The 72089-nt window shown below is 42.0% G+C and overlaps 1 protein-coding gene across 3 annotated transcripts; it reads left to right on the top strand.

The window, feature by feature from the left end:
• The first annotated feature begins 21689 nt into the window (after positions 1 to 21689).
• LOC115864891 (tumor necrosis factor receptor superfamily member 10A-like) lies at positions 21690 to 68949 on the top strand. 3 transcript variants are annotated; one of them, XM_060300034.1, is made up of 10 exons: positions 21690 to 21934; positions 30038 to 30140; positions 47552 to 47665; positions 48433 to 48544; positions 49560 to 49633; positions 49721 to 49816; positions 50340 to 50371; positions 50833 to 51015; positions 66569 to 66644; positions 67831 to 68949. In XM_060300034.1, the coding sequence occupies exons 1-10, from the start codon at positions 21761 to 21763 to the stop codon at positions 68142 to 68144; spliced, it is 1278 nt and encodes a 425-aa protein (XP_060156017.1). In that variant the 5' UTR covers positions 21690 to 21760; the 3' UTR covers positions 68145 to 68949. The 3 variants fall into 3 exon arrangements, with proteins under 3 accessions (XP_060156017.1, XP_060156018.1, XP_060156016.1); XM_060300035.1 differs by lacking the exon at positions 49721 to 49816; XM_060300033.1 differs by having other exon boundaries at positions 49560 to 49816.
• Positions 68950 to 72089: the final 3140 nt, after the last annotated feature.

Below are 72089 nucleotides of genomic sequence, written 5' to 3'. Positions count from 1 at the left end.
CCTGTCCCCTTCCCCAGAGTGAGGGTGCTGGGTGCAGAGCTGCACACTCCCTTGGGCCCCCCTCCTGCCACTGCCCCTGCCTGTGAGTTACTACATATTACATCAGGATTGGGAAGAAAAATATTTTAGATCACAAATCAGGAGTAAGAGGTGAATTTATAATTACTTTAAAATAAATTCTTGAAAAGAAATTTTGCCTGTATGAGGCCCTTGTATCGAATCATCTGAATTGTCCTTGAACTGGGCAGTCTGATTGGGCCTCCATCTGTTTCTGTGTCTGTCAAAGTTTTACTGGAGCCTGCGGGGTGAGAAGGTGAAGGTGTTAGGGGCGATATTCCATGGTCAACAGGCTTTATTTCACAGTCCACTTGGGATGAACCTGAGCAGTTTTGCAGGATACGTAAAAGCCCGTATTACTAGAAATTACTCTAAAACTTAGTGTTTTAAAAACCACAGCCTTTACTACATCACCATTTCTATGGATCAGGAATCCAGGCCCAGCGTAGTTGGGTTCTCTATTCTGGGTCTCACAAGACTGGGGCTGCTGTCACTGCAAGAGCTGAGTGGGGAAGGACAAGCTTCCAAGCTCACACACAAGGTGGTGGCAGGATTCAGTTCTTGGGGGGCAGTTGGCAGGAGGCTACCCTGGGTCTTTGTGCTGTGCGCCTCTCCATAGGGCTGCACACCACATAGCAGCTTCTTTCATCAGAGCGAGAGAGCAGGGAGAGACTGGGGGGAGTGTCAGGGTGACTGAAGTCACCGTCCTTCTACCCTGATCTTGAAAGAGACGTCCCACTACTTCTGTTGTTCCATTTCTCAATATTTTGTTTGAAACCCTGACAGGTCTGAGATCCTACTAGTGAGTTAACAAGTTACCTTGCCACAGTTATATACGGGAGTCCTTGTGTGTCTGTGTAGACCTGGGTAGCATGTATGTATTTGTATCCATGTATCCATGTGTATATGTATGTGTACAAACATACATGCTAGCAGACTATACACACACCATCATGTCGTGCAATTTCTGGATCAAGGATCAGACTATTTAGTTGCCAAGCAAACTTAGCCCCGGTTACCCAAGCCCCAGGTCCCCATGGAGTGAGGGGGTAGAGACAGACGTACCTGAGCATGCAGTGGGGTTTATGCCACTGGAGAGGAATCCCATATCATGAAACTCAGCGCTTATATAGATGGTTGACACACCTGCGCCTGCTCTCCTCCTCAGTAAAAAAGATCATATATTTTACTCTGCAATAGAAACAGTCTCTTGGAGGAGAGAAGCCTAGAATGTGAGCACATGCCCCTGACAGGGAGGGAACAGCCTCTAAATCCCTCCAGGGAGGTAGCCAATCTCTACCTTCTAAGGCATGTTTACCACTCAAAGAGCCTTTAAACCAAGTAGCCCACAATCTTTGCTCAGAAAGCTTAAACTTTAAGCAAATCTGAAAAATGTCCATTTTATAAAGGCAAAACAATAGTATGAAAGGCCAGAAATTCATCCCAAGTAGTAAAGAAGATAACCAGCGTGCACACAGCCTCATGGCCTGGATGTTAAACATTCACTCTGGAATTCCATGAAATACAGATAAACTTCTGAACCCACACTATCTTGAGATTGGACAAATAGAAAACTCATTTTTAAAAACAGATTTCCACAAAAGCGTTAAGTGACTTTTCACCCACCCCTTTCCTGTGTCCTGAGTCATCTTTGCCATTTTTGGATTCCTCATACCCAGGTTTTACCATCTTTCATCACTTGTCTGCTGGTCTTCAGGTTTCCTCTTCTCTGTCCTTGTGGGCGCACCTCATGTTCTCCCTGCTGAATCACTGCAAAAGGTCTTTCATTTTGACAGCTGTCTCTCTCCTCCACTTACTCTTATAATCCTGTAGGAGCTCTGGAATCTTGCTGATCCAAACCACTTCCCAGGATTTCCACCCCTCCCCATGCCTCCCCCTGGAGAGTGTCCAAACAATGTCTTATTAAGTGGCTTTTGCTCCATTCTCTGAGTCGCTGAAACCATTTCCAAACGAACGACCATTTTAATCTACCTATTAGCCTAGTTAAATAATCATGGATTATAGAAACATATGCACACCAAAATGTTTCTTGTAGTATTATTCAAATGTCAAAAACTTCAAAATAATTAAAATGTTCCCAATGGGATTCTGGTTAAATTACTGGTGTTAACACTCATGCAGTATGTTAGGGAGTTATTAAAAGTAATACTGTAGCAAAATAATTAATGAAATGAAAAAATGTTCAAAATATGTTAAGTGGAAAAAATAAGATTATTAATAGTATTTACATGTGGTGGTTTTAAGACAGGTGCACAAATTCTTTGATATTTTTCTTTCAGAAGAAAGAATACCTGTCTGGATGACAGATCATCCAGACAGAAAATTAATAAGGAAACACAAGCTTTAAATGACAGAAAAGACCAGATAGATTTAATTAATATTTATAGGACATTCCATCCAAAAACATCAGATTACATTTTCTTCTCAAGTGCACACGGTACATTCTCCAGGATAGATCACATCTTGGGTCACAAATCAAGCCTCGATAAATTTAAGAAAATTCAAATCGTATCAAGCATCTTTTCCGACCACAACACTATGAGATTAGAAATCAATTACAGGGGGAAAAAACGTAAAAAACACAAACACATGGAGGCTAAACAATACATTAGTAAATAACCAAGAGATCACAGAAGACATCAAAGAGGAAATAAAAAAATACCTAGAGATAAATTACAGCAAAAGCACGTTGATCCAAAACCTATGGGATGCAGCAAAAGCAGTTCTAACAGGGAAGTTTATAGCAATAAAAGCCTACCTCAAGAAATAAGAAAAATCTCCAATAAACAATCTAACCTTACACCTAAAGCAACTGGCGAAAGAAGAACAAAAAACCTTCGAAGTTAGCAGAAGGAAAGAAATCATAAAGATCAGAGCAGAAGTAAATGAAATAGAAACAAAGAAAATAATAGCAAAGATCAATAAAATTAAAAGCAGGTTCTTTGAGAAGATAAACAAAATTGATAAACCTTTAGCCAGACTCATCAAGAAAAAGAGGGAGAGGACTCAAATCAATAAAATTAGAAATGAAAAAGAAGAAGTTACAACAGACACTACAGATATACAAAGCATCCTAAGAGCAACTCTATGTCAATAAAATAGACAACCTGGAAGAAATGGACAAATTCTTAGAAAGGTATAACCTTCCAAGACTGAATCAGGAAGAAATAGGAACAGACCAATCACAAGTAATGAAGTTGAAACTGTGATTAAAAGTCTTCCAACAAACAAAAGTCCAGGCCCAGATGGCTTCACAGGTGAATTCTATCAAACATTTAGAGAAGAGCTAACACCCATGCTTCTCAAACTCTTCCAAAAAATTGTAGAGGAAGGAACACTCCCAAACTCATTCTATGAGGCCACCATCACCCTGATACCAAAACCAGACAAAGATGCTACAAAAAACATAAATTACAGACCTATATCACTGATGAATATAGATGCAAAACTCCTCAACAAAATACTAGCAAACACAATCCAACAACACATTAAAAGGATCATACACCATGATCAAGTGGGATTCATCCCAGGGATGCAAGGATTCTTCAATATATGCGAATCAATCAATGTGATACACCATATTAACAAATGGAAGAAAAAAACCCATATGATCATCTCAATAGATGAAGAAAAAACTTTTGACAAAATTCAACACCCATTTATGATAAAAACTCTCCAGAAAGTGGGCATAGAGGGAACCTACTTCAACATAATAAAGGCCATATGTGACAAACCCACAGCAAACATCATTCTCAGTGGTGAAAAACTGGAAGCATTTCCTCTAAGATCAGGAACAAGACAAGGATGTCCATTCTAGCCACTATTATTCAACATAGTTTTGGAAGTCCTAGCCATGGAAATCAGAGAAGAAAAAGTAATAAAGGAATACAAATTGGAAAAGAAGAAGTAAAACTGTCACTGTTTGCAGATGACATGATACTATACATAGAGAATCTTAAAGATGCCACCAGAAAATAACTAGACTAATCTATGAATTTGGTAAAGTTGCAGGATACAAAATTAATGCACAGAAATGTCTTGCATTCCTATACACTAACAACGAAAGATTAGAAAGAGAAATTAGGAAACAATCGCATTCACCACTGCAACAGAAAGAATAAAATACCTAGGAATAAACCTACCTAAGGAAGTAAAAGACCTGTATGCAGAAAACTATAAGACACTGATGAAAGAAATCAAAGATGACACAGAGAGATGGAGAGATATACCATGTTCTTGGGTGGAAGAATCAATATTGTGAAAATGTCTATACTACACAAAGCAATCTACAGATTCAATGCAATCCGTATCAAATAACCAGTGGCATTTTTTACAGAACTTGAACAAAAAATCTTAAAATTTGTATGGAGACACAAAAGACCCTGAATAGCCAAAGCAGTCTTGAGGGAAAAAAACGGAGCTGGAGGAATGACACTCCCTGACTTCAGACTATACTACAAAGCTACAGTAATCAAGACAATATGGTATTGGCACAAAAAGAGAAATATAGATCAATAGAACTGGATAGAAAGCCCAGAGATAAACCCACACACCTATGGTCAACTAACCTATGACAAAGGAGGCAAGGATATACAATGGAGAAAAGACAGTCTCTTCAATAAGTGGTGCTGGGAAAACTGGACAGCTACATGTAAAAGGATGAAATTAGAACACTCCCTAACACCATACACAAAAATAAACTCAAAATGGATTAGAGACCTAAATGTAAGACCAGACACTATAAAACTCTTAGAGGAAAACATAGGAAGAACACTCTTTGACATAAATCACAGCAAGATCTTTTTTGATCCACCTCCTAGAGTAATGGAAATAAAAACAAAAATAAACAAATGGGACCTAATGAAACTTCAAAGGTTTTGCACAGCAAAGGAAACCATAAACAAGACGAGAAGACAACCCTCAGAATGGGAGAAAATATTTGCAAACGAATCAACAGACAAAGGATTAATCTCCAAAATATATAAACAGCTCATGCAGCTCAATATTAAAAAAAAACACACAACCCAATCCAAAAATGGGCAGAAGACCTAAAGAGACATTTCCCCAAAGAGGACATACAGATGGCCAGGAAGCACATGAAAAGCTGCTCAACATCACTAGTTATTAGAGAAATGCAAATCAAAACTACAGTGAGGTATCACCTCACACCAGTTAGAATGGGCATCATCCGAAAATCTACAAACAACAAATGCTGGAGAGGGTGTGGAGAAAAGGGAACCCTCTTGCACTATTGGTGGGAATGTGAATTGATACAGCCACTATGGAGAACAGTATGGAGGTTCCTTAAAAATCTATAAATAGAATTATCATATGACCCAGCAATCCCACTACTGGGCATATTCCCAGAGAAAACCATAATTCAAAAAGACACATGCACCCCAATGTTCATTGCAGCACTATTTACAATAGCCAGGTCATGGAAGCAACCTAAATGCCCATTGACAGATGAATGGATAAAGAAGATGTGGAATATTACTCAGCCTTAAAAAGGAATGAAATTGGGTCATTTGTAGAGATGTGGACGGATCTAGAGACTGTCATACAGAGTGAAGTAAGTCAGAAAGAGAAGAACAAATATCGTATATTAATGCATATATGTGGATCCTAGAAAAATGGTACAGATGAACTGGTTTGCAGAGCAGAAATAGAGACACAGATGTAGAGAATAAATGTATGGACACCAAGGGGGAAAGTGGCGGGGGGGGTGTGGGGGTAGTGTGATGAATTGGGAGATTGGGATTGACATATATACACTAATATGTATAAAATGGATAACTAATAAGAACCTGCTGTATATAAATATAAATAAAATAAAATTCAAAAAAAAGGAAAAGAAAATACTGTTCTCTTCAAACCATAATTTATACCTTCAGTATATTGCGTGTTACTAAGTAAAGTAACCTTACTCATCTTTGCATTGTGAAAGAATACAGATATCTACTCAGTGAATGGATGAGGAAAATCTCTACCTCCATGGCCTTAAAAACTTATATTTTGTCTATATCCACAACTGATATTTTATGTATAACTTAGGACTTCTTAATGTCGTTGAATAAAGTTTTACAGATTACTTAAAAAAATAAAAATAAAAAAAGGAACAAAATTGGGTCATTTGTAGAGACGTGGATGGATCTAGAGACTGTCACACAGAGTGAAGTAAGTCAGAATGAGAAAAACAAACATCATATATTAACACGTATATGTGGAACCTAGAAAAATGGTACAGATGAACCATGAGAGACAGAGATGAACCAAATAGAGACACAGATGTAGAGAACAAACATATGGACACCAAGGGGGGAAAGTGGCGGTGGGGGTGGGGGTGGTGGGATGAATTGGGAGATTGGGATTGACATATATACATTGATATGTATAAAATGGATGACTAATAAGAATCTGCTGTATAAAAAATAAAATAAAATTCATAAATTAAAAAAAAAAGGTACACAGTGCAAAAGAACAGATGGTCAGTGTAAACCAAGAGACGGAAATTCTAAGAAGGACCCCAAAAGAAATGCCAGAGACAAAAAACACTTTAACAAAAATGAAGAATGCCTTCGGTGGACTTATTAGTAGACTGGACATGGCTGAGGAAATAATCTCTGAGCTTCAGGTTACCTCAGTAGAAACCCCCAAACTAAAAAGCAAAGAGAAAAGGACTGAAAAAAACAAAACAAAACAAAACCCAGGAGAGACTATCCAAGAACAGTGGGATAACTAAAAACTATAACATAAACATAGTGGTAATACCAGGAAGAGAAGAAAGAGAGCAAGGAACAGAAGAAATATTTGAGACTATAATGAATGATGATTTTCCCAAATTATTGTCAGACACCAAGCCACAGATGCAGAAGCTCGGAGTCTACCAAACAGGATAAATGACAAAAACTATACCTAGATATATCATATTTAAACTACAGAAAATCAAAGTTAAAGAAAAAATCCTGGAAAAAACCAGAGGAGAAAAAAAAAAAACCTTACCTGTAGGGGAGAGAAGATAAGAATTACAGCTGACATCTAAGAACCCATGCAAGCAAAAAGAGAGTGGAGTGAAATGATTAATGTGCTCAGAAAAAAACCCCACCAAACTAGAATTCTGTACCCCATAAAATTATCCTTCAAAAGTGAAAGAGAACTAGAGACATTCTGGGACAAACAAAAATTGAGGGAATTTTTTGCCAATAGAATTGTATTGCAAGAAATATTAAGATCTTCAGAGAGAAGGAAAATGATAAACTGACTCCAAACACATGCATACACCTAAATCTTAAAGTCCTTTACTCCCTACTCTCTGATTTTGATAATGACTCAGCCAGCTCTCAGGTTAGGAAATCCTTCTCTCTCTTATGAAACGTATCTTATCACCTCCAGTGTTATAGTGACCATCTCTCTCAGATCCATGTCTGCCTCCACTTTCCTCTTTCTCACTGGTGCAACCTAACCATGAGGACACAGGCCAAATACTGCTCGGGCCAAGTCTGAGTTCACACATCTAGTCCACCATCCACTGAGAAAACAATTTTGTCTTTATCAACAATTATCTTAGTGCTGGTTTGATCAGGGCCCACACAGTGAAAACTGGCTCTGGGAGCCTATAACCGGGGCAGTCCCTCAGCATGACATTCACTTGCCTCTGTTCTGTTGCCAAATTGTTGCAGGAGACAGAATGTGGGGCGCGAGAGGATGGTCACATCCCAGGTCTCAGGCGAGTCCCTGGGACGGCCGCCAAGTGTGGGTTCTTGGCTTCAAGCAGGGAAGAATTCAAGAGTGAGCCGTGGGCTTCCCTGGTGGCGCAGTGGTTGAGAGTCCGCCTGCCGATGCAGGGAACAGGGGTTCGTGCCCCGGTCCGGGAAGATCCCACATGCCGCGGAGCGGCTGGGTCCGTGAGCCATGGCCGCTGGGCCTGCGCGTCCGGAGCCTGTGCTCTGCAACGGGAGAGGCCACAACAGTGAGAGGCCCGCGTACCGCAAAAAAAAAAAAAAAAAAAAAAGAGTGAGCCGTAGTAATGAGAAAGAAGGTTTATTCCACAGACAGAGTATGGGCCATCTCGGAAGGCAAGAGCGGCACCAGGGTATGGGGTTGTCCGTTTTTACAGGGGTGGGTAATTTCATAGGCTGATACGTGTGAGGAATATTCCAGCTATTTGGGGGAAGGGGTGCGGATTTCTCGGAATTGGGCCACTGCCCACTTTTTGACCTTTATGGTCGGCCTTGGAACTGTCATGGCGCCTGTGGGTGTGTCATTGAGCGTGCTGATGTCTTACAATGAGAGTATACTGAGGCTCAAGGCCTACTGGACTCGTCCGCCATCTTGGACCTATTTGGTTCTAATCAGTTTCTGTTGTGCCCTCGGGCTATGTCATTCTTTTAAAGGCTGTGCCCTGCCCCCTTCCTGTCTCGAAACCATCGGTCATATTTCCCACCACCCACGTAAATACCCTCTAGAACAGGACAAGAACATCGTACTAGCGTTAGTGCAGGCATCTAAGAACCCATGTACGTTCGGGGGAGGCACGTCTGGAGCCTGCTGTGCAGCCCTGTGCAGGGCCTGTGGGGCATCGGGGACAAGGCATGGCCTTTCCTTTCCTCAGGACAGTTCCAGCCACAGGGAGCTGAGGCAGAGACACAGAGACACCCCCCCTCCCCCACCACCTCCAAGGTCGCCAAGGTGAAAAGAGCCTGGAGGGGCTGCAAAGCAGAGGTGACAATGCCACGGGTGGCAGGGACACAGGTGGACATGGAGGGGAAAGTCCACACAGACAGGATCACAGATAAGAACAAGGTCAGAGAGATGGGAGGGAGGGGTGAAGTGAGGGAAGAGGAGGCTTCCTAGTTTGAGGTCAGCCGTCTCTGCTTGAGGGATGCAGGATGTATCCAAGGTTGGATGTGTGTGTGTGTGTGTGTGTGTGTGTGTGAGAGAGAGAGAGAGAGAGAGAGAGAGAGAGAGAGAGAGAGAGAGAGAGAGAGAGAGGGAGAGAGAGAGAGAACCAAATGTGAGAAGAGAGGAGGCCCTGTGTTCCAGTTCTTGGGTGGCATAAGACTCCATGGACCCTAGCTCTTCCCAGAGATGAGGGTCAGCTGGGAATTTCCTTGTCTTTTTTTTTTTTTTTTTTTTTGCCTCAAAGCAATGCATGCTTTAGACTCTTCTAGAACCAAATTTGATCCTCACTCTAGCTCGGTTTGTTGGATCAAGAGTCAACTCAAGCAATCTCCTTTATCCCCTCTAGAGCATACCACCCTTAAAACTGCCTTGCTTATCTTAAATTAAGCTGTAATTTGGTAAACTGACATCAGCTTCAGATCTGTCCTCAAGGTCTTCCTGTGGCTTGAGATCTGATTCTGAGGTTTATGACTTCTCTTTAACTGTGTAAAAAGACCACAGCGTGAGAATCCAGGCGTCAGGCTTCTCATCCAGGGCCAGACACTAAACAGCTACACGATCCTGGGAAGTCACTTCCTTTCCTCTCCAACCTCACATTTACCCTTATTCAGGTAAATAAGGGTAAATGTGAATAAGGGTAAATATGAGGTTGGAGAGGAAAGGAAGGGACTAAATGACCTCTCAGGGACCCTCCAGTGGTGGCCCTGTGCTGCCTGACTGCACGCCTCAGAGACCAAATGTTCACCTGGAGAGTGGTCAGCAGGGGACCCAGTTCCCAACCTTGGGGCTGCTCACCTGCCCGCCCCTCCACCAAAGAGCTGGGGGACCTCCAGCAGGCCACGTCTACCTATCTTCATCTCACATTGCTCATCGGACAAGGATAATCAGAGATCTTACCCAGCAGGGCTTTTGTGAGAATTCAACGAGTGTCTATGTGTATAAAGACCGTGGCCCGTGGTAAAAGCTGTATTTCAGTACAAGCTCTCTTTAGTGTAATCATTACTCAGAAAGCTGATTTTAATTTAAAAAAAAAACCAAAAAACCACATCCTCCAATAGTAATATCATAACCCAGGGCCTCACCTCTGTCAGAGGAAATCTATAGAGGAATCACATCACAGGCTCTCTGGAGGTGGGGCGAGGCGAGGGTGATGGGATCTCAGGCCATTTTCTTTTGGTTATTTAGGTCCCTGGTCTCACTTCCTCCACAGACGGTGAGCTCCCAGGAGCAGGGAAACATGGAGTCGTTTGTTTCCTTCCCCCAGGGCCCAGACTTTCCCAGAATGAAGAGCTCTTCAAGTATTGGGTTGACCAAAAAGTTCGTTCAGTTTTAAGTAAAAATGAGACACATTGTTTCATTTTCACCAAGAACTTTATTGAACAACATGTTCATTAACCAAATGAACTTTTTGGCCAACCCAATACTTGGTGGGTGAATAACAGCACCCTCCCCAGGACACAAAGGAGGTGAGCCTAGGGTTGGCCTCAGCATCCTGCCTAAGGACAGTTTCCAGGCTGAAGCTCAGGAAGGGACCCGACAGAGACCCCGTGGCCTCTTAAGGGAGTGAGAGGAGTTCCAGGAGGCTGAATGCAGGGCGAGAACTGGAGAAGAAAAGCTGCCCAGAGAGAGCTCTGGAGACGTGCAGAGGGGCCCATCCAGTGTGTGGGTGAGTGCTCATCTGTGCACGCGCGGGAGGGACCCACCCCCGGCTGAGAAGAGACCGCTGGAAATCAGCCGGCTGACAAGGATCGAGGCTCGCCCGGGGCTGGCACTGTTCATGCTGCCATTAACCAGAGTGGACAGACTGCATAATAGGGGTGCTGCCTAGATATCAGTGGTTAACTACTGACTAACCCTTAATACTTAACTGAACTCCAATGACTTAGTAATGAAGTTCTTCTAGCTTAACACTGAAATTGTCTTTATATTTTACTTTTAAAAATAAACATCCCTATTTTCCCCCTCTCCCTCTCAGTTCCTCTCTAGAGACTTCAGACCCAGTACACTTTTCCTCTCTGAGCTATAGTTTCTCATCTGTAAACTGGAATTAGCTCACCTCCCCTAAATGTCCAACATGGTTGTCTAAAGTGTTAGCACACTGGGGTGTTAAGTACAACGTTGACCCTTTCTTCCTTTCCCCCCTTCTCACATATACCTGAAGAGGAACTGGCAGGAGATGCTATTCCCAGGGCAAAATATACCTGCTATTATAAAGATGGTCATGGGCTTCCCTGGTGGCGCAGTGGTTGAGAGTCCGCCTGCCGATGCAGGGGACACGGGTTCGTGCCCCGGTCCGGGAGGATCCCACACGTCACGGAGCGGCTGGGCCCGTGAGCCATGGCCGCTGGGCCTGCGCGTCCGGAGCCTGTGCTCCGCAGCGGGAGAGGCCACAGCAGTGAGAGGCCCGCGTACCGCAAAAAACAGAAACAAAAACAAAAACAAACAAACAAACAAAAAGATGGTCAGGCCAGAAATGTATTCCTTCTGAATCTCATTTTCTCTATATTAAACACAGGTTAAAAACCATCCCTATCTCCCTGAGTTGTTAGGAAAATTACACTGAATAACGGATGCCCAATCCCTGGTTGAGTGCAGGATACAGCTGCCCAACGGCACATGCTCCGTGCATGTCACTGGCCCTACTCCTCCAGCCCTGACACAGAAGGTTGGAGCCATGCTTCTCTCCATCCCTGGCTGAGGGGAAGTGGTCCAAGGACAGGGACTGAGGCCTTCTTAGCAGGGGCCGTGGTGACCAGCCACGTGCAGCCTCATGGATGGATACCTTTACCCTTCAAACTGCACCTGTGCAAGGCGCTCACCAGAGGGACAGCTGAGAGCACTTGGGCTCACCAGGCCCGAGGCCCTGCACTGCCATCCCCGACACCATCTGACGCTGGGCTCCTCTGAGTTCCTCCAGGATGCCCCCAGCGCAGCACTCCACCCTGTGATTCAGAAGCTCCTGCCCCACCCCAGGGAGCCCACAGCACAGTGCCAATACATGCAGGTGGCAGCCACTGCGGGGCTGGGGGGTGGGAGACCACGTACCCTGTGGCCCTCCCAGCACCAGCGTGACCGACACCAGCCCTGAGGATGGGATTCGTCCTCCCACACAGCCTCACATAGCGCCCACACAGCTCTCAGCAGCTTCAGAGGGCCCTGCAGACGTTCACTTCCTCCCGTTTTACAGCAGGAAGCAGGGGTACACAGGGTCCCAGAGCTGGAAGGAGCAGAGCAGGCCTGCAGTCTCCAGCTGCAGTCCCAAGACTCCTGTGGCCTGACTGAGCCTCTGAACCTCACAGTTCCCACTTTGAAAGAGAGAGAAACCTGGGGTAGAAGACCTACAACAGAAATGGGGCCCCATCACATGTGCAGAACAGGGACCTGGGTGAGGACCAAGCTCAGCTCTGCAGCTCATCTCATGTTATCCTTCCAAGAGCCCAAAGACATGGGCCTCATCTCATGCCAGGCAGGACTGGGGGCAGTAACTGGCCCTGGGTGACAGCATTCAAGTGCAGAGCTGGGACCGCTGTCCCCCTGTCCCCTCCCCTGCTGCCTAACCTGCGGTCTCCTGGCCACCCACTCCCAGTCTCAGAAATCTCCTGGATCCTTGAAAATCTCTACTGGCACCGAGGAATCAAAACCACAGCACTGTGGTGCCCCATATTTACTTTAGACAAGCAGAGAAGTAAAGTTCAGTGTGGCAAGGGTGCGGGGAAACAGGCACACTTGTGGACTCTTGATGTGAGTTAAAATGGTCCAGCCTTCTTTTGGAGAACAGTTTGTTGTTATCTAAAAAATTTTAAAATCATTTATGCCACTGATGAAACAATTCCACTTCTAAGGAGTTATGTAATAGACTGGTACACAAGTCTATATGGATGTGTGATATGTACAAGTGTATTTACTACCATGCTGTTGGAATTAGCAAAAACATAAATAGGATATAGTTGAAACAACTATCCAGAACAGGGGAGAGTAAAAGTGTGGTTCATTCAAACAATAAAATACTCTGCCATTATTTAAAAGAATAAGAAACGGCTTTCCTGATGGCGCAGTGGTTGAGAGTCCGCCTGCCGATGCGGGGGACGTGGGTTCGTGCCCCGGTCCGGGAAGATCCCACATGCCGCGGAGCGGCTGGGCCCGTGAGCCACGGCCGCTGAGCCTGCGCGTCCGGAGCCTGTGCTCCGCAACGGGAGAGGCCACAACAGTGAGAGGCCCGCGTACCGCAAAAAAAAAAAAAAAAAAAAGACTAAATCAATGTACTTATAAAAACATCTAATATAATTTGTTATTGGCTTCAGATTTTCCAGAATGATGGCACATATAAATGCATAGAAATGGCAGGACTTATTGGGGGCCCAAGTGGAACTTTTTTCCATAGACATTTAAAATTATTTGTTAAGTAATGACCAATTTACCATTGAATTGCTAAGACGATTTTATGTATAAGCAAAGGACTGTATTTTACTATTGTGAATTAACTTTGGCCTTTATAATTTTATAAATTTAAAGCTCTACATTATAGAATATTTTGGACATGTTAGACAGTTATTTTTCTTTCTTTTTTTTGAATTGAAGTAACACTGGTTTATAATATTACATAGGTTTCACGTGTACTCCATTATACTTCTACTTCTATATACACTACAGCATGCAAGTGAGATCCACAAGAAAGAATGTGGCCTGGATGTGATTACAGAGCTCAAACACTATTTTATAGATAAATAAACTGTGTATTATTTATTTTCATGACTCTCTGAATGTCTCTCCATGGCAACAGGGCCCTGATTTCACAATTCCATGTCACTATCCACATTGGGGCAAGGCTGTGCTTCCTGCCACCAGGCTCAGACATATGTCCAGGTCACCCTAGACTGCCCCATCTCTCTAGTTTATCAGGACTAAGCTGTTTCCAAGCCCCCATCCCACTCCTCACAGTTCCCAGCATCTTCCTCTATTCTCCATCTCATCCACCAAGATCTGGGTTGGGCCTCTGATATCTGTAGGCTGTTGCCATGGACTCCACAGTGCTGTTCCCAAGCTCATGTCCCTCTCCTCTTCCTCGAGCCGCACAGAATCATGGGAGGCATTTTGTTCACTGAAAGGAACTTGGCACTGGCCTTGAGTAAAGTGCAGAATCGGTGCCTGGGCTCTGTGAGAGGATTTGAAGACAATGGCGTGAGGGAAAAAAAACTCTGTTGCTATGTCAGGGATGATATTATCAACATAGTTCAGAATTAACAATGCCAAAAAATTTTTAAACAAAAAAATCTTTATTATACAATCTTTCTCCTTTGAAAGAAAATGCACTCAGGAGTGAGCATGAAATCAGAAGCACGACTGGTGTTTGTTGGGCTGTGAGCCTCAGCTACTTTTGCCAAAACATGCTAACTGGATGGGTCTGGTGCCCTGTGCACTGGACTGCTGGCCCGATTCCATAATACAGGGCAGCTCGCATGGGCCAACCGTGCCTGTGCTCGGCGGGCAAGGCTGACCCACCCTCCTGTCCTCGTGGGGCAGTGGGAGGGACAGATTAAAGACATATTTCCATGGATTACACTTCAGAGGGGCGCTAGGCAGGAGAATGGTGCTGATTTTCTTGATTGCAGTCCAACCCCACCTCCTCTTCCATCTTCCTGGCCTCCTCCAATCCTCCTGGATTTAACACCAATTAATCCTCTACTCCAGCCCCTTACCTAGTTCTTCCAAGAATTTGTTTTGTTCTTGGCTAGAAATGGGAGGGGAAAAAAACCCCAAAAAACTTTCTGGTTTGTTCAAATACTCTGCATGATCAGGGATTTCCTGCTTAAAAATACAGGATGTAGCAGCAGAACACTACATTTTATTCTCTTTTACTTCCTTTTAATAGTTAAAAATATCACAAGGTGCTTTGGCCGAAAGCCAAACTTGTTCAAACTCTGTGACCCTACCCTATAAAGCGATAATCACAGAGACTCTGCAGAGCTCCACCCTCTCACCCCACCTCACACAAACCCCAGACCCTAGCTGGGACCTAGGCCAGGCTGCATTGTCTTGGTCAGTCTGCTCAAGATGGACACTTACGTAATTTTTATCTTCTTATAAGCAAAAGCAGAAAATCTGGAAATTATTTTTCTAAAGCAAAGCAAGGCACATTCAGGGGATGGTTAAAACGGCAATAGTTTCATACTAATTACTTTTCTAGGTCATTATTTTTCTAAAATCATGATATTGGATGCTTAATACATGGTACCATTCAGTAAGTTCATTCTGTTACTGCTGAATCACAGTGATTACTGTAAATGTTGGTAAGCAGTTGACTCTTCAGGAAACTGGCTGGAATTTCCCTTTCAAAAATGTTGTCTCGGGTCTAAAAAACTTTAGTATTTTTCACGGTAGTGCTTGCTTACAAGCATTTGGTTTGTTGGGAGAAATAATTACATGAAAGTAGATTCTATCATACTAAAAAGGCTTCTCTTATAAACAGGGTAGAGCATTGTACATTTAAAAACAATATTTATATTTTAAGTTAGACATATTTGCTGTGGAAGATTAAAATGATACATATATACAGAAATCTCACTGTTTTTCCATTATCTAGATATATCACCCTCAGCATATTAGTGCATTTCATTAGACATAGATGAATAAACAGAAGGGAGGGACAGAGGTGGGAAGGGAAGAGTGAGGTTGAGTGATTCATTGGTATCCGGTCCTCATTGCATCATGTACACTGTAATTGTTATCTATTGCTGCCTGCATATCTCCTGAAAATGTTGAAGCTTAAAACTACAAGCATTTATCCGACTGGGGCTGGAGGGTCTACTGCCCAGATGGCTCATCACATGGCTACTGAAGAAGCCTCCATTGCTTGCTGGCTCTTGGCAGGAGGACTCAGTCACTTGCTGCAGGGATTGCTCCATAGGACTGCTTGAATATCCTCATGTCAGGGCAGTTGGCCGCCCCAGAGAGAGTGATCTACCAGAGAGAGGAAGGAGGAAACCACAATGCCTTTAATGATCTAGTCTTAGGAGTCACACACTGCCACTTCTGTTGTACCCTATTCATTACAGGCAAGTTACTGATTTTAGCTTATGCTCAGCTGAACCATTTGAAGAGAATGATAAAAAAAATTTTGAACTTCTCCTAAAACCGCAAAATATATACTCTATTTAATCCTCTCATGTTTTCCTCCTGCCATATTTTGATCATGCTGTGTATCATTAATTATCTTGCTACATTATTTTAATAACTCTCTAATATTACACTATCATTTACTCAACCAGAATCCTATAGGGATTCTTGCAATGTGCTTGATATTTTATATAATGCTTCAAGAAACATTTTTGTACATAAATGTTCTTATAATCTATGATTATTTCCTTAGGTTAATTCTTTAGACTACTAGGGTAGAGCAAAATGGTCATTAGTGTGAGAAAGGTTTTGGTGACCCAGAGAAATGAAGCAAAAGCCACCTGACAAGACATTGCCTGAACACTCTCTAGGAGGCTTGGAGAGGGTTAGAAATCCTGGGACGTGATTTGTTATTTATTTATTTTGATTTTTATTTTATTTATTTATTTTTTATACAGCAGGTTCTTATTAGTTATCTAGTTTATATATATTAGTGTATATATGTCAATTCCAATCTCCCAATTCATCCCACCACCACCACCCGCCCCCCACTTTCCCCCCTTGGTGTCCATACGTTTGTTCTCTACACCTGTGTCTCTATTTCTGCCTTGCAAACCAGTTCATCTGTACCATTTTTCTAGGTTCCACATATATGCGTTAATACATGATTTGTGGAAGTCATGTAGAAATAGTAGAAATTAATAAATTGGGTCTACAAATGACCCAATTTCATTCCTTTTTATGGCTGAGTAATATTCCATTGTATATATGTACCACATCTTCTTTATCCATTCATCTGTTAATGGGCATTTAGGTTACTTCCATGTCCTAGCTATTGTAAATAGTCTGCAATGAACATTGGGGTGCATGTGTCTTTTTGAATTATAGTTTTCTCTGGGTATATGCCCAGTAGTGGGATTGCTGGGTCATACGGTAATTCTATTTTTAGATTTTTAAGGAACCTCCATACTGTTCTCCATAGTGGCTGCACCAACTTACATTCCCACCAACAGTGTAGAGGAGGGTTCCCTTTTCTCCACACCCTCTCCAGCGTTTATGATTTGTAGACTTTTTGATGATTGTCATTCGGACTGGTGTGAAGTGATATCTCTTTGTAGTTTTGATTTGCGTTTCTCTAATAATCAGCAATGTGGAGCATCTTTTCATATGCCTGTTGGTCACCTGTATGTCTTCTTTGGAGAAATGTCTATTTAGGTCTTCTACCCATTTTTTGATTGGGTTGTTCCTTTATTTTGATATTGAGTTGTATGAGCTGTTTGTCTATTTTGGAAAGTAACCCCTTGTCGGTCACATTGTTGCAAATTTTTTCTTACAGTCTGTAGGTTGTCTTTTCATTTTGTTATGGTTTCTTTTGCTGTGTAAAAGCTTTTAAGTTTGATTAGGTCCAATTTATTTTTGCTTTTATTTCTTTTGCCTTGGGAGACTAATCTAAGAAAATATTGCTATGATTTATGTCAGAGAATGTTTTGCCTATGTTCTCTTCTAGGAGTTTTATGGTGTCATGTCTTATATTTATGTCTTTAAACAATTTTGAGTTTACTTTTGTGTATGGTGTGAGGGAGTGTTCTAATTCCATTGATTTACATAAGGCTTTCCAGCTTTCCCAGCACCACTTGCTGAAGAGACTCTCCTTTCTCCACTGTATGATTCTTGCCTCATTTATCAAAGATTAATTGATTTTAGGTGTGTGGGTTTACTTCTGAGCTCTCTATTCAGTTCCATTGATCTATATGTCTGTTTTTGTGCCAATACCACACTTTTGCTTACTGTAGCGTTGTAGTGTTGTCTGAAATCTGGGTGAGTTATGCCTCCACCTTTGTTCTTTTTCCTCAGGATTGCTTTGGCAATTCTGGGTCTTTTGTGGTTCCATATAAATGTTAGGATTATTTGTTCTAGTTCTGTGAAAAATGTCACGGCTAATTTGATAGGGATCACATTAAATTAAAGTCTGTAGACTGCTTTGGGTAGTATGGCCATTTTACCAGTATTAATTCTTCCAATCCAGGAGCGTGGGATATCTTTCCATTTCTTTGGATCATCTTCAATTTCCTTTACCAATGTTTTACAGTGCTCAGTCACCTCCTTGGTTAGGTTTTGCATATATTAAATATAAATGGCCTAAAAGAGGAACCAGAGGAAGGAAGTGGATGAGAGAAAAGACACTGAGAGGGAGTTGATGATTCTGCCTTGTTCTTGAATGAGCTAGCCCCTGCCTCCCATTTGCCCCACCCACCACTCTGGCCACCTTCATCGAGGACCTTAATAATTAGAAATAACAGCCATGGGGACTTCCCTGATGGTCCAGTGGTAAAGAATCCACCTTCCAATGCAGGAGAACAGCGTTCGATCCCTGGTCAGGGAACTAAGATCCCACATGCCATGGGGCAACTAAGCCCATGCTCCACAACTACTGAGCTCACGTGCCTCAACTGCAGAGCCTGCGTGCTGCAAACTACAGAACCCACGTGCTCTGGAGCCGGTGCACCACAACTAGAGAAGAGAAAATCCTCACGCCGCCACAACTAGAGAGAAAATGTGTGCGCCGCAACAAAGAGCCCGCGTGCCACAACAATCAGCCGGAGCACCGCAACAAAAGATCCCGCGTGCCTCAATGAAGATCCCGCATGCCGCAACTAAGACCTGACACAGTCAAAAAATAAATAAATAGTAAGTGAATAAAAAAATAAATATTAAAAAAAGAAGTAACAGCCATATGGGAAGCTTAAATAGTCCCAGTGAAGAAAAAATGTATTGGGCCAAGCTTACGTCTCCATAAGATCAAGATCTATGATCAGTGAGCAAACTGTGTTAGACAACATATGTAAGACACAATGTGGAAATAAAAGAGATATCTGAAGTAAGAAATAGGGAGGTGGAATAAGAAAGATTTTATAGTAACAGAGTTGTCTGGTCAGAATACATGCAGTCTGCAAACAGAAAATAAAATAGAAGGTAATACATGTTTGTGTCAAGTGAGTAGGAGAGATAATAGCTACCATATTTCCAAGAAAGAAGAAATCTTTTGAATGAGATGGAATAAAGAATGAACCTTAAGGTAAATGCCATCATGATGGAGAAGATAAAATAGGACACTCCCTTTAAGAACGAGGTATAAAGTTCCAGTTATAAAGTAAATAAGTCCTAGAGATGTCATGTACAGCATGGAGACTATAATTAATAATACTGTATTGTATATTTGAAAGTTGCTAAGAGATATGTTATGGAATGGCCATCAAGGATCCCTCTGAAAATGTGGGCACAGGATCCAGAGAAGTCTGCTAGAACTCTTGATAGCCTGATGTTCCATTATGCCAGGAGCAACTTCTGCTCTAACTCTGAAACAGAAAGCAAGTGTGAAAGATACGACCATGTTCATTTAAAGAAGAAAACTGAGGATCGGAGAGGCCAAAACTTAGTCCCAGGGAGTAAAGAAGATAGAGCAGGTGCACACCACTTCACTGCCTGGATGTAACATGCCCACTACATGAAATTTCATTAAATAGTTTATATATATGTATATATATATATATATATTTAGTTTTATTGAAAACCCATAGTATATTGAGATTGGACAAGTCGTGGTATTTCTAGCACGTGTTCTGAATCCATTACTACAATAGTGTATTTTCATCCACCCCTTTCCTGAATCCCAAGTCATCTTTGCCCTTTTTCCTAGGCTGTACATATTCAGGTTTTATGGTCTTCCATTACTCGTCTGTGGTTTCTCGGGTTTCCTCTTTCTCCTCTACTCCTGTGGGCGCACTTCGTCCTTTCCCTGTTGAATCACTGTAAAGGGTCTGCTCTTTGACAACTGTTGCTCTCCTCTACACATTGAACCCAGGACACCGGATCCATGCATTTAGCGTGTTTTGGTCCCACCAGCTGAGGACCATAGCCAGACAGCCACCAACCCCGCTCTGAACCAGGCTCCTTCGTATAGATTTTCCCTTTTAATAGAGAAGCGTTTCATAATAAGGGTTCTTTTCTCTTTCTTTTTATTTTGTGTCATCAAGTCTGAAATGTACTGTAACAAACCTTCCATGGAGCTTTTTAACGAAGTATTTGTACCTGCATCGTATTATCAAATGTTCACACCTCCTATAGGATAGAGAGCCCAGGACCACCAAATCACACAGTGTCAGAGCCAGCCTTTTCCTCCCAGTGCCAACTGACAAATTATTTTCACTGGAGCCGCCGGTGTCCCACTTCCTCCTTGGCATGAATAAGAGAGGAGGGACGTGGGCTTGAGAACAGCACAATGGAGTCCTTGGCAACAGCCTACAGATAGCAGAGGCCAAACCCAGACATTCCAGGATGAGATGGAGAGCAGAAGATGATGGGAACTTGAGGAGAGGGATGAAGGTTTGGTACCTACTTGGTCCTGACAAACTAGAGAGATGGGACAGTCTGGAGTGACCTGGACATATGCCTCTGAGCCTGATGGCCCAAAGTGCAGCGTTGCCCAATGTGGATGGTGTCCTTGGATTGCAAAATCAGGGCCCTGTTATCATCAAAGGACATTCAGAGAGTCATGAAGATAAAATAGGCCAGGCACAGAGATGGAGGTATAGGGACAGCTGAAAGGGCCTGACCCACGTGGGGACCCCCCTCTTGGCCCATTTGGTTTAATGTGCCAATTAGTCTCCAGCAGTTCTGTTTCCCAAGGGCTTTATGGAATGTACAGGGAAGGAAAATCCTGAAGAAAGGCTGAAATGGGTTCCTCCAGCTTGCCTGACTGCAGGAGCAGTAGGGCTGAGACAAGATAACATTAAGTCCTGAGTGTGAAAGTCAGATGATGGACCTGAAACTACCAGAACATGCAAGGTGGTGATGGGGGAGGTCGGAAGCCTAATGGTGACCTGAATTCAGACCCAGCGATCAATGCCTCTGTGAACTTCATTCGGTCGACTCACCTGTTCATTGAGTGTCTGCTCCAGCCAGACACCTGGCTACAGAGATGCTAAGATCAAGGCCCTGACCAAGAAGCTTCGCACTGGGACAGAGCTGCAAAGTGACCCTGGGTGCAGTGAAACATATCAACTCAGTCAATGAGACTCTTGCGGTGGCGGTGGGGGGGGGGGGGCGGGTGAGGGAGTAGCCGTGTGAGGAAAACGCCAAAGTCAGGGCAGGTTAGTTCAGAGTTTATAAACACGGGAGGCTTTGGCTCTGGAAAGGGGACGGGATCAGGACAGGTCCTGGGTTCGGACTCAACCTCACTACCCTGGTCACAGCTGAGGGCACAGTTTCTGGGAGTGGTCAGCTCCCACTTCGTCCCCCCAAACTCCTCACCACCACCTTCTGTGCCTGTCCTGGGAAGGACAGGATCCAGAAACAAACCACGTGCCCAGGGTAGCCAGAGGGTTAGTTCTATGTCCAGCCCCCCACCTTCCGGAGGTGTACCTAGAAGACGACGGCCTTTTATTCAGAGCCTCTCTGCCAACACATCACGTGTTTCAACAACGGTGTGCCTATTCGCTAGCTGGCTTCCGTTCTTTGCCCCGCCCAGGTGACTCAACGCCGCCGAGTACAAAAGTCAGGACGGTCCACCCTCCCAAGAGAGTAAAGAGAGAGACAAGAGTGAGCTCCCGCACACCTCACGGGCGGCAGGGACGATCCAGAGCCCCACGAAAGACACTGTTGCTTCCTGATGGCTCTGCAGGCTGTCACGCCGCGGCGGCTGGGACAGCGAGCGCCCCGCGACAGCACGGGGCAGCGGGGACAGAGCCCACCGGCCGCCTCGGGCTCCGGAGCAGGGCGCCCCCCCGGTCCCAGGCCTCGGCTCCGGGGGCCCTTGGCTCTCATCTTTGTCGTCCTGCAATCGGTGAGTCCCCGCCGCGGGTCCTGGCTGGGGGGAAGGATCGCCTGGTGGCTGGGAGGGGGCGGCAGGAGCGGGGGAGGGAGCGGGGTGGGGGGAGTGGGCAGGCGGACATGGCTGGGTGCCTGCCCGGGTCACCCGCGCAGGACCAACAGTGGGCAGAATCGGGGGAAGGAACAGGGTCACGGCCCGGCAGGACCGACGCGGGCCCAGAGGGAGAAGAGCTCGCGCTCCCCTTCCCGGTCCGCGGCCCGGCTGGCCTTCTGAGCGGTCCCAGCAGTGTATTCCAGGCACTGGAGCGGGCAGTGTCAAGCTGGAAACTCCCTGGCAAGCTGCCTGGAGCGACAGAGAGATTGGCTGTCTTTTCTTTCTTTCTTTTTACTATTTTACACTTATGCTTAAATTCTAAAACATACTCATGGCAAATTGATTAAACAGCAGCCCAAGAAGAAGGCTGCCTTCCACACGTTTTGTTCTGACCCTTGAGTTTCAGCAGGAAGGAGGTTCCCAGTTCCTTCTAGTCACATTGCCTGCGAGGCTGCCCTTAAATGACCATCAGGCAGCCAGGAACTGGAGCCGCCCCTCCTTCCTTAGAGGTGGGTGATGCAAACAGGAAAACCCATGGTGATGCACATCCTAAAGACACTTCAAGTGGAAAGGCTCCACCCCTGCATGTTCCAGGTTCCTTATATGTTTAAAAAAAAAAAAAAATTAAATGTGAAACCAACATTACAGGTGTCATGAAGTTTTAAGTACTTTCATTTAACAAATTAATTCAAAATTCAGAGATGCAATAACATATAATCACAAAATGATTACAGAATTAATTTTTTAAAAAATTAGTCTATACTAGACGAGACCCATGTTTAAGGCTGCTGCATGAATGAATCACTTTAGTACAACAGGTGTTTTTCCAGGTGAATGTGAGAATACCTGTGTAGACAAGGTCAAAATATGATCTTGATGGTTTGGGGAATGTGAGACCTAGGCCTCTGACATCCCAAACTCCCGTTCTCATCCCTTCTCATGGCTTTTTTAAAAATGCATTTACAGTCATGATCACTTTTGTTATATTCTGAGTTAATAACCAATTCCGTTAGATGTCTTAGGTCAGTACATGCGGATTTATCCTATTCTTTCTAACAGCATAACATTTTATTGTATAGGTAAAGCAGATGTGGGTGAACCAGTTTATTTCATTCTTGTCTTTCATGAATATCTTTCTAGATTATATCCTTGTTTGGTTTTTTTGTTTTTTGTTTTTTTGCTAATTCCAACTGTACTGTAGTATATACCTTTGTATGTGTCATACATGCATGTGTACCGTCTACTGGGTAACTCCTTGGAAGTGAAATTGTTGTGTCAATGGGTTAGGTAATATTATACTTTCGTTATATATAACGGCAAACTGTCCTCAAAAAAAAGGCCAGACCATTTTAACTCACATCAAGAGTCCACAAGTATGCCTGTTTCCCTGCACCCTTGCCACACTGAACTTTACTTCTCTGCTTGTCTAAAGTAAATATGGGGCACCACAGTGCTGTGGTTTTGATTCCTCAGTGCCAGTAGAGATTTTCAAGGATCCAGGAGATTTCTGAGACTGGGAGTGGGTGGCCAGGAGACCGCACGTTAGGCAGCAGGGGAGGGGACAGGGGGACAGCGGTCCCAGCTCTGCACTTGAATGCTGTCACCCAGGGCCAGTTACTGCCCCCAGCCCTGCCTGGCATGAGATGAGGCCCATGTCTTTGGGCTCTTGGAAGGATGATATGAGATGAGCTGCAGAGCTGAGCTTGGTCCTCACCCAGGTCCCTGTTCTGCACATGTGATGGGGCCCCATTTCTGTTGTAGGTCTTCTACCCCAGGTTTCTCTCTCTTTCAAAGTGGGAACTGTGAGGTTCAGAGGCTCAGTCAGGCCACAGGAGTCTTGGGACTGCAGCTGGAGACTGCAGGCCTGCTCTGCTCCTTCCAGCTCTGGGACCCTGTGTACCCCTGCTTCCTGCTGTAAAACGGGAGGAAGTGAACGTCTGCAGGGCCCTCTGAAGCTGCTGAGAGCTGTGTGGGCGCTATGTGAGGCTGTGTGGGAGGACGAATCCCATCCTCAGGGCTGGTGTCGGTCACGCTGGTGCTGGGAGGGCCACAGGGTACGTGGTCTCCCACCCCCCAGCCCCGCAGTGGCTGCCACCTGCATGTATTGGCACTGTGCTGTGGGCTCCCTGGGGTGGGGCAGGAGCTTCTGAAGCACAGGGTGGAGTGCTGTGCTGGGGGGGTCATGGAGGAACTTAGAGGAGCCCAACGTCAGGTGGTGTCGGGATGGCAGTGCAGGGCCTTGGGCCTGGTGAGCCCAAATGCTCTCAACTTCGGATCTGTTTTATTTCTCTCTCATTTTGAATAGTTTCTATTGCTTTCTCTCCAAGTTCACTGATTTTCTACACATCCTAATCTGCTGTTAACCCCATCCAGTACATTTTTTTCCTTTGTGTGTGTGTGTGTGTATTATCATGCTGTTTGTTTGTTTTGTTTTTAAGACTTTATTCTTTTAGAGCAGTTTTAGAGTCAAAATAAAATTGAAGGAAGGTACATAGATTCCCTGTATACCCCCTGTCCCGACACATACATGGTCTCCTCCATTATCAACATACCCACCAGAGTGGTACATGTGTTATAACCGGTGAACCGACACTGACACATTCTAATCACCCAAAGTTCATAATTTATATTATATTATGGTTTATATTTATATAAACCATAAATTTATAAATATAAATTTATAATTTATATTATGGTTCAATCTTGGCGCTGTAAGTTCTATGAACTTGGACAAATGTATACTATTGTTACGGTATCATACAGAGTATTTTCACTGCCCTAAAAATCCTCTGTGCTTTGCCTATTCATTCCTCCCTGGCCCCCAACTGCTGGAAACCATTGATCTTTTTACTGTCTCCATAGTTTTGCCTTTTCCAGAATGTCATGTCATTGGATTCATACAGTATGTAGCTTTTTCAGATTGGCTTCTTTCACTTAGTGTGATATGCATTTGAGGTTCCTCCATGTCTTTTCATGGCTTGATAGCTTATTTCTTTTCTGGCCTGAATAACATTCCATTGTCTGGATGTACCACAGTTTATTTATCGATTCACCTACTGAAGGAAATCTTGGTTGTTTCCAAGTTTGGGCAATTGTGAAAAAAGCTGCTATAAACATCTGTGTTCACGTTTTTGTGTGGCCATACATTTTCAAGTCATTTGGGTAAATACAAAGGAGCACAATTGCTGGATTATATGGTAAGAGTATGTTTGGTTTTGCAAGAAACCACAAAACTATCTTCAAAGTGGCTCTTCCATTTGCATTTTTACCAGCAGTAATTGAGAGTTCCTGTTGCTCCACCTCTTCATCAGCATTTGGTGTTGTCAGTGTCCAGGTTTTGGCCATTCTTATAGGTGTGTACAGCATCTCATTAGTGTTCTACTTTGTATTTCCGTGATGACATATGATGTGGATCAACTTTTTGTATGCTTATTGGCCATCTGTATATTCTTTGGTGAGGTATCTGTTAAGGTCTTTTGTCCATTTTTTAACAGAGTTGTTTGTTTTCTTATTGTTGAGTTTTTTTTAAGTTCTTTGTATATTTTGGGAAACAGTCCTTTTTATTTTTTTATTTATTTATTTTTAATTTTAATTTTTTTTTTTGTGCAGTATGTGGGCCTCTCACTGTTGTGGTCTCTCCCATTGCGGAGCACAGGCTCCGGGCGCGCAGGCTCAGCAGCCATGGCTCACGGGCCTAGTCACTCTGCGGCATGTGGGATCTTCCCGGACCGGGGCACGAACCTGTGTCCCCTGCATCGGCAGGTGGACTCTCAACCACTGCGCCACCAGGGAAGCCCCTGGAAAACAGTCCTTTTTAGATGTATCTTTTGCAAATACTTTCTCCCAGTCTGTTACTTGACTTCTCATTCTTTTGATATTGTTTTTTTCAAAGCAGAATTTAACTTTAATGAAATCCAGCTTATCGGTTATTTCTTTCATGGATCATGCCTTTGGTAGTTGTATCTAGAAAGTCATCACCAGGGACTTCCCTGGTGGTCCAGTGGTTAAAAATCTGCCTTCCAGGGGCTTCCCTGGTGGCACAGTGGTTGAGAGTCTGCCTGCCGATGCAGGGGACACGGGTTCGTGCCCCGGTCTGGGAGGATCCCACATGCCGCGGAGCGGCTGGGCCCGTGAGCCATGGCCGCTAAGCCTGCGTGTCCGGAGACTGTGCTCCGCAACGGGAGAGGCCATAACAGTGAGAGGCCCACGTACGAAAAAGAAAAAAAAAATCACAACCTGAAAGTTGAGAGTTATGTTTTATTCAGCGGGAATTTTTATTTAATTTATTTATTTGGTTTTGGCCATGCCGCATGGCATGTGGGATCTTAGTTCCCTGACCAGGTATCAAACCCACGCCCCCTGCATTGGAAGCATGGAGTCTTAACCACTGGACCGCCAGGGAAGTCCCTCGGTGGGAATTTTTAGGACTTCAAGCCCAGGAGGCAGCATCTCAAGTAACCCTGAGAGAACTGCTCGGAGGAGGCGAAGGGGAAGCTAGGATATATAGGAGTTTGCAACAAAGGGCAGGTAGTTGGGAACATCAAAAGATTATTGTTAATGAAAGAAAACCCAGATATCCCAAGTTAAGGAATTTAGCACCTTTCTATGTATGGGAAGATGCAAGAGTCAGGTCTCACGGAAATCATTCCTTTAGTATGCACCTAACCTATCTGGGGCCAGAATCCTGTGTTTTCAAATCCTGAGTTTCCTCAGGGTTTTCACATCCTGAGCTTCCTCAGGCCACAGGTGGCCGCAGGTGAAGGCTGCTAGATGGCAGGTATTCTTTCCTTCCTGAGGTCTGTATCTAGATTTGTTTTTTGCATGTGGACATCTAGTTGTTCCAATCCCGATCACTATATCTGTCATTACAGATATGGTTACTTTTTAAATTTCTAGAAGTTCCATTTGGTTCTTGTTTGTTTGTTTGTCTTTTATATGTCATCCATCTCTCTCCTGATTGTGTTCATTTTATTCTTTTATGTCCCTGAGTATAAGATTCAAATAGCTGTTTTATAGTCTTTGTGGATTAATTCAATGGTCTCTGTCACTTTCTACAATTTCTATTGATTGAATTTTTCCTACTTATTCTGATGTTTTCCTGCTTCCTGCTCTGTCACTTTTTATTAAGTGATACAGATTGTGAATTTTGTTTTCTTAGGTATTCATTTTTGTTGTTCTTTTAAAGAGGGCTGGATATTGTTCCAGTCATAGTAAAGAAAATTGAATATCAGTTCGATCTTCCAATATTTGCTTTTAAGTTCGATGCCTGGGCTACACTTGCCTTATTTGGGCATTAAATTCATTAACTACAAAGGACATAGTAGTTAACCACTGATATCTAGGCAGCACCCCTATTATGCAGTCTGTCCACTCTGGTTAATGGCAGCATCAACAGTGCCAGCCCCGGGCGAGCCTCGATCCTTGTCAGCCGGCTGGTTTCCAGCGGTCTCTTCTCAGCCGGGGGTGGGTCCCTCCCGCGCGTGCACAGATGAGCACTCACCCACACACTGGATGGGCCCCTCTGCACGTCTCCAGGGCTCTCTCTGGGCAGCTTTTCTTCTCCAGTTCTCGCCCTGCATTCAGCCTCCTGGAACTCCTCTCACTCCCTTAAGAGGCCACGGGGTCTCTGTCGGGTCCCTTCCTGAGCTTCAGCCTGGAAACTGTCCTTAGGCAGGATGCTGAGGCCAACCCTAGGCTCACCTCCTTTGTGTCCTGGGGAGGGTGCTGTATTTTTATTCTGACATATTTTCTTAATTTATTAAAACACTCAAAATTACAGAAAATTTGCATATATTGTACAAAACCCTTTATCCTGACCATCTGAAAACTAGATGCTAACATGATGAATATCATTCCTGAACACTTTGGTGTGTACTCCCTACAAACAGGAACATTCTCCCCCATAGCCACAATACAACCTTCAAATCAGAACATTAACATCGACACATTACCATCTAATTCGCGGACCTCATTCAAATTTCTCCAATTGCTCTTATGTCATTTATAGCTCAGAGATTGTGACACAAATTGTCACTTTTCTGTGACTCTCTGGTATTTAATAGATCCTGGACAGGTTCCATTAGGGACAGCTTGTCAGGCACTTTAAATTTTTTTAAAAAATTGTGGTAAAATATACATCGCATAAAATTCACCATCTTAACCATTTTTCAGTGTATAGTTCACTAGCATTAACTATATTCTCATTGTTGTGCAACCAATCTCTAGAGCTATTTTCATTTTGCAAAACTGAAACTCTCTACTCGTTAAACAACAACATCCAAATTCTCCCCTCTACCCAGACCCCGGCAATGGCCATTCTACTTTCTCCATGAATTTGACTACTCTAGGGACCTCATGTAAACGGAATCATACGGTATTTTTGTGATTGGCTTATTTCACTTAGGATAGTGTCCTCAGGTTCATCCGTGTTGTAGCATGTGCCAGAATTTCCTTCTTTTTTAAGGTGAATAATATTCCATTTTATGTATATACCACATTGTTTATCCATTCATCCACTGATGGACATTTGGGTTACTTCCATCTTTTGGCTATTGTGAATAATGGTGTTATGAACATGGGTGTACAAATAACCCTTTGAGACCTTGCTTTCAATTCTTTTGGATATATACCCAGAGATGACATTGCTAGATCATATAGTAATTTTATTTTTAGTTTTTTGAGAAACCCCCAAATTTTATGGAAACTGTTTTCCATAGGGGCTGCATCATTTTACATTCCCACCAACAGTGCACAAGACTTCCAATTTCTCCACATCTTTGCCAACACTTGTAGTTTATGGGTTTCTTTTTTCCTTTCTTTTTTTAATAGTGGCCATCCTAATGGATGTGCAGTGGTACCTCATTGTGGTTTTGATTTGCATTTCCCTAATGATGCGTGATGCTGAGCATCTTTTCATGTGCTTATTGGCCATTTGTACATCTTCTCTGGAAAAACATCTATTCAAATCTTTTACTTATTTTAAAATGGTTGTTTATTATTATTATTGTTGTTGTGTTGTAGGAGTTCTTTATATATTCTGGATATTAACCCCTTATCAGATATATGATTTGCAAACATTTCTCCCATTCTGTGAGTTGCCCTTTCACTCTGTTAATCGTGTTTTTTTGATGCACAGAAGTTTAAAATTTTGATGTTAGCACAATTTATCTATTTTTTTCATGTTGCCTGTGCTTTTGGTGTCATATCCAAGAAGTCATTTCCAAATTCCAGTTCATGAAGAACTGCCCCTATGTTTTCTCCTAAGTGTTTTATAGCTTTAACTCTTATGTTTCTATCTGTGATCCATTTTGAGTTAATTTTTGTATACGGTGTTAAGTAAGGGTCCAAGTTCATATTTTTGCATATGGATATCCAGTTTTCCCAAGATTGTCCTTTCTCCATTAAATGATTTTGGTACTCCTTGTCAAGTCATTCGACCATATATGCAACAGTCTATTTCTGGGCTATCTGTTCTATTCTATTGGTCTAGATGTCTGAGGCACCTTTTTAAACCAGAAATTCATCATTTAATCAATATTTGGTGAACAAAAAATTATTTAATGTTTGACTCTGTATCCTGATATTTTTAAGTTTGCATATTATATAACCCTCATTCGTAAATGTGTGTGTGTATGTAAAAGAAAGAGAATATTCACACATATGGTGAAATAGTGGAACTAAATGAGACAAAACATTAATGGATGCTATTTCTAAGATGAGGGGATCATATATAGTTTTTGTATCCTTATAAAAATTTTACCTCCTCCTATTTTCTAGAATAAACATGTTTTCTTCTATAAGAGAAAAGGATTAAGGAGAGTTTTTCAAGGGTATGTTACTTGGCTAGCCCCAAATCATGGAAGTTCAAACATAAATACTGAAGAATATTTAAGACTTTGGAGCTGGGAGAAAGGCGTAAGTTCTGCTTAGTTTTGGAGGTGAGGTGAAAGAATTGTAGAATGGATTCTGGGAGGGGTGAGAGTCTGGAAGCCACTCATGCCTGTCCCTGTTTTGTCCCTATAGGTCACAGCTGCCTCAATCATGCCCACAGGGAAGGATGGAGTTCACCAACAATTAGCTGCCCCACAGGGATGGAGGCGCAGGACCTGGGAGTTGTGTCCCCCAGGTAAATTCTACGACTGATCTCCAACCCTTACCTGACCCTTGTCTGCCTTATCTTCATGTCCTTCTGGTCTTCTGATTCCTGCAGTTCCTGGTTCTTATTCCACAGGCATTTACTGGAAGTCTTCCATGTGCCAGGCGCTGTGCTAGTGGAGGACGTGAGGCCCCCGCCCTCCTGGAACACTCCTCCTAGGATGACACCCAGACAGATGGACAAACGTGACAGTCAGAGAGATGAGCTAGGAACCGTGAGGATAATTGAGTGATGGGTGGGACAGAGATGGTGTTGGTAAGGCCTCCTGGGGTTGGTGACTTTGGTGCAGAGAGCCAGGTAGAGTGCTCCTGAGGGGGCCCCCGGGAACTGTCACCCCAAGGGGCAGGGCTGGGCTTGTTTTAGCAAAGCTAGGGGGCAGCTGGGGTGAGTGGAGGGTGGAGAGGTCAACAGGACAGGTGGGAGGAGATCACACGGGGTCCTGGACACCGTGGAGGGAGCATGGGTTTTATTTTGTTAGTGAGGGACAACTCCAAAAAGTTTTAAGCGAAAGACTGAAGGAATCAGGTTTGTTTTAGGCAGAGGACCAATGCGATAAGAGCACACTCTTGGATTGAAAGGGGGCAAGACCAGAAACAGGTGGAGAGCCTTCCAGGGCATGTCTGTGAAGTGCACCCCTGGTTCTTCTACCTGGTGTGATGTCTGTTCCATGTGGTTCTATGAGCCACAGGAAAACAGCAGAAACCATGCCTGGCAGGGTGGTTGACTGGGGTTTTTGCTTTGCACGTGTTTCCTTTACCCCAGGAAGGAAAGTGAGTTAGAAGTTGATTTTCTGCACAAGGGCTTCCAGAGCTGGCAAGAGTAGCACTGAGGGGTGCTTAGAAACCCTTTAAGACTGTGCATTTCCATGAGCATCATAAGAAAGACTCTTGTGCCTTTCCATCTGATGCTCAGTGTGGGCTTGTCAAAGTGTCAGGATGTGGACAGGGAAGAGCTTAGCCCCAAACAAACACAAAAACGAAACTGTAAATGCACAAGGGCTTCCAGCACCTGTTGCTGTGGTCCGGGGTCAAGATGGGTGGGCTTTAATATGGTGGTGAACAGAGCAGATTAGGAAGGATGAGGGATATACTGAGATAATTCTTTCTCTTTATAAAATTGTAAGAGAAATTTCTCATATATATTTGCAGTAGTTTTGTTATTTTCTATTTTATAATTAAGTCATTGATTCACCCAGATTTTATTTTCTTATAAGAAGAGAGTAAGAAAGACATTTCATTGTTTTCCAGTAGTCTTCTTAGTTGCCCCAGCACCATTATTAAATAATCACATTTTTATCATTGATATAAATTGTTATCATGATAATACATTATTAAGTTTTCTGTAAGGTAGGGTTTTTAGAGTATATTCTTTTTTTTTTTTTTGTGGTACGCGGGCCTCCCACTGCTGTGGCCTCTCCCGTTGCGGAGCACAGGCTCCGGACACGCAGGCTCAGTGGCCATGGCTCACAGGCCCAGCCGCTCCGCGGCATGTGGGATCTTCCCGGACCAGGGCACGAAACCGTGTCCCCTGCATCGGTAGGCGGACTCTCAACCACTGTGCCACCAGGGAAGCCCTAGAGTATATTCAATATTGATAAAAATAAATCAGGGAACTCACAGACAACATGTAGAAGAATTATGGTTTTGGTTTTTCTTTCCCCAGTCTGACCATCTCTACCTTTTAATTGGAGAGTTTAAATTATTTACATTTAACACTATTACTGATAAGGTAAAACTTACTTCTGGTCTTAGGTATTTAATTTCTTTATGTCTTATGTATTTTGTTCCTTAATTTCTCCATTACTGCCTTTTTAAAAATTTGATTGATTTTTTTTAGTACTATTTCAATTCCCTTTTTTCCTTTTCTGTGTATTTTTTAGTCATTTTCTTAGTGGTTACCATGGAGATTACAATTACCATCTTAAACTGATAAAATTCTAGTTTTTATAATTCTGACAACATTTCAATGGAATCCAAACACTGTGTTCCTATACATCTCCATCTCTCCCCTTATATATTGTCGTCAGAGATCACATCTTTGTACATTGTGCGCCCATTAACAGGGATCTTCTGGAGATGTGTATGGGTGTCAAGTTGACAAGGGGTGGCCTTGTGATGGTTAATTTGATGTGTCAACTTATTTAGGTCACGGTACCCAGATAATGTTCTAATGTTTCTGTGAAGGTAATTTTTTTTTTTTTACGTCTTTATTGGAGTATAATTGGTTTACAATGGTGTGTCAGTTTCTGCTTTATAACAAAGTGAATCAGTTATACATATACATATGTTCCCATATCTCTTCCCTCTAGATATGATACCATTTAAATCAGTAGACTTTGAGTGAAGCATATTACCCTCCTTAATGTGCGTGAGCTTCATCCAACCTGTTGAAAGTCTTAATAGAAAAAGATTCACCTTTCTGGAGAAAGAGGGAATTCTGCCAGTAGACTGCCTTCAGAATCAAACTGCAACTCTTCCCTGTCTGCCTACTCTGTGTGAACCAGTTCCTTAAAATATCTTTTTCTTTCTATACACACACGAGCACACACACATACACACTCCATTTCTCTCTATTGGTTCTATTTCTCTGGAAAACAAATAGAAAAATTTTTAAGATTTAAAATCTTTTTGACCATACTCAATCTTCAAATAAAGACAATAACAAGGTCATAGTTCTAACATGATCCAACACTGCTGCATACATCTGAAAACACACCTATATTTTCTTTAGAAGAGGATGCAATGTCCTTGGGTGACTTATACTCTTCTCCATGTTATCTCATAACTTAAATACTATGATGTAAGTTAACAATACTTAAATACTATGATATAAAGTCAATATATCTTATATGATAAGGGGATAAGAGAGGGAAGAAAGCAAAGATATTTGCTTAACATATATAAATACAAAAGCACAAGCATAACATAGTAAAGAAGACATTTATAACAATTACAACCCTTGTTTCCGTAACTGGTCATGCAGTCGTAGCTGGTATTTAAACCATCTTCTACTACCCATTCCATTTTCCCTGCCCTCAGCAAGCATCTTAGCTGATCATATGCATATATGCTGTGCATATTAGAGTGAGACAAGCCTTCATTCCTGAGGGGTCTAAGCCATTAGTCCTGCCTGAATCGAATTGTTATAGATTTCCATTGACTTTAATCACAATGCACGGTAATTCTAAGAAACACCCTAAGGGATCTTTTGGATTCTAGACACGATCTTCCTTACCTTCATTGTGTAGCAGTAGTTCAATTTCCCCTTGGCAGTCAGGGTCAGTACAGTAACTTCTTTGCCTGCTAATTCAGAGACATGAAGAGCCCTACGTGGCTGGGTGGCATTCTTAACTGCCAGTTCAATTGAATCATCGTTGTGTCTTCTGGTGGAAGCATTCCTCCCTTTAGAACTAAACCTCTAGGCCAGTAGAGCATAAAGTCATGGGAACAAGAAGCAAAATTTTGGCTACTGTATAGTTAGCGGTAATAGTGAGTAGTAACACTCCCATTTCCACTCCTTGGTTCCTGGATCCATGAATGCTGGCCATGGAAGAAAATATTACACATTGGATGCTGATTCAGAGCATATATGGCCTTATGGAAAACCTTGTCCCAATCTTACAAGGTATTGCCATCTAGATGGCATTGTAACTGAGTCTTTGAAAGGTCATTCCACCATTCTATCAAGCCAGATGATTCAAGATGGTGGAGAGCATAAGACCAGGGAATTCCTTGAGCATGGGCTCATTGCTGCACTTCACTTACTGTCACGTGAGTTCCTTGGTCAGATCGATGGTGTGAGGCATACCACAGTGGTGGATAGGTATTCTGTAAGTCCATGGATGGTACTTTTGAAAGAAGCATTGCATGTAGGAAAGGTAGATTCGTCTTCAGAGTGTCTATTCCAGTAAGAACAAAATGATGCCCCTTTTCATGATGGAAGTGGTCCAGTGTAATCAACCTGCACAGCATTCTCTTGTTCTGGGCACCGCTCAAAATTAGCAGCTTTTTGGGTCACTCAGTAATAGGCTGGAATAACACATCAAAATGAGGAATATGTTGTCTCTAAAACTGAAAGAGGCCCATTAAATGTTGTACCTCTTTCTCGGTTGTAGGGGGAGCCAGAGGGAACAGCCTATCCTTTACCTTGGAAAGGATATCTCAACATGCCCCACACCACTGGACCCCTAGACATTTCAATGAGGCAGAAGGCCCCTGAATTTTTGTTGGATTTCTTTCCCACTCTTTAATATACAAACATCTTACCAGAGTACTTACTACTCCTTGCTCACTAGATCCAATCAGCATAACATTATCAATGTAATGAACCAGTGTGATGTTGTGTATAAGGGAAAGGACATCAAGACCTTGTGAATTATGTTATGACACAGGACTGGAGGGCTGATGTACCTCTGAGGCAGGACAGTGTAGGTATATTGCTCGACTTGCTGGTTGGTGGTCTTTACTAACAAATATGAAGAAAAAAGCATTTGTCAGATCAATGGCTGCATACCAGGTACCAGAGGATGTGTTAATTTGCTTTTGCAGTGAAACCACATCTGGTGCTGCAGTTGCAATGGTTAAACTTACAATAATCCACTGTCATTCTCCAAGATCCATCTGTCTTCTGCACGGGCCAGATAGACAAAATGCATGGGGATGCACCCTTCAAGTCCTGGATGGTGGCACTGATTTCTGCAGTCTCTCCAGAAATGCAGTATTGCTTTTGGTTTACTATTTTTCTAGGTAGAGGCAGTTCTAGTGGCTTGCGCTTGGTCTTTCCCACCTAATAGCCCTCATTCTACATCTCAGGAAACATTAATATGGGGATTCTGCCAGTTGCTGAGTATGTCTCTTCCAATTATGCATTTCAGAACTGGAGAAATCATGGCAGGATATATTTGGGGGCCCACTGGACCCACTGTGAGATGGACCTGAACTAAAACTCCATTGTTCACCAGACCTTCATAAGCCCCTATTCTGAGATGTGGACCATAGTGATGTTTTGGGTCTTCTGGAATTGGTGTCAGTTCAGAGCCAATGTCCAGTGATCTCTGAAAGGTCTGATTATTTCCTTTTCCCCAAAGCACAGTCAGTCTGGTAAAAGGCTGTAGGTCCCTTTGGGGAAAGCTTCAGAGAAAGATTAACAATATAAACTTTTGGCAGTATACCAGGGTTTTTCCTCAAGGGTACCCAGATTCTCCTTCATTTGAAGAGTTCTAGGTCTGTAAACAGGATGGGAATTGATTGAGGGGACATGACTCTGTTTTTATGATTCAAGTTAGCCTTTGATCACTTGACCTAGAATTTTTCTACTTATACATATCTTGTACAAATTTAGTAGACTTTTCTATGTATTTCAGTTCTAGGAATGCCATGATCAACCCACCAATGTCATAGGTTTCTGCAAGTAAGACTATTCTGAGCACTACTTTGACTGCTGTCCATTTAATAACCACACCCAGCTTACGTTTGGCCACTGAGTGCCACCACTTGGCCCCTGCCACCCTGGGATCCAATTACCCTCATTACATTTAGATTTCCCAGTTCAGTAGCCGCAGTTCCCACAGTACTTTCTGGTCTACAGAGAAGAGCAATCACAGAGCTCTTCAAGGATGCTAGGGACCCTTCACAAATTTATTTCCCAGAGTACTAGTGAAAGATGTGTCCTCTGGAACATCCCAGAGTGTGTGAGCAGGTCTTAAATGTCAAACCCACTCTAACATTCCAATCTCTTTGAGTCTTTCCCTTCCTCTGTAGTATACCAAGGCAGGTCTGGCATTTCAACTTCATTTACCGTGAGCTACTTTTTAGTCAATGTTTCAGCCAGCCAACAAACTGAAGAAACAAACAATTAGAGCCCTTTGTAACTCCCAAATTGCAACATTAGTTGACCCATATCAATAAATGTGGCCTAATCCAACTTTATGTTCTTTCTACCATTATTTCACAACCTTAATATCCATCCCACACATATTCCCGAGATTCTATTTAAATTGGAAAAATCAAGCAGCTCTTTTGGCGTGTACTGAACAATTTGTATTGTGATTCAGCCACTAGATACTGGGTTTGGTTTTCAGCACACTCACCTCTGCAGCTACAGGAAATAAGTGTCTCTTTCAGGGCAGACATAGAAGCTCTCATGTCATTTATGCAGTGCTTAAGCTGGGAATTAAAATCCTTGAGCTTATTGTTTTCTGCCCCCATTGTGTCCAGCAAAATTAAAAGCAGGCAGCCAATCTCACTTTGTTCATTAGTTTTATAACAATGTTCAAAGGAATCAGCAACAAAAACAAAAAAAAGACAAATGGAACTACATAAAACTCTGAAACTGTGCATCATAGGAAACAATCAAGAGTGAAAAGACAGCCTACTGAATGGGAGAAAATATTTGCAAGTTGTATATCTGATAAGGGGTTAATATCCAGGGTATATAAGGAACTTTTACCACTCAACAACACAACAAAGATAACCTAATTTAAAAATGGGCAAAGTTCTTGGATAGACAATTCTCCAAAGAAGGCAAAAAAAATGGTTAATGAACATATGAAAAGATGCTCAACTTCACTAATCATAAGAGAAATGCAAATCAAAACCACAATGAGATATCACTTTACATGCATTAGGATGGCCACTATCAAAAGAACAGAAAATGACAAGTGTTGGTGAGGATGTGGAAGGACTGGAGTCCTTGTGCACTATTGGTAGGAATATAAAATGATGCAGTCATTATGGAAAACAGTATGAAGACTCCTAAAGAAAGATTAAAATAGAATCACCATATGATCCACCAATTCCACTTCTGGGAATATAACCGAAAGGATTGAAAGCAGGATCTCAAACAGATATTTGCATACTCCTTCATATATGAGCTGCATTATTCACAATAGCCAAGAGGTGAGAACAACCCAAATGTTCACCAACAGTTGAATGGATAAAGAAAATGTGTTATATACACACAATCGAATATCATGCAGCCTTGGAAAGGAGGGAAATCCTGTCACATGCTACAACAAGTAGCCAGTCACAAAAGGACAAATACTGTACGGTTACACTCATAGAAAGTATTTAAAGTACTCAAAATCATAGAAACAGAAAGTAGGAAGATGATTGCCAAGGGCTGGGGAGAGTGGGGCAGGGAATTAGTCCTAACAGATACAGAGTTTCTATTTTGTAAGATGAAAGTTCTAGAGATGTGTTGTACAACATACACTGTGAATATACTTAACACTACTGAAATGTACACTTAAAAATGGTGAAGATAGGGCTTCCCTGGTGGTGCAGTGGTTGGGAGTCCGCCTGCTGATGCAGGGGACACGGGTTCGTACCCCGGTCCGGGAAGATCCCACATGCCGCGGAGTGGCTAGGCCTGTGAGCCATGGCTGCTGAGCCTGTGCGTCCAGAGCCTGTGCTCTGCAATGGGAGAGGCCACAACAGTGAGAGGCCCGTGTACAGCAAAAAAAAAACAAACAAAAAAAAACCGGTGAAGATGGTAAATTGAAAGCTGTATATTTTTACCACAATTTTTAAAAGAAATTCCGAAAGTTATTAAAATAGTAAAATAAAATATACCTTTAAAATATAAAGATATAAAAGGTATTATAAATATAAATGGTCAACTAGACCTTGTCTCTTTTATTTTTCACTTTTAACATTTTATTAGAGTTTATAATAAAAAAATTTTCCAAGTTACCATCTTCATAGCTGGATCACAGAAGCAAAGTGTGAAACTAAACTATGAAAATGCAAGTGTAGTAAAGCTATTCCATGTCTATTGATATTTTTAATACCTTTTTTTAGTTATAAAGGTAGTACACATAAGAGAAGGTCTAAAGGGGCTTCCCTGGTGGCACAGTGGTTGAGAGTCCGCCTGACGATGCAGGGGACATGGGTTTGCGCCCTGGTCCGGGAAGATCCAACATACGGCGGAGTGGCTGGGCGCGTGAGCCATGGCCGCTGAACCTGTGCGTCCGGAGCCTATGCTCTGCAACCGGAGAGACCACGACAGTGAGAGGCCCGCGTACCACAAAAAAAAAAAAAAGAGAAGGTCTAAAAAGGATATTCATCAAAAACTCTTTATAGTGTTAACCTCTAAGACTTTGTAAAGGGGAGAAATTGCACTTTTACTTCTGAATTAAAATTTTTTTTTTACAGTAGGTTCTTGTTGGTTATCTATTTTAAATATAGCAGTGTGTACATGTCAATCCCAAATTCCCAGTCTATCCCTCCCCGCTGCACCCTTCCCCCCAGTAATCATAAGTTCATTTTCTAAGTCTGTGAGTCTGTTTCTGTTTTGTAAATAAGTTCATTTGTATCACTTTTTTTAAAGATTCTGCATATAATCAATATAATATGATATTTGTCTTTCTCTGTCTGACTTACTTCACTTAGTAAGATAATCTCCAGGTCCATCCACGTTGCTGCAGATGTCACTATTTTGTTCTTTTTCATGGCTGGGTAATACTCCATTGTATATATGTACCACATCTTCTTTACCCATTCATGTGTTGATGGACATTTAGGTTGCTTTTGTGTCTTGGCTATTGTAAACAGTGCTGCAATGAACATTAGAGTGAATGTACCCTTTCGAACAATGTTTTTCTCCAGATATGTGCCCAGGAGTGGGATTGCTGGATCATACAGTAGCTCTATTTTTATTTTTTTTAAACCTCCATACTGTTCTCCATAGTGTCTGTACCAATTTACATTCCCACGAACAGTACAGAGGGATTCCTTTTTCTCCACACCCTCTCCAGCATTTATTGTTTGTAGATTTTTAAATGATAGCCATTCTTACTGGTGTGAGGTGATATCTCATTGTTTTGATTTGCATGTCTCTAATAATTAGCAATGTTGAGCATCTTTTCATGTGCCTATAAGAGACCTTGTCTCTTATTTGATTAGAAGATCCAGTGGTGATATTTTGCATATCCTCTATTGTAACATCAATCCATGGACTATCTGTGCACTCTTTTTTCTTAATTTATTTTTTATTGAAGTACAGTTGAATTATAATGTGTTAATTACAGCTGTATGGCAAGTGACTCAGTTATACATATACTTTCTTTTTCATATTGTTTTCCATTATGGTTTATCACCGGATATTGAATATACCTCCCTGTGCCACACAATAGGACCTTATTGTTTATCCATTCTATATATACCAGTTTGTATCTGCTATTTCCAAACTCCCAATCCAACCCTCTCCCACTCCCCTCCCCCTTGGCCATGCACTCTTTATTATAGGAAATAAAGGCATCAGTGTGTTTAAGTCTAATCAGATTAGAGAACCAATTCTAACCCATCATCCTTAAGATTCTGTTCTGCTAGAATCTCTCAAAGTACCAAAAATTTGTTTTAGTAAGAATTATCCAGAGAAAAAGATCCAATAGAGATTGTATGTATAGACAGAGATTTATTTTCAAGAATTGCTCATGCAGTTGTGGAAGCTGGCAAGTCCAAAATCCAGAAATCGGCTAGCAGTCTGCTGGATATAGAACTTCATGGTTGACAAGTTGTTTCTTGTTTTTGTTTTTTTTCCTTTAGCACTTTGTATTTTTCCCTCCACTGCCTTCTGGCCTCCATTATTTCTAATGAGAAATCAGCTAATAACCTTATTGAGAATCCCTTATATGTGATGAATCATGTCTTACGTGTTGGGTTTGTGTTTTTTTTTACTTTTTTCGATACTACTTCCCCAGGTTGGGAGTGGGTAATTTGCATGCCTGCTGCTTTCCTTGGCTCCCTCTCTGGATTCAAACCCTGATTCCCCATCACCCATGGTCACCACTGTCCAGGCAGCTACTACCATCAAAAGTTGATAGGGCAGACATTTGAATGGGTCATGGCCCCCATGGGGCCTGCAATGGGCCGAGGTTACCTAGAGTCACCGAAGCCGGCAGCACTGCCCTCACTGAGGCTAGTGGGGAGGCTGACCTGGTTGCTTTTGAGCTGATAAATGCATGCACCACCCCCAAGGGGGTAAGCACTCATTGGTATGTATTAGTTTTTGAATTACCACAGTTATCCAAGTAGGAGAGGAGTGAGGGACCAAAGGAAAAAAATATATATTTATATATATTATATCAAAAAATATATCCTAGTTTGATATAGTCCCATTTGTTTATGCTTTTGTTTCCCTTGCCTGAGGAGATGTATCCAAAAAAATATTGCTAAGACTGATGTCAAAGAGTGAACCCCTGAAGTTTTCTTCTGAAGGTTTTATGGTTTCAGGTGTTACATTAGTGTCTTTAAACCATTTTGAATTTAAATTTTTATATGGTGTGAGAAGGTAGTCCAGTTTATATGTAGCCTTACAGTTTTCCCAACACCATTTATTGAAGAGGCATGTTTGTTCCCATTGTATATTCTTGCCTCTTTTGTCATAGATTAATTGTCTATATAAGTGTGGGTTTATTTCTGGACTCTCTATTCTATTTCATTGATCTATGTGTCTGTTTTTGTGCCAGTACCATACTGTTTTGATGGCTGTAGCTTTGTAGTATATTTTGAAATCAAGGAGTGTGATACCTCCAGCTTTGTTCTTTATCAAAATTGTTTTTGGCTATTTGGGGACTTTTGTGTTTCATTAAAAATTTTAGAATTATTTTTTCTATTTCTGTGAAAAATGTCACTGGTGTTTTGATAGGAATTGCATTGAATCTGTAGATTTCCTCAGGTAGTGTTGTCATTTTAACAATATTAATTCTTCCAACATATGACCATAGTATATCTTTGCATCTTTTTGCGTTGTCTTCAGTTTCTTTCATCAATGTCTTATAGTTTTCCAAGTACATTTCATTTACCTCCTTACTGAGATTTATTCCTAGTTATTTTATTCTTTTTGATGCAATAGTAAATGGGATTGTTTTCGTAATTTCTATTTCTGATAGTTCATTGGTAGTGCATAAAAACAGAACAGATTTCTCTACAGTAATTGTGTATCCTGCAACTTTACAGAATTCATTGATGAGCTCTAGCAGTTTTTTGGTGATGTCTTCAGAATTTTCTATGTATAATATCATGTCATCGGCAAACAGTGACAGTTTTGCTTCTTCTCTTCCAATTTGGATGCCTTTTATTTCTTTTTCTTGTCTGATTGCTATGGCTAGAACTTCCAGTAGTACGTTGAATAAAAGGGACAAGAGTGGGCATCCTTTTCTTGTTCCTGATCTTAGAGGAAATGCTTTCAGCTTTTCACCATGGAGTATGATGGTAGTTGTGGGCTTGTCATATATGGCCTTTATAATATTGAGGTGTGTACCCTCTATATCCACTTTGTTGAGAGTTTTTATCATATATGGAGGTTGAATTTTGTCAAAAGCTTTTTCTGAATCTATTGAGATGGTTTTTATTCTTCAGTTTGTTAATGTGGTGTATTACATCGTGTATTGAGCCATCTTTGCAACCTTGGGATAAATCTCAATTGATCATGGTGTATGATCCTTTGAATGTATTGTTGGATTCAGTTTACTTATATTTTACCAAGGATTTTTGCATCTATGTTCATCAGTGATATTGGACTGTAATTTTTCCCATATATTTGTCTGTTTTTTGTATCAGGGTAATGCTGGCCTCATAGTACGAGTTCAGAAGTATTTCTTCCTCTGCAATTTTTTGGAATAGTTTGAGAAGGATGAGTGTTAACTCTTCTCTAGATGTTTGGTAGAATTCCCCTGTGAAGCTATCTGGTCCTGGACTTTTGTTTGTTGGAATTTTTAAATTATTGATTTAATTTCATTATGGGTAATTGGTCTCTTCAAAATTTCTATTTCTGCCTGATTCAGTCTTGAGAGATTGGACATTTCTAGGATTTTTTCTTTTTTCTTTTTTTTTAGGTTTTTCTATTTTATTGCTCTATAACTATTTGTTGTAATCTCTTGTGATCTTTTGTATTTCTGTGGTGTCAGTTGTACCTTTTCCTTTTTCATTCCTGATTTTATAGATTTGGGCCCTTTCTCTTTTTTTCTTAATGCGTTTGGCTAAAGGTTTATCAATTTTGTTTATCTTTTCAAAGAACCAGCTCTTAGTTTCATTGATTTTTTTCTATTGTTTTTAAAATCTCTATTACATTTATTTCTGATCTGATCTTCATGATTTCTTTCCTTCTACTAACTTTGGGTTTTGTTTGTTCTTTTTCTAGCCCCTTTAGGTGTAAGGTTAGGTTGTTTATTTGACATTTTTCTTGTTTCCTCAGGTGAGGTTGAATTGCTATAAACTTCCCTCTTAGACTGCTTTTGCTGCATCCCATACATTTTGGGTCATTGTGTTTTCATTTTCATTTGTCTCCAGGTATTTTTAAATTTCCTCTTTGATTTCTTCAGTGATCCATTGCTTGCTTTGTATTGTATTATTTATCCTCAACTTGTTTATGTTTTTTGCAGTTTTTTTCCTTGTAGTTGATTTCTGGTCTCATAGCGTTGTGATAGGAAAGGGTGATTGATAAAATGTCAATTTTTGTAAATTTACCAAGAATTCTTTTGTGGCCTAGCATGTGATCTATCCTGGAGAATGTTCCATGTGCATTTGAAAAGAATGTGTATTCTGTTGCTTTTGGATGGAATGTTCTCTCTATATATCTATTAGATGGGATCTAATGTATCATTTAAGGTCAGTGTTTCCTTATTGATTTTCTGTCTGGATGATCTGTCCATTGATGTAAGTGGGGTGTTAAAATCCCTTACTAAATTTGTTACTGCCATTTTCTCCTTTTGTGTCTGTTAATATTTGCCTTATATATTTAGATGCTCCTATGTTGAGTGCATATATATTTATAATTGTTATATCATCCTCTTGGATTGATCCTTTCATCATTATATAATGTCCTTCTTTGTCTCTTATAACAGTCTGTGTTTTAAAGCCTATTTTGTCTGATATTAATATTGCTACCCTGGCTTTCTTTTCTTTTCCATTTGCATGGAATACCTTTTCTCAGCCCCTCACTTTCAGTGTGAATGTCTTTAGTGCTGCAGTGAGTCTCTTGTAAGCAGCAGATTGGAGCATTTAGTCAATTTACATTTAAAGTAATTATCAATAGATATGTATGCATTGACATTTTGTTGTTTTGGGGTTGTTTTGTAGTTTTTTGTTCCTTTGTTCTTCTTTTCCTCTCTTCCCTGTGATTTGATGACTATCTTCAGTGTTTTGTTTGGATTACTTTCCCTTCGTGTGTGTATCCAGTACAAATTTTTGAAATATGGTTACCATGAGGCTTATATACAGCAATCTATGTGTGTGTGTGTGTGTGTGTGTGTGTGTGTGTGTATGATTAAGTTGATGCTCTCTTAAATTTGAACACAGTTTAACAACAGTGCAACTGTATTTTTACTCTCCAACCCCCAATCTTTACTTTTTTTGACATCATATTTTACATCTTTTTGTTTTGTGTATCTCTTAATTACTTATGGTGGATATAGATGATTTTACTTCTTTTGTCTTTTAGCCTTCCTACTGGTTTTATAAGTGGATTTACAACCTTTACTGTATATTTGCCTTTATCAATTAGCTTTTTACTTTCAAAATATTCCTGTTTCTAGTTGTGGTCTTTTCTATTATGCTGAGAGAAGTCCATTAACATTTCTTGTAAAACTGGTTTGGAGGTGCTGAAGTCATTTAGATTTTGCTTGTCTGTAAAACTTTTGATATCTCCTTCAAATCTGAATGATAGCCTTGCCAAGTAGAGTTTTCTTCATTGTAGTTTTTTCCCTTTTATCACTTTAAATGTATTGTGCCACTCCTTTCTGCCCTACAGAGTTTCTGCTGAAGAGTCAGTTGATAGTCTTATGGGAGTTCCCTTGTGTGTAACTTGTTGCTTTTCCCTTGCTGCTTTTAATACTCTCTCTTTATCTTTAATTTTTGCCATTTTAATTTCAGTGTCCTTATGTGGTTCTCTTTGCATTTATCCTGTTTGGGACCCTCTGTGCTTCCTGAACCAGGATGTCTGTTTCCTTTCCCAGGTTAGGGAAATTTTCAGCTATTATGACTTCAAGTATGTTCTCTGTACCTTTTCCTCTTTCTAGTCTCCTTCTGAGACCCCTATAATGCAAACTTAGTACACTTGATGTTGTCCAAGGTCTCTTAAAATGTCCTGTATTTTTAAATTCTTTTTTCTTTTTTGTGCAACTTGAGTAATTTCTACTACTCTGTCTTCCAGTTCACTGATCCATTCCTCTGTATCATCTAATCTATTGTTGCTTCCTTCTAATATATTTTTTATTTCAGTTATTATATTCTTCAGCTCTGTTTGGTTCTCCTTTATATTTTCTAACTCTTTGTTAAATCTCATTGTGTCCATTCACTCTTCTCCCAAGTTCTTTTATCATCTTTGTGATCATTACCTTGAACTCTTTATTGGGTAGGTTGCTTATCTCTATTTTCACTTAATTATTCTGGGGTTTTATCTTGGTCCTTCATTTGGAACATATTCCTCAGTCACCTCATTTTACTAATTCACTGTTTTTATTTCTATATATTTGTATGTTGGTTACATTTCCCAATCTTGGAGAAATGACCTTTTGTAGGAGATGTCCTATGTCCCAGCAGCACACTCCCCTATCATCACTGGAGCTATATGCTCTAGGGGTGCCCCCATGTGTGCTGTGTGGGCCCTTCTGTTGTGGCAGGCTGACTACTATGGGTGGGCTGGTAGGCATGGCTGGCCCTCAGTCCACTTGGCTGCTAGTCCCTGCCTAATGTGGTGTCTGCTCGCCACTGGTGGGCAGGGCTGGGACACAAGGTGGCTGGCTGTGGAGCCCCAGGAATTCCAGGCCTAGTTCTGGCCCACTGGTGGTTGGAGCAAGGTCCCAGGGTGGCTGGTTGTGGGACCAGGGGTCCCAGAGCTAGAGTCAACTGCTGAGAAGTGGGACCAGTTCCTGACATGGCTAGCTACAGGGTCTGGGGTGTCCCAAAGCTGGTGTCAGCCCACTGATGAGTGTGGCTGGATCCCAGAGAGAGTGGCTGAGGGGCCTAAGATGTCTCAGAGCTGATGTCAGCCTGCTGGTGGGCAGGGCTGGGGCCCAGGTGTTCACAGGGCTAGTGCCAGCCCACTGATGGGCAGAGATCATTCCTGGGGCCTTTGGCTGCAGGTTCGCATTCCTTGCTAGATTTAATTCTAGCTACCCTCTTGAAAAACTGATCCAGTGATGTCTGGGTAGTAGCCCTTTTTTTTTCTCATCAGAGATGACATAGTAGTCCTGGATTGCACTCTGAACGGCTGCTGCAGCCTTTGTGTACCAATCTACGTTCAGATCCTGTGCCTCAAAAACTAACAGTGCCTCCTCAAGTAAAGAAAATCCCCTTGCCATTTCCTGCATCATGAAACTCTTCAGTTCTTCAGTTACTTCTTCTTCGTCTTGTTGCTCCACTGTCTCAATTATTTTCACTTTTCTTTCCGTCATTATCGCTTGGCGCTTCTTAGTACCAGATACATCACTGCTGCTTTTATGCTTGCTTCCGGACATCCTGGGCTTGAAATAAAGATACTGTACTACTGTATTCTATATAGTATGTACAATAAAGTACACAAAAGCACAACCACTTGTAGAGGATGCACGCACGTGACGATGTATGCCAAACACATGAACTAACTTACGTGATTGGACATCCAAAAGCATGTTCATATCTTTGAAAGTTCGCAACTTGAATGTTCGTATGTAGGGGACTTTCTGTACATCAAAATTTAAAACTGTGCATCAAAGGAAACAATCAATAGAATGTGAGAAGATATTTGTGAATCAAATAACTGATAAGGGTTTAATACCTAGAACATATAAATCAATCCTACAACTCAAGAACAAAAAGACAAACATCCCAATTTAAAAATGGGCAAAGAGGGCTTCCCTGGTGGCGCAGTGGTTGGGAGTCCGCCTGCCGAGGCAGGGGACACGGGTTCGTGCCCCGGTCTGGGAGGATCCCACATGCCGCGGAGCGGCTGGGCCCGTGAGCCATGGCCGCTGAGCCTGCACGTCCCAAGCCTGTGCTCCGCAACGGGAGAGGCCGCAGCAGTGAGAGGCCCGCGTACCGCAAAAAAAAAAAAAAAAAATGGGCAAAGGACTTAACTAGACATTTCTTCACAGATGATATACAAATGGCCAACAAGCATACGGGAAGATGCTCAACATCATTAATCATAAGAGAAATGCAAATTAAAACCACAGTGAGTTATCACCTCATACCAATTTGACGGTTACTATTGCAAAACAGAAAATAATGTGTTGGTGAGAAGGTGGAAAATTGCAATCCATGTACACTGTTGTGAGATTGTAAAAATTGTGCATCTGTTGTGGAATACAGTATGGTGGCTCCTCAAAATATTAAAAACTAGAAATACCATATGATCCAGCAATCCTGCTACTGGGTATATATCCAAAAGAATTAAAAATGAGGTCTCAAGGAGATATTAGTACACCCATGTTCATAGCAATATTCATCATAGCCAAGAAGTGGAAGAAGCCCAAGTGTCCATTCATGCATGAATAGATAAACTAAATGTTTTATACACATGCAATGGAATATTATTCAGCCTGAAAAAAGAATGAAATTCTGACACATGTTACAACATGGATGAACCTCAAAAACCTGTGCTATGTGAAATAAGCCAAAAACAATTTTTGTATGATTCGGGACATACGTTCCCAGGCAGCAGCAGCTCCTGCAAGGTCTCACCTCAGTGCCTGGAGAATGCCTCTGTATTCCAAGGCACAAAGCCACACTTTCTCTGGATCTTTCTTTGACTCTTTACATACAGGACCCATTTTTCTTTCCATTGTTTTGGAGGATGGCATGAACTTTAACTGAAGGCTTGTCTGTGATTGTCATATTACTTCTGATCTTGTTTGTGTCTTCCACTGACCTGGACCTCATTGAGGACAGGGATTAAGACTTTCTTCTGTGACTCTCTAGGGACCTGATGGTGCTGTCCAATTTAGTAGTCACTAGGTCCATGTGACTACTGAGCACTTGAAATATGGCCACTCCGAATAGTGAGTGATGTAAGGGAGAAATAATCCCTGTATTCTAAGACATACTTTGAAAAATGAATGTAAAATATTCGACTGTTTTATGTTTATTACATCTTTAAGTGATATTATTTTGAATATATTGATTAAAATGCATTATTAAAATTAATTTGAGCTGTTTCCTTCTGCTCTTTTAACGTGGCTCCTATAATATTTGAATTTTTTATTGACTTGTAATATATTTATGCTGCATTGTTAGTCAAGGGTATATAGTAGGTGCAGAATTGATGAACTGGCTGATGCCAGGTAAAATGAATTTCCCCATTTGGATTCTGTTGATGGCCAAAAGAGGAGTCTCCCAGTCACCACTGCCAGCCCCTGGGAATCCTGTGGGGATTCATTTACCAGATTTTCTCTCCCTTCCCAGGATACCATGTATCAGAAGATGGAGAAAACTGTATATCCTGTACAAATGGAGTGGACTTTACTAATCACTGGAATATGCTCCCTTCCTGCTTACCATGTACAATCTGTAAATCAGGTACAGAACATGGGGACCCATAACAAGTGCAGGCATGATGAGGTGGGAATTGTATCCAACATGGAATCAGGACATCTGGATTCCAATTCCAGTCCTTCTTGGTCTTCATCATACCCTGTTTTATGATTATGTCTTAGGTCAATACAAAAAATAGAAATTATTTTTATAATGCATGCCACATAGTATGTAAATCTTTTAAATCATCAGATGAAAGTGGTGGGAAAGTAATCTGTCCTTTGATGGAGGAGAGGGATGGGATATGTATAGTTACAGCATAAGAAAAGGCCTGGCCAAGTGGAAAAGTGCTAGGTTTGAGCTTTGACGTGGGTCTAGTCCTGGGCCAGGCCCCTCTTAGCCCTGTGCTCTGTGCTCCTGGCAGAGACTTGGCCTCTCTCAGCCTTTACAACTTAGGGCCCCTCTACCTCTCCAGCAGGGCTAGGTTTTGGGAAGTCACCCAAGGGTTCCTCTCCATCCAGGGTCTCTCAGATTATACCTGGCCCTTCCTACTGACCCTGTGAGCTATAAGATTTCCCTCCTTGTCCTAATGCATTAAATAATGAATCATGGTCCTTTTCTCACACCTCTGAGTATTGGTGACAGGTGAACAGGGGCTGTCCTTTATGTGCCCCACATGTGTTGCTGCAGAATTTGACCCCCAAAGCTACAGTGAACTGAGGAGAGCTGAGTGGGTGGGTGTTTGGTTGGTGAAGAAGGGTCGAGGGTCACGCAAGGGAAACACATCCCCAAACCTTATCCTTTGTCTTCAGGTGAAGAAGAGAGGACCCCTTGCACGGCGACTAAGGACACACAGTGTCAGTGCAAACCTGGAACTTTCCATGAAGAAGACTCACCTGAGTTCTGCCAGAAGTGCAGCACTGGGTGAGACGTGGGAGCCTAGGTGGTTCCCAACAGTTCAAGGGAAACACTACAGAGCCTCGCTTCCGCCCCAGGGAAGCTTCCGTCCCTGTGCTGGTGGGGTCTCCTGAGCCTGCAGCAGCCCCTCCCCATCCATCTGCATGTCCCTGCACTGCCCCCTGCATCTTCCCACACCTCCTTAGCACCGCTTCCCTTTGGCCAGGTCGGCTTTTCTATTGGACACAATAGGCCACTGATTAGATCCATGATGCAGTCAACAGAAGTTTTAATTTCTTTAAAAAAAAGATATCAAGAGGGGAAAAAATGAGTAGAATGCAGCTGGGCTTATATTCATCTTTATAACAATTCAGTCATAAAATGGAATCTTTAATATTTTTTATGCAGGAAAGGGCCCATGAATACAAAAGTGCCCACAGCCAAGTCATAATAAGATTGAGCATGTAGCTCCTTCAAGGTTCCTTTAAAGCCCTGAGCCAACTCAGCTGACCTCACATCCAGCCCTCATTCCCCCAATAAGAGGGAATGAATCTTTCCTATTTGGGGATGTAGGGGCCAATAGTAATTTGCTCTCCTCTGACGCTCCAGTGCTGGCTGTGATTGGTAGGAAGAGTCAACAGGTGGAGGACAAGAGGATCCTTGTATTAAAGCTTGACTGGAGGATGAGGCTTGGCTTGTGCCCAAACCCTTCTGACCCTTGACTTGGATGAGATGCCCCCTCACATAGGCTTCCCCTGCAGCCCAGGGAGGCCAGTGCAGGCCTTGCAGAGAAGGCCCAGCTCCTTAAGGGGCAGCTCTGAACACTCAGCAGGAGCCCTGGGGGCTGGAGTGCACAAGCCCAGATCCTTCTCCCACTCAGCAAGGGGCAGTGAGGGGACCCAGCCCTGCAGACAGGAGAAGCCCGTCCCTCCTGCACTGTCTTGTCAGGGTACCCCAGGTGGGAGTTTTCTCCCTCTTTCTCCTCATCTGGCCAGCTTTCCCTGACGGATCCCCTCCATGTCCTCCCTGTGTCTGTACCCAGGTGCCCTGATGGGATGGTCGTGGCCACGCCCTGTAGCCCTTTCAGCGACCTCACATGTGTGGACCGAAAATCAGGTACCCAGGCCAGTGGGGAGGCCCCGGTTCCTGGTGAGACAGTGACCATGCACCCAAGACTGCCCACCACTCCCTCTTCCTCCTCAGACACTTCACAGCTGGTGATCATAGTTGTAGCTGTAATTATAGCTGTCTGTTTCCTGCTGGTGATCATGTGTCTTTTCTGGCGGTTCTGCATTCAAGGTGAGGTTCTGGGAGGGAAGGGGGAGGTGCTGGCCCCCTCCTCCGTCTCCCCAGTCCTCCTGGCTTGGCTCTGATCTTGTTCCCCGGGATCCCCCTCCACCTCCCACCTCACCTGCCCCTACGAAGCCGGGATCGCATGAGTCCCCCATCTCAGCTGACGGTCCCCTCTTCCCCCTGGCCAAGTATGGTGGGCGGGGAGCAGGGTCAGTTCTTAATGTCTTTAGGACCCCCAGCCAGGGCAGAGAGGTGGTCAGCACCTTGACTGGGTGACAAGAGTCAGGGGAGAGGGTCGTTCAGCAGAACCCCACAGAGATTTTACATGGGTTTCATTTTCCCCCTTCTCTTCTCCCTCCCCGAGAGTTCTCCAGATTTGGAATGGCCCGCTCCCTGTCACCAGGCCCGGGGCTCCTTGTTCAGTGTCTGAGCCCCCAGCCCACACCCTGTCCCTGGCACTGTCCCTGGGGAGGGAGGTGCTGCAAGAGGGCGTTCCCGACGGCTCAGGCGGATGCCTCTTCTCTTCTAGGTCGTGGTGTGGACCCTAAGTGCATGGACAAAGTGAGTTGGTTTCTCCAGGACCTGGTGGCATCAGGCCCTCAGTAACTGTTTGGCCCTGGGTGGACACGGTCCCCAGTTTGTCCTATGCTGTTGTCCCTGGCTCTCTCAAGTGGCCTGAGGGCTCTGGGCTGACTGTAGGAGAGCAACTGGCCTGTTGAGAGCAGCTCTAAGGCTGGTTGGCAGTGCTAGCCCTGTCCCTCTTCCTGCTTGTGAGACGCCCTCACTCCATAACCCTGGATGCACCCTGGGGTATGGGGGGGTGTCAGGCAAGGGTGCTGAACCCCCCTTAGCACAGCACTAGGGTCCTGGTGCCATCAGCAGAACCCTGGATGTGTTGAGTCTGTGCCCACCTGGGGGGGGACAAACGGGAGTAGGTGGGGAGGCAGAGCCCACCATGTTCCCCCAGACGCTGCAGGGATCTGTGGGTATGGACTCCTGAATCAGCTCCTTGCCTTCCCAAGGTCTTTTTCTGCTGCTCCTGTCCCCCAAGAGGTCCTGGGGCTCTGGACAATGCCCATAACAACATGCTGATCAACAGAGATTTGCTGTCCATTCTGGTGCCCAAGAAGGACCTAGAAGACCAGGAGCAGGACAAGCTGACAGGTGTCATGGTACAGTCTCCAGTGGAAGCAAAGCATTTACTGGTGAGTGTGTGGTGAGCTTTCTTCTTGCCCAGGACTGAAGTAGAAACAGAGAAAGACCAATGTTGGTCAGGTCTCCTGTCCCATGGGGAAGTGGTGATAGAGGGATATCAGGGTCCTGAAGGGGAAAGGAACCTGCTACCCTGATATGGCAGACTGTCAGCTCTATGCAATATTGTGCTGTTTATTATCTGTCCAGTTCTCACTGTTTCCTCAGTCTAGAACAAGGAGGCACAGAGTGAGCACTCCCATATTTGTTGAATGATTGAATGAGGGCTGCATACTATTCCACTGCATAGTTGTAAAATAATATAGTAAGCCATTCCTCCTAATAATAGGAATATCAAATTTGTTACAAAATTATTATTACACTGAACATACATGAAAATAAATCTTAGTCCTGGGCTTCCCTGGTGGCGCAGTGGTTGAGAGTCCGCCTGCCGATGCAGGGGATACCGGTTCGTGCCCCGGTCCGGGAGGATCCCGCATGCCACGGAGCAGCTGGGCCCGTGAGCCATGGCCGCTGGGCCTGCGCGTCCGGAGCCTGTGCTCCGCAATGGGAGAGGCCACAGCAGTGAGAGGCCCGCATACCGCAAAAAAATAAATAAATAAAAAATAAATCTTAGTCCTGATAGCTGATCATATTTGTATAGTGGCTTCTTAGAAGAAGTAGAATTTTGGGGTCAACTTGTAGAAGTGCTTTTCTACTGTCTACACACACATGCACATCCAGTTTGGGTTCATATCTGTTCATCAGTTTTGACAGTGAGTAGTCAACCTGTGCAAACATTTCTCATTCTTCATAAGGTTGGAAAGTCATTCCCCACAACATAAGATGAAATTCTTTAATTTCTTAGAGTTTTTAAATTTAATGATGATTTTTAGCATTTAACAATTTTAGCTAACTGGAATTTATTTTGTGATATGATATGATGTGAGGAGCTCCCTGAATTCTGAGTCACTGTCTCCTTCCTATAACCCTATTTAGCAACTGCTTCTCCCACTTCCCTCTGTTTTAGGTCTCTCCTTTATCACATGTGAAATATTTATACGGACAATGATCTCTTTCCATCTAGAGTGTTCTTTTTGGGGTTTTTTTCCTGCATTGACAGTTGACCCTTGAACAAAGCTGGGGATAGGGACACAAGACCCTCCAAAATCCACATGTCTGTGGCTCTGCATCCTCAGGTTCAACCAACTGTGTATCATATAGTACTGTAGTGCATATATAGTGAAAAAAATCCACATGTACATGGACTTGTGCAGTTCAAACCCTTGTTGTTCAAGGGTCAACTATATACTGCATTCTTTTTAAAGAGAAAGTATGAAAGGAAGCAAACAAACAAAAAAGACAAATAATCCCCCCATCCTGATTAATCACTTTTCACATTTTTTCACAGTAGTTAATACATATCCACAGTGAGAAAATTTAAACAGTATAGAAAGTTTCTCAGTGAGTCATGAAAGCCTCATCCTATAATCTTTCTCTAGCCACTTAGTTCTTTTTATTTCAGGTAACTATGAGGTATAATTTTCTCTGATTCTTTGCTGAAATTGTTATGCATGTCATCTATATACTATACCAATGAAACTGTTTAGTATGTTTTAATATCTGAGAGAGCAATACCTCTTACTTTTTCAAAATTTATTGTTTACCCAGATAAAATTTAGAATTATTTTATAAGATATCCTCCACACCTAAAAAAATTATTGAAATATTTTGTATTACCTTAAATTCATAAATTAATCTAGGAAGAATTAAGATCTTGTTAATATTCAATATTGCTCTTATCAAAGAAGATAACATTGAGAGATTAAACATAATGGTGGAGTAGAAAGACCCTGAGCTCACCTCCTCTCACAGGCACACCGAAATTATAACTATTTACAGAGGAACTATTGGTGAGAAATACCAGAATCTACCAGAAAATATCTTCTACAACTAATGATATAAAGAAGGAACCACAAGATGGCTGAGACATAGTACAGTAAAAACCCATATTGCCGGGTGATCAACCCACAATTGGGAGGCTAATTACATTTGCAGAGGTTCTGCCCAAGGAGCAAGGAATCTGAGCCCCACATCAGGCTCCCCAGCCCAGGAGTTCTGCACCAGGAAGACAAGCCCCTAGAACATTTGGCTTTAAGGCCAGTGGGGCTTACTTTCAGGAGACCCAGAGGTTTGTGGGATATAGAAACTGCATCTTAAAGGGTGCACATAAAATCTCACAACCACTGGGACCCAGGGAAGAGCAGAAATTTGAAAGAAGTCTGGGTCAGACCTACCTGCTGATTTTGGAGAGTCCCGGGGAGGCAAGAGGCAACTGGATCTCATCCTGGGGACACTGACACTGCTGGTAGCAATTTGGGGGAGTTCATTCTACCACATGGACTCTGGTGCTGGCAAGCACCATTTTGGAATTCTCCCTCTAGCTTATTAGCCTTGGGATCCAGCCCTACCCCCACCCACCAGCCTATAGGCACCAGCACTTGGATGCCTCAGGCCAAGCATCTAGGCAAGCAGGGACACAGCCCCACCCACCAGCAGGCAGCCTGACTTAAGACCACCTGAGCCGACAGTTGCCCCTGGACGTCCTTGTCCACCAGTGGGCCCGGGACCCAGCCCTGCACACCAGTGTGCGGGCACTAGTCCCAGGAAATCATAGGGCCCTGCAGCCAGAGACCCAGCTCCACCCACAAGTGGGCAGACACCAGCCCCAGGATCTACTGCGCAGCAGCCCCAGGAACACTGCAGCCCCTCAGCTGCCTTGTCAGGACCCAACCAATACATCAGCAGGCTGGCATCAGCTCTGGGACCCCACTGGGCTCCAGCCATGCACACCAGCAGGCCAACTACAGGCCAAGGGGACACCTTGAGCCCCTCAGCCAGTGGCCCCAGGATCCAATCCCACCCACTAGTGGGCTGACACCAGCTTTGGGACACCCACAGCTCTGCATCCAGAGATCTCAGGATCTGATTCTGCATACGGGTGACTGGCACTAGCCCTGATAACCCCTGAGGGGGACCACATCAACATACATTGTAATTAAAATAGCAAAAATTAAAGATAAAGAGCGAATATTAAACCACAAGGGAAAACAACAAGAAACATACAAGGGAACTCCCATAAGGCCATGAGCTGACTTTTCAGTAGAAATTGCAGGCCAGAGGGAGAGGCACAATATATTTAAACTGTTGAAAGGGGAAAACCGACAACCAAGTATACTCTAACTGGCAAGTCTCCCATTCATATTTGATGAACATATCAGAAGTTTTACAGACCTAATGAAGCTAAAAGAGTTCAGCACCACCAAGCCAGATTTACAAGAAATGTTAATGGGACTTCTCTCAGTGGAAAAGAAAAACCCACAACTAGAAACACAAAACTTACAAAAGTAAAAAGTTAATTGGTAAAGGAAAATACACAGTAAAGGTAGTAAATCAACCACATACAAAGGTAGTAGGAAGGTAAAAAACAGAAGTAGTAAAATTATCTATATACACAATAAGTAGTAATGAAATATAGAAAACAAAATGATATAAAATATGATGTCAAAAATAGAAATTGAGGCACAAGAGGAATAAAAAAGCAGGGTTTATAAAATTCTTTTGAAATTAAGAGATCAGCAAATTAATCACACAAATACATACAGATAGTTTGATTATATAAACCTCACAGTAACCAGAAATCAAAAATCTATATTACATACACACACAGAAGAGAAAGGAATACAAACATAACAATAAAGAGAGTCATCAGTCACAGGGAAGAGAACAAAAGAAGAAAAAAGGAAAACTAAAAAGAATTACCCCCCAAATCTGAAAACAATTAACAAAATGACAATAAGTACACACTTATCAATAACTACTTTAAATGAATAAAGACTAAATGCTCCAATCAAAAGACATAGAGTGGTTGAATGGCTACAAACCAAGATCCATATATATGCTACTTCCAAGAGACCCACTAGCTCTAAAGACACACATAGACTAAAAGTGAGGGGGATGGAAAAAAGTATTCCATGCAAATGGAAATAAAAGAAATCCAGGGTAGCAATACTTATATCAGGCAAAATAGACTTTAAAATGAAGACTGTAACAAGAGAGAAAGAAAGACATGACCTAATGATCAAGGGATCAATCCAAGAAGAAGATATAACAGTAGTAAATATATATAGATTCAATATAGTAGCACCTAAATACATAAAGCAAATATGAACAGACATAAAGGGAGAAATTGACAGTAACACAAGAGTAGGGGATTTTAACACTCCACTTGCATCAATGGACAAATCATCTGGACAGAAAATCAATAAGGAAACACCGGCCCTAAAAGACACATTAGACCAGACGTACTTAATTGACATATATAGAACATTCCATCCAAAAGCAGCAGAATATACATTGTGCTGTACAGAAGTGCTCATGGAACATTTCTCCAAGATGGATCATATACTAGGCTACAAAACAAACCCAATAAATTTAAGAAATTTGAAACCATATCAAGCATCTTTTCTGACCACAATGCTATAAGACTAGAAATCAACTAGTAGAAAAATAAACTGCAAAAAACACAAACATGTGGAGCCTAAACAGTATACTGCTAAGCAACCAATGGATCACTGAAGAAATCATAGGAGAATTTAAAAAATATCTGGAGACAAATGAAAATGAAAACACCATGATCCAAAAATCTATAGGACACAGCAAAAGCAGTTCTAAAAGGGAAGTTTATAGTGATATAAGCTTACCTTAGGAACCAGAAAACATCTAAAGTAAACATCCTAACCTTACACCTAAAGGAACAAAAAAAAAAAAAAAAAAAGAAGAATAAATAAAATCCAAAATAAGTAGAAGGAAAAAACATCCTAAAGATCAGAGAATAAATAACTGCAATAGAGACTAAACAAAAAAATAGAAAAGATCAATGAAATTAAGAGCTGGTTCTTTGAAAAGAAAAAGAAAATTGAGGAACCTTTCACCAGACTAATCAAGAAAAAAAGTGAGTGGACCCAAGCCAATAAAAATCATAAGTAAAACAAAGAGAAGTTAAACCAACACCACAGAAATATAAAGGATCATAAGAGATTAATACAAACAACTATATGCCGATAAATTGGACAACATAGAAGAAATGGAAAAATTCCTACAAATGTACAATCTCCAAAGACTGAACTAGGAAGAAATAGGAACAGACCAACTACCCATAATGAAATCAAATCAGTAATCAAAAAACTCCACAAAAACAAAAGTCCAGGACCTGATGGCTTCAAAGGGGAATTCTACCAAACGTTTAGAGAAGAGTTAACACCTATCCTTCTCAAACCATTCCAACTAATTGCAGAGAAAGGAATGCTTCCAAACTCATTCTATGAGGCCAACATCACCCTGATACTAAAAGCTGACAAAGATATCACAAAAAAGGAAATTATGGTCCAATGTCACTGATGAACATAGATGGAAAAATCCTCAACAAAATATTAGCAAACTGAATCCAACAATACAGTAAAAGATATATACATCATGATAAATTGGGATTTATCCCAGGGATGTAAGGATTTTTCAACATCTGCAAATCAATCAATATGATACACCACATTAACAAACTGAAGAATAAAAACCATATGATCACCTCAATAGATGCAGAAGAACATTGTGACAAAATTCAAAATCCATTTATAATTAAAAAGTGGGCATAGAGGGGACACACCTCAACATAATAAAGGCCATATATGACAAACCCACAGCTAACAACATACCCAATGGTGAAAAGCTGAAAGCATTTCCTCTAAGATCAGGAACAAGACAAGGATGCCCACTGTCACCATTTTTATTTAACATAGTGTTGGAAGTCCTAGCCACAGCAAACAGACAAGAAGAAATACATATAAAAGGCATCCAAATTGAAAGGGAAGAAGTAAAACTGTTACTGTTTGCAAATAACATAATAATATACATAGAAAATCCTAAAGACACCCCTAGAAAACTGCTAGAGCTAGTCAATGAATTTGGTAAAGTTGCAGGACACAAAATTAATATACTGAAATCTGTTGCATTTCTATACACTAACAACAAACTATCAAAAAAGAGAAATTAAGGAAACAATTCCATTTACCATTGCATCAAAAAGAATAAAATATCTAGGAATAAACCTACCTAAGGAGGTTAAAGACCTGTACTAGGAAAACTATAAGACACTGATGAGAGAAACTGAAGATGACACAAACAAATGGAAAGATACACTGTGTTCATGAATTGGAAGAATTAATATTGTTAAAATGACCACGCTATCCAAGGCAATCTACAGATTCAATGTAATCCCTATCAAAATACCAATGGCATTTTTCATTGAAATAGAACAAATAATCTTAAAATTTGTGTGGAAACACAAAAGACTTGGAATAGCCAAGACAGTCTTGAGAAAGAACAAAGTTAAGGTATTATATTCCTTGATTTCATACTATACTACAAAGCTACAAAAACAGTCACACAGACATACTATACTACAAAGCTACAAAAATAGAATAGAGGGCTTCCCTGGTGGCGCAGTGGTTGAGAGTCCGCCTGCCGATGCAGGGGACATGGGTTCGTGCCCCGGTCTGGGAAGATACCACATGCTGCGGAGTGGCTGGGCCCGTGAGCCATGGCCTCTGAGCCTGCATGTCCAGAGCCTGTGCTCCACAATGGGAGAGGCCACAACAGTGAGAGGCCTGCGTACCGCAAAAAAAAAAAAAAAAAAAAAGCCCAGAAAGAAACCCATGCACTTAGGGTCAAGTAGTCTATGACAAAGGAGGCAAGAATATACAATGTAGAAAAGACATTCTCTTCAGTAACTGACGCTGGAAAAACTGGACAGCTACATCTAAAAGAATGAAATTAGAACATTTTCACACACCATATACAAAAATAAACTCAAAATGGATTAACAACCTAAATGTATGACCAGAAACCATAAAACACCTAGAAGAAAACATAGGCAGAACACTCTCTGACATAAATCATGACAATATTTTTTTGGATCTGTTGCCTAAGGCAAAGGAAACAAAAGCAAAAATGAACAGATAGACCTAATTAAACTTAAAAGCTTTTGCACAGCAAAGGAAACCACTGACAAAACAAAAAGACACCCTACTGAATAGAAGAAAATATTTGCAAATGATATGACCAATAAGGGGTTAATATCCAACATATATAAATAGCTCATGCAACTCAATATCAAAAACAACAACAACCAGACAACTCAATTAAAAAACAGGCAGAAAACCCAAATAGACATTTTTCCAAAGAGGAAATGCAGATGGCCAACAGGTACCTGAAAAGATGCTCGACATCACTAATCATCAGAGAAATGCAAATCAAAACCACAATGAGATATCACTTCACACCTTTCAGAATGGCTAGCATCAAAAAGACCATAAATAACAAGTTTTGGCAAGGAAGTAGAGAAAAAAGAAGTCTCATACGGTGTTGGTGGGAATGTAAATTGGTGCAGCCACTGTGGAAAACAGTATGGAGGTTCCTCGAAAAACTGAAAATAGAACTACCATGTGATCCAGCAATTTCACTACTGGGTAAATATTTTATTAAAAGTGAAAACACTAATTCTAATGTTCACAGCAGCATTATTTACAATAGCCAAGATATGGAAACAACCTAAGTGTGCATCAACAGATGAATGGAGAGGCAGACTCAAGATGGCGGCTTGGGAAGATATAGAATTCATGTCCCCCCACAACTAGGGTGCCTGCTGGACTCTAGTGGGGGACCTTGATGCCCACGGAGAAAGGAGGAACCCCCAAGCAAACCAGTAGGACATGCGGGGCCTGAGTGGGGAGGAGAAGTGAAGGCTGGACAGGACCAGCACCCCTGAGGGATGACTGAGAAGGAGGGGTTCCCCATACTTGGAGGGACCCTCAGGGACTTGGATCAGGGGGTAGCACACTGAGAGTTTCCCCTGCCCAATCGGCTGGGGAAGTCTGCCTGGCTCTTGGGCCAGGTCCTATCCCCTCAGAGGCCCCCTCCAGGCTGCATTGGTCCTGGGAGCATAGCAAGGAGGCCAGGGGGGAGAACAGGAGAGGCAGGCAGGAGGAGCCCTCCAGGACCAGAGGAGCTGGAGAGGAGCAGAGAATGTTTGCCCCACCTACTCAGGTCTGGGAAGCCTGCTGGTCTTCTAGGTTGGGCCCCCACCCTCTGAGACCAGAGACCTGGGCCCCTTTTCAGGCTTGAGCCTAAGCCCTACCCTTCACACACTTCAGGGTGTGTTCCAGCCCTGTGAGCCCTAACCATAGGCCCCACCCAGTGCCCAAACCCCGCCACTGCTTAAACCCTGATGTCCACAGCCAAGGCCTTTTCCACCTTTTATTTTTTCTTTTCCTCTTTTTTAATATTGTGGTCCTGTTTTACCTTCCAGTTGTTGTTTCATCTATATTTTTATTTTTATATACTTTCTAACATATTTGTTAGTTTCTGAGTTTAATTTTATTTTTTACTGTTTATTATTGTTCTTTTTTTTTTTTTTTTCTTGAAACCCTCTGCATCTTGTGGGATCTTGGTTCACGAGCCAGGGGTCAGGCCAAAGCTCCCGTGGTGGGAACTCTGAGTCTAAAACACTGGACTAACAGAGAACCTCAGACGCCAGGGAATATTCATCAGAGTGAGGTCTCATGGAGGTCCTCATCTCGGCACCAAGACCCAGCTGTACCCAACAGCCTACAAACTCCAGTGGTGGAAGCCTCAGGTCAAACAAGTAGTTAGACAATCCCACCAATCAAAAAAATAATAATAAGATGGCAAAAAAATAGGTCACAGATGAAGGAGCAAGGTAAAAACCTATAAGACCAAATAAATGAAGAGGAAATAGACAATCTACCTGAAAAAGAATTCAGAGTAATGTTAGTAAACATGATCCAGAATCTCAGAAATAGAATGGAGGCACGGATTGTGAAAATACAAGATATGTTTAGCAAAGATCTAGAATAACTAAAGAATAAACAAACAAGAGATGAATAACACAATAACTGAAATGAAAAATACACTAGAAGGAATCAATAACAGAATAACTGAGGCAGAAGAACAAATAAGTGAGCTGGAAGACAATATGGTGGAAATAACTCTGAGAAGCAGAATAAAGGAAAAAGAATTGAAGACAATCTCAGAGACCTCTGGGACAACACTAAATGCACCAACATTCGAATTAGAGCAGTCCCAGAAGAAGAAGAGAAAAAGAAAGGGTCTGAGAAAATATTTGAAGAGTTTATAGTGGAAAACTTCCCTAACATGGGAAAGGAAAGAGTCACGCAAGTCCAGGAAACACAGGGAGTCCCATATAGGATAAACCCTAGGAAAAACACACCAAGACACATATTAATCAAACTAACAAAAATTAAATTCAAAGAAAAAATATTAAAAGCAGCAAGGGGAAAACAAAAAATAACATAAAAGGGAATCCCCATAAGGTTATCAGCTGATTTTTCATCAGAAACTCTACAGGCCAGAAGGGAGTGGCAGGATATACTTAAAGTGTTGAAAGAGAAAAACCTACAACCAAGATTACCCAGCAAGGATTTCATTCAGATTCAACAGAGAAATCAAAACATTTTCAAACAAGCAAAACCTAAGAGAATTCAGCACCACCAAACCAGCTTTACAACAAATACTAAAGAAACTTTTCTAGGCAGGAAACACAAGAGAAGAAAAAGACCCACAAAAACAAACCCAAAACAATTAAGAAAATGGTAATAGGAACATACATATCACTAATAACCTTGAATGTAAATGCATTAAATGCCCCAACCAAAAGACACAGACTGGCTGAATGGATACAAAAACAAGGCCTATATATATGCTATCTACAAGAGACCCACTTCAGACTTAGGGACACATACAGACTGAAAATGAAGGCATGGAAAAAGATATTCCATACAAATGGAAATCAAAAGAAAGCTGGAGTAGCAATATTCGTATCAGATAAAATAGACCTTAAACTGAAGACTGTTACAGGAGATAAGGACATTACATAATGTTCAAGGGATCAATCCAAGAAGATATACCAATTATAAAAGTTTATGCACCCAACATAGGAGCACCTCAATACATAAGGCAAATGCTAACAACCATGAAAGGGGAAATAGAAAGTAACACAATAATACTAAGGGACTTTAACACCCCACTTATACCAATGGACAGATCATCCAAACAGAAAACAAATAAGGAAACACAGCTTTAAATGACACAATAGACCAGATAGATTTAATTGATATTTATAGAACATTCCACCCAAAAGTGGCAGAATACACTTTCTTCTCAATTGCACATGGAACATTCTCTCCAGGATAGATCACATCTTGGGTCACAAATCAAGCCTCAGTAAATTTAAGAAAATTGAAATCATATCAAGCATCTTTTCTGACCACAACGCTATGAGATTGGAAATCAATTACATGAAAAAAAAACTGTAAAAAACACAAATACATGGAGGTTAAACAGTGCACTACTAAATAACCAAGAGATCACTGAAGAAATCAAAGAAGAAATTTTAAAAAATACATAGAAACAAATGACAATGAAAACATGATAAGCCAAAACATATGGGATGCAGGAAAAGCAGATCTAAGTGGGAAGTTTATAGCAATTCAATCTCACCTCAAGAAAGAAGAAAAATCTCAAATAAACAATCTAACCCTACACCTAAAGCAACTAGGCAAAGAAGAACAAGAAACCCCAGAGTCACTAGAAGGAAAGAAATCATAAAGATCAGAGCAGAAATAAATGAACTAGAAATGAAGAAAACAATAGCAAAGATCAATAAAACTAAAAGTGAGTTCTTTGAGAAGATAAACAAAATTGATAAATCCTTAGCCAGACTCATCAAGGAAGAAGGAAGAGTATGCAAATCAATAAAATTAGAAATGAAAAAGGAGAAATCACAACTGACACCACAAAAATATAAAAGATTATAAGAGACTACTACAAACAACTATATGCCAATAAAATGGACAACCACGAAGAAATGGACACATTCTTGGAAAGGTACATTTTTCCAAGACTGAACTGGGAGGAATTAGAAAATATAAACAGACTTATCACAAGTAATGAAATTGAAACCATAATTAAAAATCTTCCAACAAATAAATGTCCAGGACCAGAGGGCTTCACAGGTGAATTCTATCAAACATTTAGAGAAGAGCTAACACCTATCCTTCTCAAATCCAAAAAACTGCAGAGGGAGGAACACTCTCAAATTCATTCTACGAAGCCACCATCACCCTGATACCAAAACCAGAAAAAGATATCACAAACATAGAAAATTATAGACCAATATCACTGATGAACATAGATGCAAAAATAACATAAACCACAGCAAAGAGAATCCAACAACACATTGAAAGGATCATACACCATGACAACTGGGATTTATCCCAGGAATGCAAGGATTCTTCAATATACGCAATCAATGTGATACGCCATATTAACAAATTGAAGAATAAAAACCATATGATCATCTCAATAGATGCAGAAAAAGCTTTTGACAAAATTCAACACCAATTTATGAAAAAAACTCTCCAGAAAATGGGCATAGAGGGAACCTACCTCAACACAATAAAGACCATATATGACAAACCCACAGCAAACATCATACTCAATGGTGAAAAACTGAAAGCATTTCCACTAAGATCAGGAACAAGACAAGGTTGCCCACTCTCACCATTCTTATTCAACATAGTTTTGGAAGTCACAGCCACAGCAATCAGAAAAGAAAAAGAAATAAAAGGAAGCCGAATTGGCAAAGAAGAAATAAAACTGTTACTGTTTGCAGATGATGATACTATATATAGAAAATCCTAAAGATGCCACCAGAAAACTACTAGAGCTAATCAATGAATTTGGTATTGTTGCAAGATACAAAATTAATGCACAGAAATCTCTGGCATTCCTATACACTAACAATGAAAAATCAGAAAGAGAAATTAAGGAAACAATCCCATTTACCATCATAACAAAAAGAATAAAAAACCTAGGAATAAACCTACCTAAGGAGGTGAAAGACTTGTACTCAGAAAACTATAAAACACTGATGAAAGAAATCAAAGATGACATAAACAGATGGAGAAATATACCACATTCTTGGATTGGAAGAATTGATATTGTGAAAATGACTATACTACCCAAAGCAATCTACAGATTCACTGCAATCCCTATCAAATTACCAATGGCATTTTTCACATAATTGGAACAAATAATTTTACAATTCATATGAAAACATAAAAGACCCCAAATAGCTAAAGCAATCTTGAGAAAGAAAAATGAAGCTGGAGGAATCAGGCTCCCTGACTTCCAACTACACTACAAAGCTACAGTAATCAAGACAGTATGGTACTGGCACAAAAACAAAAAGAGAAATATAGATCAATGGTACAGGATAGAAAGCTCAGAGATAAACCCACACACATATAGTCACCTAATTTACAACAAAGGAGGCAAGAACATACAATGGAGAAAAGACAGCCTCTTCAATAAGTGGTTCTGGGAAAACTGGACAGCTACCTGTAAAAGACTGAAATTAGAACACTACCTAACACCATACACAAAACAAACTCCAAATGAATTAAAGACCTCAATGTAAGACGAGACACTATAAAACTCTTAGAGGAAAACATAGGGAAAACACTCTTTGACATAAACCACAGCAAAATCATTTTTGACCCACCCTCTAGAGTAATGAAAACAAAAACAAAAATAAACGAATGGGACCTAATTAAACTTAAACTCTTGCACAGCAAAGGAAACCATAAACAAGACAAAAAGACAACCCTCAGTTCTCACTATGGAGAACAGTACGGAGGTTCCTTAAAAAACTAAAAACAGAACTACTACATGACCCAGCAATCTCACTGCTGGGCACATACCCTGAGAAAACCATAATTCAAAAAGAATCATGTACCACAATGTTCATTGCAGCACTATTTACAATAGCCAGGACATGGAAGCAACCTAAATGTCCATCGACAGATGAATGGATAAAGAAGATGTGGTACATATATACAATGGAATATTACTCAGCCATAAAAGGAAATGAAATTGAGTTATTTGTAGTGAGGTGGATGGATCTAGAGTCTGTCATACAGAGTGAAGTAAGTCAGAAAGAGAAAAACAAATACCGTATGCTAACGTATATATATGGAATCTAAAAAAAACAAAATGGTACTGATGAACATAGTGACAGGGCAGGAATAAAGACGCAGACATAGAGGAGGGACTTGAGGACACCGCGGGGAGGGGGAAGCTGGGGCGAAGCGAAAGTAGCATCAACATATATACACTACCAAAAGTAAAATAGATACCGAGTGGGAAGCAGCAGCATAGCACAGGCACATCAGCTAGGTGCTTTGCAATGACTTAGAGGGGTTGGATAGGGATGGTGGGAGGGAGGCTCAAGAGGGAGGGGATATGGGGATATATGTATGCATATGGCTGATTCACTTTGTTGTACAACAGAACCTAACACAGTATTGTGAAGCAATTATATTCCAATAAAGATGTATTTAAAAAAAAAGAAAATGTGGTATATACATACAATGGAATATTGTTCAATCTTAAAAAATAAGGAAATCCCGCAATATGCTACAACATGGATGTGCCTTGAGGACATTATGCTAAGTGAAATAGGCCAGTCACAAAAGGACAAATACTGCATGATTTCACTTATATGAGATATCCAAAATAGTCATACTCACAGAAGCAAGAAATAGAATGATGCTTGCCAGGGGCTAGGGAGAGGGGCAAATGGGTAGTTGCTAATCGACTTGTATAAAATTTCAGTTGTGCAAGATGGATGAATTCTAGAGATCTGCATTACCACAATGTGCCTATAGATAATAATAAATGTATTGTACTCTTAAAAATCTGTTAAGAGGGTAGATCTCATGTTAAGTGTTCTTACCACAATAAATACAAAAAAGAAAGAAAAAAACCCAGATTAATGGATACGAAGATGTGAGATATACATGTATACACACACACACACACACACACACACACACACACACACATATACACACAATGGAATACTACTCAGCCGTAAAAAAGAATGAAATTTTGCCATTTGCAGCGACATGGATGGACCTGGAGGGTATTATGCTTAATGAAATAAGTCAGACAGAGAAAGACAAATACTGTATGTTATCACCTAATGTGGCATTTAAGAAATAAAAAAACAAATGAACATAACAAGAAAGAAGCAGAGTCACAGATATAGAGAACAAATTAGTGGTTACCAGGGGGAAAGGGAAGGTGGGAGGCCAAAATAGGGGTAGGGGATTAAGAGGTACAAATTATTATATACAAAACAAATATCTACAAAAATAGATTGTACAGCACAGGGAATATAGCCAATATTTTATAATCACTTTAAATGGAGTATAATCTCTAAAAATTCTGAATCTGCATTGTACACCTGATACTAATATAATATTGTAAATCAACTATAACTCAATGAAAAAATATATGAATGAAAAAAGGAGATAGCATTTCAAGTCAAGGGTTTTTATTATGACTCAATAAGATTTGAGTTCTTCAGATAAGTTATGACTATTTCTTGTCAAAGCTGTTTCTTTATTACTCTTAATGGTTGGATCCTCTTATAATCTCATTTTCTAATATGTTGTTTCTGCTATGTTTTTAACATTCATCAAGACATGCACTCATTTTTAAGTACTGTAGCTTAAACCTTAGGTTTTTAAAATATTCAGCCATATTAAAATCATAATTATTTTTTCTGCCCCCTTCCCCTAGTTTTGCCTCATTTTTTCTTCACATCTTGCTTGCTGCATAGTCCAGAACTTATGTTCAAAGATGCTTAGAGAAGGCAGATATTTTGCTCTTGATTTGATTCCACTGGGAATGCCTCCAACATTTCACCATTAGGAATGATGCTGACTCTTGTGTTCATATAGAAAATTTTATCATTGTGGATGCAGCCTCCTATTTTTAGGTATTTTTACAAAGTCAGAGTTCATGTTTACTTCTACCAAATGCCTTTCCAGTCTCCATGGAGGCTATCAGATGCTTTCATTCCCTTATTTAGGCTATTGATATGGTACATTATTGCTGATCAAAGCACCTTCATGTACATGGAATAGACACTTACTTTAGATTTTCCAAAATGCCCTTGTAAATACTCTTCATTTGAGTCACAAGAAGGCTGGGATGGAGTGCTTGTCTCCTGACAAGGTGGGTGGGAAAGGACTAGAAGGGCAGAAGGGACTGTGTGGGTGCTGGGAATGTTCTGTGTCTTGATTGGGTGATGGCTACTCAGCTGTATACAGTTGTCAAAACTGGAGCAGATACTTAAGAAGTGAGCATTACTGCAGGGAACATGTCCCTCCATGAGTACATGAGCCTGTGAACTGCTCAGGGCGAGAGGTTCCTCTCCATCTCCACAGAGACCCGGGAGGGAAGGTGGCTGCCCATGTCACGCAGCGGGCTGGTTGCCGGGCTCAGTTCTGGAACCCAGGACCCCTGATTAAGACCAAGGCTGTTCTCCACTGTGTTTTACAGGAACCAACAGAAGATGAAGCATCTCACACGAGAAGAAGGCTGCTGGTTCCAGCAAACGGTGCAGACCCCACTGAAAGTGAGTGCTTTCCCCGGGCACTGGGGCAGGAGTGGAGGGAGGAGGGACAGTGCCCTAACTGCCGTCCCCATAGCTGTTAGGGCAACTCAGAGCAGGGATGGCTTGTCATTGGACCTTCGGGACTCTAATTCCCTCTCTGCCCCCTCTTCTTCTCCCCACCCTGCACCCCTCTGTCCCCTAACAGTGTCCCATAACACCTCCCTGTCCTTCCCTGCCCCCCATCCTCCCTCCTCCCCTGTTGCTCAGGGCCAGGTTGGCCCACCCTGAGGCATCTAAGGGGCTGTGCCGTCCAGCAGGGCACCCAGGGGCCGCAGGAGGCTGTGGAGCATCTGACCTGTGGCCAAATCTGATGAGCTGTAGTGTAACTCGATACTGTATTGCAAAGAACTGGTAGGAAAAAGGACTGTAATATGTCTCATTAACAGTTTGTTGTATACTGATTACATGCTGAAATGAAAATTTTTAGAATATATTGAGTTAGTACCCTATTTTATGAAAATTAGCTATTACTTGTTACTTTTTACGTTTTTCAGTGTAGCCGTTAGAAAATATAAATTTGTATCGGGGCCCACCTTATGTACCTATGCACGGTGGTGTGCACTGCATTTCACACGTCTCATTGAATCCCCAGTACAGTCCCGTGAGGTGGGTGGTGCTTGCTCCATTTTATGGGTTAAATTCTTGCTCCGAGTCTGTCCCCATCTAGCTCTGCCACAGTGTCAGTCAGCGAGGCCGAGCTGGGTGTGAGGCCAGAGACCTTCCTCCCTCCAGGCCCTTGCTCTGTCCCCACTGCAGAGGTGGCAGCCAGGGGACCTCACTCTCGTGAGAACGGCAGGTGTCCTCCTCTGAGGTCTGTTGCACCACTGTGTCCCGCCCTCTGTCTCCTACCACAGACTGCCTTCTCCCTCCATGACGTCCATCTCCCCTCCCTGGTGGGCCCTCATCCCCCCTTAGGGCAGGACTCTCTGGAGACCTGGACTCCCTGCAGTGCCTTGGGCACAGGTGAGGCCCATGGAGTGTGGCCTGATTCTCTGCTGATGGGAAGCATGTCAGGGACGCAGAGCAGCAGGTTCACCAGCAGAGGGCGCTCCTCAGGTCCCACCCTGGGGTCTAGGCCTGACTGAGGGTCCTCTGCCCTTTCTAAAGCCTGTCCCAACTCTGTCTCTGTGACTTTCCCTCAACCTAGGTCTGAGACTATTCTTCGATTACTTTGCAACCGCCGTGTCCCCTAACTGCTGGGACTCACTCATGAGGCAGTTGGGCCTCACGCGAAATGAGATCCTTCTGGCCAGAGAAGGGGTCCGGGTCCCTCGGGATGCCTTGTATGAAATGCTAGAGACCTGGGTCAGCAACAAGGGACGGGCGGCTTCAGTCAACACCCTGCTGGATGCCTTGGAAACGCTGGGGGAAAGACTGGCAAAGGAGACAATTCGGGACCACCTGTTGGGCTCGGGAAAGTATGTCTGTGAAGATGGTGAAGCAGGCTCTGCTGTGTCCTGAGTCTAAAAGAATCTCTTTATGAAACTACAGCTTCCCTACTTTACCTTTTCTTCTGGAAAGGGACACATGATTGGACACCAGCCTGGATGAAACAGCCGGTACTTGACGAATACTTGAAGGAACACTATCATTCGATATATGCAGAAGTTGTAGAGTTCTAGAACTTTTCAGTAAAATGAGTAATTTTTATGAAATGTCATTGATAAATGATGGTGGAAATATTTATAAATATTTATGCTCGTGTATGTACTGAGAGTTGATTTAGGATGTCATTTAGTTCAGAGCACTTTGTCATCCTACCAGAACTGCACGTTTTACTTGTATTTTTTATTTTGGGACATCCACCCATGTTATGTGCGTACTTAATTATGTCTAATGACGACTTAATATTTTATGATAAGCATCTTTCCATTTTAATATTTTTGTATAGATTTATATGAACGTGGGAAACCTTTTGGAAAGGTTACTTACTAGGTTGACTACGTGGGTTCCCTGGAAGGGAGCAGGCAACCATAAAATCAGTAAAAATACAGAGCAGGGAGGACGAAGCCCACTGCAGTGGGAGGCACTGGTGGGATCAATTCTCCCTCATACGGGAGTCTGACTTTGTCTAGGATTAGATGACCAGCAACTTTTAAAGTGTCCATCATTTCCCACTGACAATTTTATAGGTGTGGGATTATTTATATTATTTATTGGTAGATGTTTACAAATGAGGAGAGAGTGAGGAGAAGTAGCATCCACATGCAGCCCTGTGTCTGGTATCCATGAACTGGGCTGTCATGCGTGGGCCTCCTCCTGTTCATCTATGGACCTGAGTGGGAAGGGTGGGACATGGGTGGGACACGTGAGTGTCAAATAGCTTCTATGTCATGTGCCACGTCTGGTTTTGTTAGTGAACCTTCAGTTCTATCTGGGCTCCAGGGAGAGAGGACAGGGATCTGCTCCTGGTGTCTGCCATGGTCTCTGGGAGGAAGAGGGGACAGTGCTCATGGATTGTGTTCAATGTTGGCTGACTCAGCACTACTAGATGAGCCCTCTCACTTACGGTGGTCTGTGAATCTGCGTCCCAGAACAGCCTTTTTAGGGTACAGATTCCAAATATGAGGAGCTTAGTGCCTCTGTAAGCATCCCACTTCTGCGTGAAAGGGAACACATAAACACAAATTCTTATTTTCTTTTTACCATTAGAATGTATACTTTATTTTTAAAAAATTTTCCATTTTTAAAAATTGAACTATAGTTGGTTTACAACTAAGCCTTCACACCACAACTAATAATCTCGTGTGCCTCAACAAGAGAGCCCACGTGCCACAACTACAGAGCCCACACACTCCGGATCCCTGCACGCCGCAACTAGAGAGAGAAAACCCGTACGCGACCACTAGAGAGAAGCCTGAGATCCACAACTAGAGAGAAACTGGAGCAGACTACGCACTGTAACGAAAGATCCCGCATGCCTCAACAGAGGTCCCTTGTGATGCAACTAAGACACAACACAGCCAAAAAAAATAAAGAAAATACATAAATAAAATAAATAAATATTAAACTCTCATCCACTGCTGGGATGAGTGGAAAGTGTGCAACCTCTTTGGAGATGTCTGGAAATATCTGCCAAAGCTGAATATACACATACCTTTTAATCCAACAATTCTACTCAAGGGCTTCTGTGAAATACAAGAGAAAACATTTGCAAGTGAAATGAAATGAAAAACTGGGAAACCTCTAAAATACCCATCAAGAGTAGAACTGATCATAGAATTCAATTCACACAATAGAGTCCTCTAGAGCAAGGAGACTGAACAAACTATAACTACATGTAACAGTATTGATGACTCTCACAAATACAATGTTAAGACATGAAAGACTGACAACTGGAAATGAATTCTACTTATGGAACATGCAGAATCTAAGGTGTCAAAAGTGAAGGTGGTGGTTTCTGTTGGGTGTTGATGATAGGAAGGAGGTGTGAGTGGGGCCTCTGGGGTATTGGTCACGTGTTGCGTCACTGTGAAAATTCATCCAACTTATGAAAAGAGCACGAATATATTCTTTTGTATGTATGTTATACTTCAGTAAAAACTTTAAAGTGTGCCTCATAAAAAGATGCTGTTTGAGGGTGCTGCCAGTAGATGCCCTTATGTGCAAGGGGCTGTCCTGGGGGACTCTGCCAAGGAATGGAGGCCAGGAAGACATGTAGAGGGAGGAAATGGGAAGTCCCAGGGGTCTCCACAAAGACAGTAGAGGCAACACAGCCCCTCCCCCAGAGAAACTGAGGCCCTGACAACAGGCAAGGGAAGAACGGAAATGGCCTTACTCACTCGGCAGATGGCCTTCCCTCTCGAGAAGTCCCCAGCACACAGCATGTCCTCGTGCACAGAGAAGTTCTTGCCTTTTCTAGGTCCATATAATATATTACAGAAGTTGTAATTCATCTACTCACCCCTCCATCCATTTGCCCATGCACCCATCTTTTGATCTGTCTCCACTCACTCCATCTATCTCTGCCTACCATCCTTGCACCCACCCACCCATCTTCCCTTCCAGCCACTCATCCTCCCACCTACCCTTCGCCCATCCATCCTCTCATCTAATCACACATTTATTCCTCTGTCCTTGTGTTCAGTATCTTTTAGACACTAATGATACACGAGAACATTTTTACTTGGGGGAGCCGGTGACACCGAGCAGGGCCCTGTGGGGCTCCTGGGCACAAAGCCTTTCTGTGTCCCCCATTTCTTTGATCACAGGAAATAGACTTCATTCAGCCTCCATGACCTTCTCTGAGTTCCACCGGGCAGATTCAAGCAGTTGTTAATTAGGGAAGGGAGGGGATACGAGACCAGTGAGAAACAGTCAAGAGAAACAACAGTGCAGCCTTGGGGCAAGGTCCTGGCTCCCCATCAACGGATACACAAAACAATATCTTTGAGCTGTTTTCTGATACTGAAACCCCCTCCAGGTGAGAGAGGTTAATGACTAACAATGGTATGCTGCCCACAAGCATGTAGAACCCAGGCCAGTTGGAACCTGAAGGTCGATGATGCTGACTCCTACTTACCTCACAACCACCTCATCAGAAGAATGTCCAAGGGCTGATCATGCATCTTTGAACCATTACTTTAAAACTTCTCACTATCCTCTCCAAGGAGACACACAGTTTTTCGAGGCAGGAGCCTGCTGTGTCCCCCTTTGCCTGGCAAAGTAAGAAAGCTATCCTTTTCTACTTCACCCAAAACTCTGTCTCTGAGATTTGATTTAGCGCCGGTGTACAGAGAAGCTGAGCTTTTGGCATCAACAGGGTAAATGAAGTAAATAAGACAAATTGTTTTAGATCTAAGAAGTGGTGTAAAGGAAGTAAAACAGGGAGATGTGCTATTACAGGTTGCCTGTTGTAGCTCATACGATCAAGTAAAACTCCTCACAGGAGCAGCTGAGTTGTACATGTAAAGAAATGAGTCATGCCAAGGTTAGCAGGGAGAGTAAGCGAGGCCACGGAGGCAGCCAAGGTGGAGGCCCTGAGGTGGTGATGGCCTTGGCATATTCAAGCAGGAAGGAGGCCTGCTGGCTGGGATGGTGTGGGTGAGGGATGTAGTAGGAGATGAGCAGAGAGGAATAGGGGCCAACATTACGCAGGGCCTGAGAGCCAAGGTAGGGAGTTTCGACTTTTTTCTAGGCATAAATGAGAAGGCACTGAGGGTAATGAGCAGGGAACTGGCATGACTCCTGCTTTAAAGCAAACACTCAGACAGCTATGTGGAGACTAAAGTATAGCACACAGGGTGGGATCTCGGAGACCAGTCTGGAGGTCCAGGCAAGAAATGAGGGTCTATAGGACCAGGGTGGCAGCACCTGGGGTATCTCCTAGGTGCCAGGCCCTGCCTGGGGCAGAAGCTGGGATATTAAAACAAGAAATACAGGGTTCCTGTCCTCAGGGAGGAACAG

This window comes from Globicephala melas, chromosome 6, assembly GCF_963455315.2.
Source record: "Globicephala melas chromosome 6, mGloMel1.2, whole genome shotgun sequence".
NCBI classification, from domain to species: domain Eukaryota; kingdom Metazoa; phylum Chordata; class Mammalia; order Artiodactyla; family Delphinidae; genus Globicephala; species Globicephala melas.
This window is presented reverse-complemented; position numbering and strand designations above follow the sequence as displayed.

Bases quoted from the DNA above. Each gene is read 5' to 3' on its own strand.
- LOC115864891 (XM_060300033.1), top strand. From the start codon at position 21,761: ATGGCTCTGCAGGCTGTCACGCCGCGGCGGCTGGGACAGCGAGCGCCC. The intron at 49,817-50,339 runs GTGAGGTTCTGG...CTTCTCTTCTAG, and splicing joins CTGGCGGTTCTGCATTCAAG to GTCGTGGTGTGGACCCTAAG. The intron at 51,016-66,568 runs GTGAGTGTGTGG...TGTGTTTTACAG, and splicing joins TGGAAGCAAAGCATTTACTG to GAACCAACAGAAGATGAAGC.